Consider the following 72,089-nt stretch of genomic DNA (forward strand, 5'->3'; position numbering starts at 1 on the left):
TAACAAGACTAAACTGTCATGCACTGCATAGATGATAAGCCATTCTGCACTCATATTGTACTTGTTAATGTATTCAACCTTAATAAAGTAGACCCAAGTGTTCAATAAAATACAAATCTCTAAAAAGATCTTAATCTAATCTGTTGCTATTCAAAGATTATTCCCACCACTCAGCTAAACACTTTGTAATCAACAGTTTTGTAATCAATAATTTGAAACCTAAAACCCATCAACCGAAACCTAAGAACATTCTAAACAGCATCTGTGTTCAATTTAGTAATGGTCTACTGGAATAATTGCTGCTGGCCTTGTTAATTCAAAAACTATGTTAGAAAAAATCAAGAATTTGACTGTGAAGCGTATGTCCTCTGATATGTGTATAATTTTCTATGAACCAGATAGATCAAAAAAGTAATACAAACAGGAAAACTGAATTGCACAAAAATAATATAATATAAGATACCAAACACCTTAATAAAATACAAAAGTAATATAAACATTGGCTAGCTTACTTTTCTTATCAGAACCATAAAATTTATCAAGGTTGCAATAGAGAAAAATATATGTGGACAAATTAGCAGAGATGCTAGTAACAATCATAGACTTTATTAATATTTTGTGCATTTTATAAAATAGGAAGTCTTTTGCAGGATTTTTTTTGTTATTTCTTAGTAAATATTCTTTAATGAATGAAACCAAGAATAGTAAATATTTTCAATGCAAGTTATTTGGTTACTCTTTTTGTCTAAGGAAATTAAAGAAAATAAAAGACTTGAAATTCCTCAATCAAGCTAATTTTGTATGTGGAGTTGTTATTGGACCTATAATTGAAATTGTTGAACTCTTCCTGTTACAAAAGCTAGGTTCATATGTAACTTTGACAAGCATAAGCCCTTTAGAATGAAAATTTCCAATTTGCATGAAAGTCTCCAGCTGAATTTATTAGGAAGAAAAAAAAAAAGGGGGGGGGGGATAAATTATCAACATTTGTAAGCAGAATTTCAGTAATTTTCACTGAAGATCTTGATGCTTGATGTGACAGGGAAGGAGGGTGCACTCAATTACCAGTGACATACTTTCTGTAGTCTACCTATTAATGTATGTAATTTCAGCCAAATTAAAAATATTAGGATAAGCTTTTGAGATTTCAGAGAAGATTTACTTCAGGATTTGGCAGACAAACCACCTAAAGATTGCATCTGCAGTACCCATATTTTAACCCTTCACAATTCCTATTTGCTGGTTAGAGGGTGTGTGGGATACTAAAAAAGCAGACAAGCCTACTTGACTAAAAAGGGTGAAGAAAGATTTTCCTTCCAAATAATATCTGCTTTAAGAATAGCACCAGACACAGAAAAGCAGGTGAGGTTTTCTTTCCTATACCTCCATCTACCCTTCTGACGGTGCCAGTTGCCTTAAAGATGAAAAATCCTGAATGAAATGTAAGGGGGGTAGTAAGCAAGAATAGAGAAAAAAGGAAGGAAGGTGGTACCTTCTTAGAGGAAGCTTCTAAGAAATACTACTACATAATGGTTACTGGGAAGGCATGAGGGAAGGGTGAGAGTGGGCATTACAACTGAAAGTCTGGACAGGAGAAGACTGTGCAAGCAGTGAGGAAGACAAAATCTTTTAATTTACCATAGGCAGAGTTTAGTGTTAGGAAAAAGATAAAGGAAAAGGCTAGCTGGCAGCACAAGATCAAAAGTATGTGTAATTATGACAGCTGCAAGTTTTGATTATTTTCCTCAGAATCAAAAAAAAACAGCTGAATTCAGTGATGGATGAAAAAAAGAAAAGCAAGCAAGTTCTTTTTTATAGATTAGTGAAAAGGTGTTACTTTTACCTAAAGGCTACCTCATATTGAAAATAATTTCCTACTACTACCACTGGTTTCTGAGATCTTAAGGAGTGAACGTCTTGTTGTGATTCTTACTTTCCAAGCTCTGCTAGTAATTGTTTTTCTCCAGAACAATGGTAAGGCCTTTGACACTGTCTCCCACAGCATTCTCCTGGAGAAGCTGGCTGCACACAGCTTGGATGGGTGCACTCTGCGCTGGGATAAAAACTGGCTGGATGGCCGAGCCCAGAGAGTGGTGGTGAACAGAGTCAAATCCAGTTGGCAGCCGGTCATGAGTGGTGTTCCCCAGGGCTCAGTATTGGGGCCGGTCCTGTTAAACATCTTCATTGATGATCTGGATGAGGGGATCGAGTGCACCCTCAGTAAGTTTGCAGATGACACCAAGTTGGGTGGAAGTGTCGATCTGCTGGAGGATAGGAAGGCCCTGCAGAGGGACCTGGACAGGCTGGATCATTGGGCCGGGGCCAACTGCATGAGATTCAACAAGGCTAAGTGGTGGGTCCTGCAACTTCGGTCACAACAACCCCATGCAACGCTACAGGCTTGGGGAGGAGCGGCTGGAGAGCTGCCTGTTGGAAAAGGACCTGGGGGTGTTGGTTGACAGCCGCCTGAACATGAGCCAGCAGTGTGCTCAGGTGGCCAAGTGGGCCAATGGCATCCTGGCCTGTATCAAGAATAGTGTGGCCAGCAGGACCAGGGAGGTGATAGTGCCCCTCTACTTGGCATTGGTGAGGCCACACCTCGAGTACTGTGTTCAGTTTTGGGCCCCTCACTACAAGAAGGACATTGAGGTGCTGGAGCGTGTCCAAAGAAGGACAACGAAGTTGGTGAAGGGTCAAGAGAACAAGTCTTATGAGGAGTGGCTGAGGGAACTGGGGATGTTTAGCCTGGAGAAGAGGAGGCTGAGGGGAGACCTTATTGCTCTGTACAACTACCTGAAAGGAGGTTGTAGCGAGGTGGGGGTTGGTCTCTTCTCCCTGGTAACGAGTGATAGGATGAGAGGAAACGGCCTCAAGCTGCGCCAGGGGAGGTTTAGGTTAGATATTAGAAAGAACTTCTTCACTGAAAGGGTGGTCAAGCATTGGAACAGGCTGCCCAGGGAAGTGGTTGAGTCTCCATCCCTAGAGGTATTTACAGAATGGATAGATGCTCGAGGACATGGTATAGTGATGGATTTGGCAGTGCTAGGTTAACGGTTGGACTTGATGATCTTAAGGGTCTTTTCCAACCTTAACGATTCTATGATTCTATGATTTTTTTTCCCCTTCCCATACCAGTTCCTTTTGCTTTGGTTTCACTTTCTAATACTGGAAAATAATGTGATAAGCAAGTAGATTAAAAATCAGATCATAAAGAAAATCTTCACATCAGATCATAAAGAAATCTTACATTACTTTAGAACATTTATTTAACTGTTCACGTTCAGTGAATACCACAGGATTTTGAGACCCCATGTGCCAAAAGGAACTCACTGAACTAGGATTTAAGCTTAACTGGAATAGGGACATGTGGTTAATAACAGAGAGCAGAATGGCCAACTGTAACAGCTGTGGATTGCACTCACTTCTCAAACATCTACTACTTGCCTCTTCCAAAGAGGTTACGAAATGCAAGAAGACTGCAGGTTAGCTGTTTTTTGTCAGGTAAACCATAGTGACTTGTAGACTAATTCATAGGACTGATTCTTTGCCCTCATCACACCCTTCATTTTGGAAAAAAGGACAAATTCCCCTCTATGACCATAAACTGAACAGAACTTCTGTTTTCATGGTTCTTACTCTTGACACATAAAGCTAAGCCAAGGAGCAGCCCCATCTGAGGCATGTTAGAACCATTAGGACAGAAAGAAGGAAAAAATACACTCATGCAAAGGAATGCCAACAAAAGTTGCCTTTGCCTTCCAGACTTCAGCTGCATTTTGAATATACACTGTATATGTCTATGCAGTTGAACAATATTTCACCAATTGGTGTCTCAAGCTGATCTTCACCCAAGTATCTTTCAAAAACATGTGTTTTTTTAATATGAAATGACCTTGTCTGGATTTCATTGTATGTTTGTTGAAATAAAATAATAACAGTAAGTGCTAAAAAGTAACAGAAAATAGTTCTGGTATAGCTGGATTCAGAGTCTGTTTATTTTCTACCAACTTTAGATGATTTGCCTGTATGTACTATAAGCTGCATGAAACATTGCACTTGTGTCGATCTGAGTTCTGCATGGTATTTATATAATGTATTTATTATAACATACAGGTACATATGTCAATCTTTAGAATATAAAATCCATCCGATTTCTGAATTCATCTGGTTTTGCTATGAATTTTGGAGGTTTGTATTGAAATTCCAGAAGGTAATGGCTATTGATTAGCCTGTAGTCAGAGATTCATAAAAATCTTTTGCAGTGTTTTACAAGCTGAATGCTATTAACATAATCACGGTAAGTTGTTATTCAGATAGTATTATATGCTGCAAAACAACCAGGCAGCTAGTTCCCATGCAAGGAACCGAGGAAAAGCTGACCTTGTAACAAAGACATTTAACCATACTCAATGACAACATAAATTGTGTCAGGGCAGTTTGAAAACTGCAGTAAGCTGATGGAAATGCAAACTGAGGATTGACTGTCTATGGCAGATCTGAAATCTTGTTCGACAGTAGAAAATAACTCTAAGTAGCTCATAGAAGACTAAAAAAGGCTGACTAACAGGGATAGTGAAATGGCAGAAAAAATAAAAGGTCCTGATCCAAAAGTATTGATCAGTATCAAACAGCAAGGAACACCATAATGAGTGGCAAAACAAGACAAGACAAGAACCTGGAAACTATTTTAGAAATGTATGCCATAATCAAATGTTGCTTAACTGTAGTCTTATTTATTTTCGTGTTGATAATAATGTCATAAACAGGATAAGAGGCATAAAGTGTCCATCTATTAGTGCTTTAAAATGTTGCGATAAGTCAGGAGAGCTTTTTGCTTTCACAGAAGAGAACCCCGTGTCACTAGCTGGTAAACAGCATAAGTCTGGTGTTTTAAGCCTCAAGTACTCACCAAACACACCTTCATATACAGTCAATGGAGGAATGGAAACTGAACTCTTAAATTCTCAAGCATGAGCCTTCCACTTGCTACCTGCAACCAGGAAGGCCTGGCTGCAAATTTTGGTAACACTTAGACTGTACAGAAATGGCACATATTGAGAATTCCAGTTAATAAAGAGACCACCAGTTAGGAGGCTGATCACACATTGTGCCTCTGAATATAGGCTATTTAGACGGAGAAGAAAAGGTCTAGAAAAAAAATATCCTAGAAATGGAGGCAGACCCATGGAAACGAATGTCGTGGAGCACCCAGGGACATTGTGGGTGATGCCTAAGACTGGCAACTTCAAGCAGCTGTGCAGGACAAACTAACATGTCTTTCTATCTGACTTTCCTAGACCAGCAATGATGTCCCTGATAGAAGGGAAGTCGAGACCAAGTGAATGTAACTTTGTGGGGGGAAGAGACTGTGAAATTGCATGTGATAGTCAGGTAGCGTAAAAACTCTACTCTCATTGGTTTTTAAATAAACCTCAGTATCCAGTTCCACTATAGGCTGTCATTTACTCGATCTCATCCATGACACTCTCTTCCACAGTGCTTAGGACTATCTGCTCCTGGACAATATTTGTCCAGTAAAGAAGTGGTTAGTGCTGTCCACATCAGAGCCAAAGCATAAACCAAGTTGTTAAGCTCAATTCCTGGTTTGGTTGGTTGGTTGGCTTTTTTTTCATTTTTTTTTATTTAGCAGTATAAACATACCCACTGGAACCACTTCCATAAATTTATAGGAGACCTTTGATCTGAATGCAGACCTAGAAAGCTTGCTTGAATTCAGCAAATTATTCTTTTCTATCCCAAAACAATGAATACAGTAATCTAATGGTTTTCTAGTCAAGCATCTCCAAGAGGGCTGTGACAAATCCCATTACAGTCTGCAACCAGAATCTACACATTATCGTATTTGAAAGAGTTTGCTCATATATAGTACAGATAATATAAATTGTAGGCTTACACCTGCTGATAGTACACCTTCTTGTCCCACTTTGACAAGGTAGAGACAGGCAAAATACATGATCTGGAATAAGGTTGTTTTATTTTACAATTACACATTTCTGCTTTGACATCATTGTATCTTTTCAGGGCCAAATTAGAGCCTTGCCTGAGAAGTGTGTAATATGTCCTTTCTTCTTGCAACAAAGTAAATCTGGAATAAAGCAATTGCCTTCATTGGAGACAGCCAGATTTAAAACAGAATTTCACTGACAGCTTTGGAGAACGTAGGTCTGGAGGGAGGACTGAATGGATTACTAGCAGTTGGAAAAACAATATTTTTTTCTTTCCTGTAATAGCATCTAATCAGCATATATTATATTTTTTGTTAGAGTAGGATTTTTCCTTTAAAATATATAATTTTATTTCTCCTTCTTACTCATAATTTCAGAGACTAAGCTGTCAGAAAATATACTGTCCAAGCAGTATGGTGTTGGCATGGGCATTTCTCTTTAACATTAGAGAGGAAAAAAAAGTATTTCCAGTTAGTATAGTACAAACCATGCTATTTTCTGATGAGTTTGCTGCTTTTCTATAAATGTATTTCCCCATAAATGTTACTGCATGTAAACAAATTAAAACAAGCCTTATCTATTAATCAAGCTGAAATTCTACCACATAGGCAGACATCCAATTCATAATGCAGAAGACATTTACTGTCCTCCCTTACCAGATATTACCACATTTCCACTTACTAATGAAATACCACAGATGCAGTATCTCATACTGAATAGCCTCAAACTTATTTAAATTTCAAATTTTAATTTGTCAGCAATATTCCACATTGAATTTACACTAATTTCCAAAGCACTATGAAACTTAAATTAGATGAAACCAACCTACACCATTTTTTTCCCCTTGGAAACACTCTAGTAGGAAATTATGTTCTTTGTATATGACCCCAAGCATGGCAGGTTATATATTCCAACACACACCATCAAATTCATTAATATGGAGAGTGTGTGAGGATTAATTTATCTTCTTATATTTTCTGTCATTCCCATTGATATAATACTATTATTTATATATCTTTGTTTTTTGATTAAAAAATGTTGTAACCATTCTGTACATTTATAACAGAAAGTTGAATGTACAGACAAGTTACACAGAAAGCTTGAATTTCAAGTAAATACTGACAGCTAGGGAATGACTTATATTTAATTTTTCATTTATCTAATTGAAATGACATCTCAAACTTTTTACATATAGCTGATATTGCTGTAATAAAAAAAAGTTTTCTTGAAAATATGATTTTGCAGTCAGGGAATGCATTTCCTTGATTTCAGTCCTGTCACATCATTTAAAAAATAAAGATAACCTATTTCCATTTTCCCCTAAGATTGCATAAGGTTTAAATGAAGCTGTCATGACAGAAATGTAAAATGTGAAGAATAGTCTAAGAGATTACAAAAAACTTTCACTTATGCTATGGCTCTGCCATCAGAGGCTATTTGTTCCAATTTTCATACTAGCAGATGATGCAGTGTATGTCACCATGAGTAGAAAAAGAACAAAATAGATAGGAGAGTGTATGGGACAGGGAGAAGAAAAATATTGTAGGATTGATCTAAAAAAACCTCCAAAACGAGCAGGCCAACAAATAAACCATTTAAATATAATAGCCTTCTCCAAAAATTACACTGCTAGCAGTCCCCAAATTTAAACAAATAAAATCACAATGGAAGGGTGTGATTCTGTCATCATTAGGCAACTGTCAACAGCTTTTTAAATTTATCTCTCTCAAAACACAAGATTACATGTCTGACCTGTGTTTGAATTTGAGACATTGTGATGAAGGATGAATAATACTGCTGTGCTCATCTGGGTAGATTTTGTTTTCAGAATGCACCATCTCACCAAGTAGCGCAACCCCTGATTACACCAAAGTGACACAACCACTCCTTTATTCCATACATCAGATGCAGCTGGTCCAGAGGTCACCGTTTTGCCCTAAATTTGTGAGATAACTTCAAGCAGTCTGTAACAAATACTCTTCATTGTATGCCTGTTAAAGGTACTGAGCAGATCATTCTCAAGCATAAGCTATGGTCTTTCTTATAGAGCCAGTTTCTAAGCAATCTCAGGCAGTTTTCCAGGAAAATATTCTGGATCATGTGGAATCAGAAGTTCAAAGAGAGCAACAGCTATCTCCTGCAGTCTTATGGACATGATTCAGCTACCCAGGCAAACTTTTGCTTGTTTGTGTCATGGTTTAACCTCAGCCAGCAACTAAGCACCACAAAGCCGCTCACTCACTCCCCCCCACCCGGTGGGATGGGGGAGAGAATCGGAAGAGTAGAAGTGAGAAAACTCATGGGTTGAGATAAAGACAGTTTAATAGGTAAAGCAAAAGCCACACGCACAAGCAAAGCAAAGCAAGGAATTCATTCACTACTTCCCATCGGCAGGCAGGTGTTCAGCCATCCTCAGGAAAGCAGGACTCCATCACGCGTAATGGTTACTTGGGAAGACAAACGCCATCACTCCGAATGTCCCCCCTTCCTTCTTCTTCCCCCAGCTTATATACTGAGCATGATGTCATATGGTATGGAATAGCCCTTTGGCCAGTCTGGGTCAGCTGTCTTGGCTGTGCTCCCTCCCACCTTCTTGTGCACCTTGCAGAGCAGGGCAAGCTGAAAAGTCCTTGACTGGTGTAAACTCTACTCAGCAAGAACCAAAACATCAGTGTGTTATCAACATTATTCTCATACTAAATCCAAAACACAGCACTATACCAGCTACTAAGAAGAAAATTAACTCTATCGCAGCTGAAACCAGGACAGTATGTTTCTCTAATATACACACGGGAAACAGTAATTGAAGGCATAACTGTGGCTACTATATAAGTGAAATTATTAAGTGTTCACTTAGAGCAACTTTAGAGGGGACCGTGTCTTAAGATAGTTCCTTAAACTGTGTCTATCTTTCCTGTGAATTCAAGAGTTGTAAGTTACAGGAATACTTTACCTGAAATTCTGCATTATTAATTTCAGGAAATTTATTAGAACTGGTGTTCCCATGGAGATAGGCTTTTGATATTCATTGCCAATTATACTGCTACTATTCTACGAACTCTGTGAAAATAATCAGTATTAACTATATGGATTTTCTTTTCAAATTCCTTGATAAATGTGTTATGATGGTGACACTACTCAATTTACAAGCAAGTATTAGCTACCTTCTTCCAGACTACATTGCAATGACTACTGCCAAGCATTTAATATGTTCTTTTGCTTTCTAAAATGGCATAAGCAAAGCTAGTGTAGGAGTAAACATTGAGGTTCAAAGAATGAGAATGACCTCTCTACAGGGTATTTGTCTAAACTTACTTCTACTACAATGTTAAGTTTCGGAGTTAAAATTTACAATTACTTGATAATATGTGGAAGAGAAGCAAATTCTCCAAATTGTTTGGGGTTTGTTGAGGCCATGAACTCCAGAACTAGAAGAATGGAAAATTCATCTCTGTTAAGATGGAATTAGACTATCAGGTTTCAAGGGATGAAAATGGAAATACATAGGACATAAGTCAGTTACAACTACTTTTGAGATATTAAAACAAAGGCAATACTACACTGTTTTCCTTTCTTTTATATATTTTCATTTAGTTTTGATATACAGAGAAAATGCTTAATAAATTGGGGGACCAGAGCTAAACACATTGTTCAGTAAAATTAAGGGTCCTCATTCTACAAAGATATTTCTTTGCATTCTTACATATGTTAAGTTCTCTACTCTGCTTTATTCTGTAACCAACTAACCATATGATTGAAAGTGGCCAGGAACAGAAATCTTTAAAATGCAGGTTTTTTTTCTAATTTGTTTGGGTAACACCTACCACGTGGCAGGCACTATTGTAAAGGAAATACATATAGAACTGTGGTATAATTGACACTTCTAGCAAAGGGCTCAGAGGATAATAATCTCACCTCTTTTCTTAAATTTATACAAAAGAAAAAGGTAAAATAAACCCTAAAATAACAATGTAATTGGCTTAAATGCAATAATAATATTTTATTATTGTTATAATTAATGCATTACTATTGCATCAGCTCAGGAACAACATGTTGCCATCATCAGGCCTTGCAAAGGGATGTGGTGCCTATTTCCTCTGTTGTATCATGTTTGTCTAACCACAACATTTCCTGGACTGAGCATGGAAAGACTGAACACTGCTATCTATCAGTACTTTCATTTTATAAGCATTAGAAACCAGTAAAATCACCTTAAAAATATGATTTATTCAGCAGAGACAATACTAAGGAGAGTACAAACATTACTATGAGTGAGAGGTTTTATAAAAAGTTTTTTGTTGAACACTGATCTCATTATGACTTCTGAAATTCAGACAAAAAAATGACATACTCTTCAGCAGAAAGAATTTCCATCAGGATGCATCTTAAACCAAGTAAAAGAAACTGCATGTGGCTAGATTTCCTTTATGCTATAAAAAAAGACTGTCAATATTTTATTTACTTTTAAAAGGGAACTGGAAAAAAAAATCTCTTTCCCAGCACAAGAAGAGTATTGCATTGGATAGGTTTCATGGAAATTAACTTGTACCAAATCTAAAAATAATCATAATTGGTGTGTTTAGTATTAATGATGAGAACCACCTGCTTTAAACAGGCTGATCCATAGTTAAATAAGTTTACATTTTGATATCTGAAATGGGATTTACTATTATAATTATCCCTCTATAAGAAAAACTTGCAAGAAATACTGAAAGCGAGGAACCCTAAGAAACTTCTGATGAATTTACAGCTGAAATACATCTGGGGGAAAAACGAAAACCCCATCTTCACAGCACACACAGTACCCAAACACCTACAATTTTCTTAGTTTTCATAGACAAGTAGTTTTTTCTCATTTGAAATCTTAAAGTTGTTTTTTTTAATATCTCTTTGCACCCAGAAAAGTAGACATAAAGCAGAAAAGCCACGAGACATCAGATCAGTGTCCTTTTACCCACAGTCTCTCTGTTTACTATATTACTTTTAATAAAACTCCATGGTATTTATTTGATAATATTTTTGGTATCACCTTCTACTGGATAGCATATTACAAAGTGCGCCTGATGCTTTTGTTAAACAGGCTGAAAGAAGATTACTAAAAATATAACTTTTTGGGAAGTTAATATCTATTCCAGACATTATACTGAATAATTACAACTTAAATTAGTCTTGATTATCCTTCAGCTTATAATTAAAAATTGGGCCTGTCAAAAGAGTATTTGTAAAATTTAAGGTAACACTTTGAATTACTTTATTGAGCTCTATATCACCTTGTGGGAAGTAACTATTTAGATATTTACAGTGTAAATATGTGTGTGTGTGAGTGTCTCTGTGTGTGTGACTGTATATAGACAGTGTTTATATCACTGATAAAATATTGTATATCTAGTTATTTAACTGATAAAATACAGATGTACACATCTGGCTTCCAACAAAAATTCTTTTATAGATACAGCCTGAGAGCCTAAGGAGTAGACTATTACTAATTCAATACCCACAACTGCTAGATATATTTACAGCTTGAGTACAGGATTAACTACTGCGGTATTTATGGTTAATGGCAGTCATTAAATTTAAGTCTTCTAAATGCAGAAAATCAAAGAAACAGTATAAACTATAACAAGAACTCTTTTTCATACAGGCTGCCTCCACAGATGGAGAGTTTGCTTCTACTTTAACATTTTTAGTACCATTGGATAAGTATATATTAATCAGAAGCCAACTCAGCTAAATTCTAAAATTTGAACACTAGAAATTTTAAGTGGGTTTCAGCTCCAAATCATAAACACATAAATTTAGTTCTCAAGTGCAGGTGTCTATGTGGGAGAAAGGCAGGTGCTCTGCTACTGTAATCAGGTGATGTCTAGGGAAGCATTCAACTCCACAAGTTAGCCACTCTTCAGAAGTAGTTCCTTCCTTCTTTTTCTCACTGTCTCTTTCTCAGTAGTTAGCATCCTTCAACTATATGAATATTTAGCAATTAAACTTCAGGCGATATTTTCACAGTATAAAGATCATTTTCATTTGAATTTTTGTTTTATTTTTCTTCAACTGAAAGCCTTTAAACCAAAATGAAACCTCAAGTCTGTTTAAAATACATTTTGTTTCAGAGGATGAATTTCTTAAATGTAAGAAAATAGACAAATTATGTATCTTCTTTCAAATAACTTTTTCAGGAGACATTTCTGTTATTGAGGTCTTTTTTAAAAACTGCAAAGACTGCTGTCCATTGAAAATCTATTTTTTTCATCAGTAATTTCCAAATTTTTTTTGTGAATTCTGCTAAAAAATATATGTTGTAAGTTCTTGTCTTTTTCTATACTTTCCTCTATTTGCCACATCCACTGACTCACTGTTTCTATGATTCCTTACCACTACTTTTTTTGCCATGAAAAAGGTATAGCACGTATTCTAACCAGGTCTCAAGATTAGTGGAGAAGGTGAACATAAAATATTTGAATGAACAATCTATGAGACATCTTGGCTTCATTTATTCCAGAATAAATCTATTGACTTTTCAATCAAAATGCTTCAATAACAAAATGTTTTCTAAAATTCTAAAATTTTCCAATGAAAATGAAAAAAACCAAACCCTCAGTGACTGTGCCAGACTGTGCTGGCTATTATGGTGTCTCAGTTTCTATAACATTATACATTTCTTCATATTAGTTCCTATATTGTCTTCTTTACTCTTCCTTAACAGAAAGCAAGCTGACTACTTTGTCCTCTTGACTGAGTACTATCTTGTGGCTATACTATACTCCATTTAAAGCATGGATTTTAAGCTACACTAATGTGCAATTGCATAAATGCAAACACATGGAAATACTACCTCAGGAGCAATTTCAACTATTAGTCCGAGGATTAGACACAGGGTATTTGGGTGTGCAGTACTACAAGCTTAATTGAACAGACAATTGCCAATGAACCTTTAAAACTAGTTCTATTGCACATCCAAAATAATTGCATATACAATTTGGCTTTGTCTTGCATTGTGCTTCACAGATTTATTTTTAAATAATAGCTCACTTCTTATGGCATTGCTTTTCTCTGAGAAATTATTATTCCTTCAGGTTTTATTTGTTTCTGTGTATTTGGATTTATGATTTCTTTCTTTTCAGTTCTAATATTACAGCAATTTTCTTCCCAGTTAAGGAAAAAAATACTACTGGGGAAGAGTTTACTAAATATCTTTTATGTGTGTTTGTTTTCATCAGTAATATTCTCACAATCTTCCAAAATCAGTATATTTAGATAGACTTTCACAACTGGTCCATAGATAAATAAATAAAAAAAACACATTCTGTATTTTTTGTCAGAATATATATTTTGCTTCTATCAGAACACATATGCAAGCCATAGCAGTAAGAGAAACTAGAAAACATTTCATATCAGATCATTTGGAAAAAAGATAAGTATCTCCATTGAAGCAGTGTGGGCTCTTCTTGACATAAGTAGTTTTAGTCCAAAAGCACTGAGTGAGCTGGGGAAAGCAGTTTCAACAAGTGTCTTTTTGTGCCAGGTACCGAGACAAACAAACAAAACAGCTTAGCAAGAGGAATGCATTAACCTGTACCAGACTTTCTATTTGGCCGTGTCCAATGCCTAATCACAATGTATGAGCATTTAGAGTTGGTAGACTAGACTTAGCTCTTCAGAGTTGGTCTTTGTCATGGTTTAACACCAGCTAGCAACTAAGCACCACACAGCCGCGCGCTCACTCACCTCCTCCGCCCCCGCCCCCGCCCCGCCCCGGGATGGGGAAGAGAATCAGAAGAGTAAAAGTGAGAAAACTCGTGGGTTGAGATAAAGACAGTTTAATAGGTAAAGCAAAAGCCACACGCGCGAGCAAAGCAAAGCAAGGAATTCATTCACTACTTCCCATTGGCAGGCAGGTGTTCAGCCATCCCCAGGAAAGCAGGGCTCCATCACGCGTAACGGTTACTTGGGAAGACAAACGCCATCACTCTGAACATCCCCCCCTTCCTTCTTCTTCCCCCAGCTTATATACTGAGCATGACGTCATATGGTATGGAATAGCCTTTGGGCCAGTCTGGCTCAGCTGTCCTGGCTGTGTCCTCTCCCAGCTTCTTGTGCACCTGGCGGAGCATGGGAAGCTGAAAAGTCCTTGACTAGTGTAAGCATTAATTAGTAACAACTAAAACATCAGTGTATTATTAACATTTTTCTCATACTAAATCCAAAACACAGCACTATACCAGCTACCGAGACGAAAATTAGCTATATCGCAGCTGAAACTGGGACAGCCTTAAACAGAAATTCTCCATCGCCCAAGCTTGCCTTTTAGCAAAACCAGTGAGTGCTTCAAATTACACTACTTTAATATTTAATTTTAACAGAGACACCTTGGATAGATGCAGATGTAGCTCACTTAGTCTGCATTAAGGCAATGCAGGGAAAAACAATGATTGAGAGTTCTTCACCCCTCCTTCTCTCCCCCATAGCTTTTATGGCATGCATGCCAATGTCATATGACACAGGTGCGGCTGCATGTCTATTCGGCCTTCCCAGTTTGATCGGGACTGTGTCTATTCCAGGTTGTGCAATCTGAAAAACAAAGATGTATTTTGGTTCTGCCTCTTGAGTTCTTGTTTAAACATGAACAAATTAATCAACTACCTGTTTAGGGAGGAAATGTTCCACTCAAAATTGCCACTGACAAATGCATTTCAGGAAGCACGATGGTAGTTTGTGTTGTTTTTCATTTCTTGCTATTTGCAGCAAAGGAAGACAAGGTGAATTAATTTGGGACAGAAGAGATGGGAGAGATGAGATGGAGCTAATTTAGAAGCTCTGTACAACTGTTTCTCTCTTTTCCTCATACCACTTATGACAGGAAAGCAAATGCATACTGATAATAATTCCACTGGCATCAATGGAGTTATTCTGTGGAATAATTTGACCTTCACAATCCAGTTTTCCATTTCCTTACACCTTTTTGAAGTCATAGATACATGCTCTGAATAAACACAGTGATTCTGGTAATTTGGTGGTTTATATCTACTTCCCTTGTAGGTTGAAATAAGTTATTAAGTGGTGAGGTTATTAACATGTGGGGTGCTGGACCACCTCAAATCACTATCCTCAATGCTACATCGCCATTAATACTGTTTAAAATATTGTAACTCTGTGGTATTGATTAAATATTGGCAAGGCATTATATGGGATTTAATAAATGCACTTTAAAGGCTTCTATTGTCATGTGATTGATTTTTTTTTTTTAATTAAAAATACAGGTTTCAAATATACATAGAGATGTTTCAATTTATCTTTGGTACAAATGTAACATTTTCTTTGGATTATTGTTTACCCCACATTAAGGTGGAAAAGCTTCTGGAGACCATGGAGGACACAGCTATGTCTTTTCAGATACCACTAGACATCAGTCCTTCAGTTGAATCCCAATGTGACACTATTGTCAATGTCCCCAGAGGAACCTAGCTAGCTTTTCAGCTGAACAGCCAGTAGGATCTCAATTCAACTGCCCACACACCAGCGTCTAGTGTTGCTTGAGGTTCCCCTGTTGACCTCCCATGACCTTCAGTAAGGCAAGGGTCTCCCCAGGGCCCTGCATTCTCTCTGCCACTTTCCAGGCCAATGTGTCTGGTTAGCTCTAGAGCACCTTGAATAGCACTGGACATCAATGTTTAAGTGATCTGAAGAACTGTAAGTGACTGTGATGGTTTAACCCCAGACAGCAACCAAGCACCACTCAGCCATTCGCTCACTCCCTTGCCCCGGTGGGATGGGGGAGAGAATTGGAAGGGTGAAAGTGAGAAAACTCGTGGGTTGAGATGAGAACAGTTTAATAATTAAAGTAAAATAAAATAGAAGAGTAGTAATAATAGTAGTAGTAGTAGTAGTAGTAGTAGTAGTAGTAGTAGTAGTAGTAATAATAATAATAATAATAATAATATACAAATTAAGTGATACACTATACAATTGCTCACCACCTGCTGACCAATGCTCAGCACATCCTTGAGCAGCGATCACTGCCCCCCGGCCAACTCCCCCAGTTTATATACTGAGTATGACGTCATGTGGTGTGGAATAGCCCTTTGGCCAGTCTGGGTCAGCTGTCCTGGCTGTGCCCCATCCCAGCTTCTTGTGCACCGGGCAGAGCATGGGAAGCTGAAAAGTCCTTGACTGGTGTAAGCACTACTTATCAACAACTAAAACATCAGTGTGTTATCTACATTATTCTCATCCTAAATCCAACACACAGCACTATACTAGCTATTAGGAAGAAAATCAACTCTATCCCAGCTGAAACCAGGACAGTGACTAAAGAAAGGCTTGTGTACAGGCAAAGTATATAGTTCAAAGTTTGAAATCCCAGTAATTTCTGAGTAGCCACCACTATTTGGTGACAACTTCTTCCCATTTAACTCATAAGTTCTGTAGTTATTTAGGAAACCTCTGCTTATGTTTATTTAGACCACAATCTACATATTGTGCTCCAAACTTGATATAGTCACAAATATTTTGCATTTGTCTTCTTCTGTAGTCCGTCTAGGTGTTTCTCCACTTGATCCCCTGAAGGTGATTCCATTAGTATCATCAGAGAACCCCTAACATGTATTGACAAGGTGAAGACAATTTGTTTGCCTATTTGTAGGTACTTAGTGCCATATAAGATATTCTGAGGTATCCTGGTATCCCACCTGACTGTCAACTTCCACTTTAGTAGGTCTTAGTCTTCCATACATCTGGCACTGTATCGACCACATTTTTGGTGACTTTCTTGTATATAAGTCCCAGAAAAATGTGGATTTCAAGTCTACTTATATTCTGATTTTTTTTTTTTTTTTTTCCTGTTGGCTATGTTTACATCATTCTCTTCTATCTTACTGATGTTTTGTACATAATTACAGCCCTATTATGTGAGAAGCCAGATGTACAGATTCCCAGCAAAAGTTGGTAGCTAGAAAAGAAATGGTAGAGTACATTAGATCATTATCCAATCTTTGCATTTTTCATTTCACATAAAAACTTTTCTTGATTTAAGTCTACTATTTGCTAATGATTACTTTAAGTGTTAAATAAGTGTTGCATTAATTGTTCATGTACAAGCTGTTCTGATATCCAGAGACAAGGAGATCTCTATGGCAATCCCAAATGATGAAAATCTATCCAGATGCCTTAGGATACGACAAGCTAGCATTTCAGAGATTGGATAGTTATATTAAAATTTACCTTTGTGATCCACTCACTTTTTACATTAATTTTGCACAGAAGTAGATAAATATCTGGGCTGTAAGTTATGCCAATAGAAGTTAAGAATTCTCCATGTAAAATATTTTAAAAAGATTCTAGCTTTCAGAAAATTTTAGTTATTCACTTTTCTCAGTCCTCTAAAATAGTATGTTGAGGAATTAAAATAAGCACAGCAGCAGAAAGAATACCTGTCAAAAATCTTGACTAAAGGTCATGTCTTATTCACTCACTCAGAAATAGCAAGAATAAATGCATTATGTAATCTGTAGATAATAGATCTTTACATTTCTTGCATTATGTGAAAATTATATTACCAAGTATTCATGCTTCTGCAAAAAGATTTTATGTCTGCTTTAGAGATCAGAGTTGGATACTCTGAAATTCTGGATAAAAATGATTTCTCATCAGTTAGTGATTCTGCATTGCTACCACTGTTTCAGTACACTGCTATTTGAAACTATTTTACATGGTTCGGAGGAACATAAAGATTTTTTAAAAAACTATAAAAATGTATGCTATTTATGTAATTTGCAATTCCCGTCCTTTGTAAAATGAAATAAAAATTGCAGCTGTATAAATATCTATCACTTGAACAGAAAAATTTTATTGTGCAGGGCTATTTATAAGCAATGAATTCACTGCATTCACAAAGCTACACAATATTATACCTTTGTGTTACTATAAAGCAATTGTGAGCAGGAAAGAAAGATTTAGCAAAATATTATTTTATATTCCTTTGAAAGTGTCAGAAATCATATCTTTTATATCTTGAAAGTATATTTATGATAAGGCATTCTGCTATATTTAAGTACTTCCTAATTCAATATCAAAATACAATAAAATCTCTTCATAATTATCCCGGTTAACTTGTGTAATAATTGCATTTTACAATATATGTAGCACATCCATTGTTATTATGAAAAAATAATCCCAAACTCTACATAAAAAGTCTGTTAAACATTTAGGCTTGCATCAAATATTCAGATGCTTATAAGTTATCCAGACGTCCGTGTGTATTTCAGCCATAATTGCGGCCACATGAGCTGTGTTTGGGTGTTAGGGCACTAGCAGCCCAGAATCCACGTCCAGTACAGACTGCAAATGAAGTCAAGCCAGATCCTGATGGCCTTAGCTGGTTGTATGGGATTTGTTGTATATCTAATTCCTTTAAGGTCATTGCCCAGAGACAAATTGATCCTTATCATATTTTTTGTGCTATAGCAGAATCTTAAAAACACTAACTAGAAAGAAAATGCATTTATTTTTACTGCACATGCATTGTTGTTTAATACAGTTTCATTCTTAAGTAGCTATGAAATGTTAGGCTGCTGGATATAAATATAATAACAGTTTGAAGAGGAAAGCAGATTCACATTATTCTATGTTGCTTCATTTATAACTGTATAGATTCAGAGTACTGAGATCCACTAATATTTTGTACATATGTGCCTTTTCTCTTGCAGTACCAGTTTAAACTCCTTTGTTCAGTGTGATAATAGGAAAAATCCTGTGCTTACATCACACATTTTTATAGGTTCAAGGAGGAGAAAACTGACACAATGAGGACAGCATTACGAGACAAATTTTAGCTGCTAAAATGAATGATAGCTGACAAGGACTGCCACTGAAATATCCAATAGGTTAAACAATTTTAAAATAAAATAAAATAAAATAAAATAAAATAAAATAAAATAAAATAAAATAAAATAAAATAAAATAAAATATATACATAAAAGAAGAAAAAATCAGAAGCCAAAGGAGAGAGAACATGTTGTAAAGCTGTATTGGGTTTGCGTGGCAAGGTTTTGGTAGCAGGGGGGCTACAGGGGTGGCTTCTCTGAGAAGATGCTAGAAGCTTCCCCCATGTGCAATAGAGCCAATGCCAGCCAGCTCCAAGACGGACCCACCGCTGGCCAAGGCCGAGCCAATCAGCAACGGTGGTAGCATCTCTGTGATAACATATTTAAGAAGAGGAAAAAGTTGCTGTGCAAGAGAAACTGTAGCTGGAGAAATGAGTGTGAATATGCGAGAAACAACTCTGCAGACATCAAGTTCAGTGAAGAAGGAGGGGGAGGAGGTACTCCAGGTGCTGAAGCAGAGATTCCCTTGCAGGCCATGGTGAAGACCATGGTGAGGCAGGCTGTCTCCCTGCAGCCCATGGAGGACCCCACACTGGAGCAGATGGATGCACCCAAATGAGTCTGTGACCCCATGGGAAGCCTGCACTGGAGCAGGCTCCTGGCAGGACCTGTGGCCCCATGGAGAGAGGAGCCCATGCTGGAGCAGGTTCGCTGGCAGGACTTGTGACCGTGCGGGGGATCCATGCTGGAGCAGTCTGTTCCTGAAGGACTGAACCCCATGGGAAGCACCCACACTGGAGAAGTTCGTGGAGGACTGTCTCCCATGGGAGGGACCCCATGCTGGAGCAGGGGAAGAGTGTGAGGAGTCCTCCCCCTGAGGAGGAAGGAGCAGCAGAGACAATGTGTGATGAACTGACCACCACCTCCATTCCCCGTCCCCCTGTGCTGCTGGGGGGAGAGAACGCAGAGAATTTGGGAGTGAAGTTAAGTCCTGGAAGAAGGGAGGCGTGGGAGGTAGGTGTTCCAAGATTTAGTTTTTATTTTCTCATTACCTTACTCTGATTTTATCAGTAATAAATTAAACTAATTTCCCCAAACTGAGTCTGTTTTTCCTGTGATGGTAATTGGTGAATGATCCCTCCCTGTCCTTATCTTGACCCATGAGCATTTTGTTATATTTTCTCCCTCTGTCCAGTTCAGAACGGGGAGTGATAGAGCGGCTTTGGTGGGCACCCGGCATCCAGCCAGGGTCAACCCACCACAAAAGGAAACAGTTGATAAAAGACAGCTTCTGGACATTTGGGAAGACTAAAGGGGAATGAACGAAGATAAAAGCATTCACTATTTCTGCTTCTGATAACAGCAGAAAGAGGAAAGTGAGACTGTCAGTACAGTGGTTTCAGTAAATAAATAAATAAATACAACCATGCTGGCAGCAGTCAGGCTAAGTTTGATATGTTAAGCCATTTTAGAGGAGACTGCCACTGAGATTTCCAACCTGCTCTTCTGCCTTACAGAGCTGAGATAACATTTGTTAACATATTCAGACTTTGGCAGGCTTTTCCAAACCAAAAGGAGCCTGTGAAACTTTAGAATATTACCTGTCACTGCTTGAATGCTCTTCTTCCTGTAGATTTTTAAACTCCTTTATGTTGATTCCATGTCTGCAGCTCAAGATTATTTCACATGGAAAATCCAGGGAGCAATTTGGATGATGTCATGTAGTCGTATAGCACCACTGAAATTACTAAAATGTATTCAGCATACCCGTGGGGCTGGCAGATATGACACAGGACCTTCAGGAGAATTGGGCCATCTGTGGGTGGCAGGTATCAACCACATGTGTTAACCTACGGTATCTAAAATGTCACCATGTTCAGGCACTAGAATTAAGAATCTTACTTCACTTTTAGTAAGAATCATGTAGGTAACAGATGTTAGCCTCAGTTACTCTCCCAAATCTCCCTCAAGATTAGATTTTCCATCCATGCAAATAGTGACTATGCTAGGATGGTTCTGTGTTTGTACTCTGTGTGCACAAGCAGGGCTAGAAGATAAGGATGCTGCAGTATAGTACTAAGACCGTAAGTCATGCCCAGACAGGGTGTTTGTTTGCTGTCTGCAAGGACCTCATAGGAAGAAGATGTCTCTTTAGAAAGTTGTTTGGACTTCAGCTAACTAACCTTTCAGACAGTGACAGCATACTGATGATGGCATGACTTATCACATTGCACTGTAATTTAGGGGTGATATCACTGAAGTTATTAAGGTCACACAGATCCAAGCCACTGGCAGAAGAAAAAAGAAACAGGCCTCATGAATTGTGTAAAAGCAGTACCTCTGTTGTAATTGTTGTTCCTCTGTTTTCTGAATTAAATATTTCTCAACAAATTGCACATGGTTCAAGATTTCAGCAAGATTCTGCATGAACTCCCATGTACTCCCTTTAGCAAAGGAGGTAATGAATTTATCACTAAACAAACTATTTCCCATGTTCAGAACTATATTGAGCAGGTTATGTATAATAAGGAAAAATATGACCCCAAAATAAATAATTACTTCTATATTGTGTCACACTGATGATTAATATTCTTCCAGAAAAAAAGTAATAACTTGCCAACAAAATGTGTAACTTTTTCAACTGGCAATAGATCTATTTCTGTATCCAAGCATTTTATGTGATCTAGACAATGTTATCATTCAATCTTGATAATCAGATGCAGTCTATTCTGCCCCAGCTCCGAATGTCATCGGTTTGATACCTCCTTTTTAAAACACTAGTTTTCCCAGGAGAGTTAAGAGTAATTCCTTTGAAGATTGAATTTGACTGAAAGGTTTAGAATAATAAAAAGAACACAAAGAAAATCAGAGAAGTTTGCCAAGGTGTTTTCTAGATATCCTAGATGAGTTAATGATATTAATATCCTTCTGGAGGTGCGTTATTTGCTCTAACCTAAGCCAGGACCAATCTCAAAATTATCACACAGTCCCCATTTAGTACATCACAACGAAAACATCCTTAACAGCAGCACTTCAGTCTGAAAGAGTAAAGGAAACAATTAGTCACTAGAATATTATACTATTCCTTGCCATAATTTAACTTTTGCTTTGCTGTCTATGACTCCCATTCACAAAGAGACTTTGGCACAGAGTTGAATTTACAAACCTGGATCATTTACTTTGGATCCTTGTGTCGTGGTTTAACCCCAGCCAGCAACTAAGCACCACACAGCCGCTCGCTCACTCCTCCCACCCCCTGGTGGGATGGGGGAGAGAATTGGAAGGGTGAAAGTCAGAAGACTTGTGGGTTGAGATAAGAACAGTTTAATAATTGAAGTAAAATAAAAGAGTAGTAGTAATAATAATATAATAATAATAATACAATAATAATATACAAAGCAAGTGATACAGTATACAATTGCTCACCACCCGTCGACCAATGCTCAGCACATCCCTGAGCAGCGATCACTGCCCCCTGGCCAACTCCCCCAGTTTACATACTGAGTATGACGTCATGTGGTGTGGAATAGCCCTTTGGCCAGTCTGGGTCAGCTGTCCTGGCTGTGCCCCATCCCAGCTTCTTGTGCACCTGGCAGAGCATGGGAAGCTGAAAAGTCCTTGACTGGTGCAAGCACTACTTAGCAACAACTAAAACATCAGCGTGTTATCAACTTTATTCTCATCCTAAATCCAAAGCACAGCACTATACCAGCTACTAGGAAGAAAAAATCAACTCTATCCCAGCTGAAACCAGGACACCCTGTAAAATACAAGGAAAGATTTTAATACCTATTATTGTGATCCACAAAGTCTAACTTGATGAGTTTGAAACCAAAATAAAACACAGAGAATGTTTTAAACACCCATCCTCAAATGAACATAAGCCAATATTCAGGAAAACTGTGTGGGCTGCATCTGTGCTAGCAAACTAAGTTAGCACCAAGGCAAAGTAACATAGAACAGCCTACGCCGATAGTCTTAAACTCTGAATTTCCAAAACAAGAACTAATGCTGAAGTTGATCCATGGCCTGTGCCTGCTTCTGAATTATGCCCATGATCAAAACCCATGTCAAAGACCCTTATAAGAGGATAGATGATCAAATTTCAGTGCCTGAGAAGATTCTCTGTCACTGTTTAATTCATGAGTACAGAAATATCTTAGTTACTAAAATACTAAATTTCAGTGCTTTAAATTTCAATATCAGGTAATTGTAAGCATAGTCTGAACATCTGTAACAGTGAATCCTGTTCTGGAATTAGACATCATGGCTTTTTCAGTCCTTTCTCACATTGTAATGATTGATCTTACTTTACCTAGCATTCAGCATGTATGAGCATAAATACCAGGTGTAGTGATCCTGATCGCAAGATCATTGTGTATCGAGGAGTTAGGGATCCACATAGCAGTTAACCTGAATAAGTCCAGGTCTGTGCTGTGCCAGTAATTATGCCACCTGCGAGGCTTTGCCTTTGTCTAAAAGTCCAGCAAGAAGTTCTTATGTCAATATCCTTTCTATTTGACAGCAGGAATGATTGATAAATAGAGTTGTTTTATTGTAAGTGTATTAGGTCTGGCTGAGATGGAGTTAATTTTCCCCATAGCAGCCTTCATAGTGCTGTGTTTTGTATTGGTAGCTAGAAAGGTGTTGATAACACACCAGTGTTTTGGCTATTGCTGAGCAGTGCTGGCACAGCATCAAGGTTGTCTCTCCAACATTTCCCTCCCTCACCAGTAGGCTGGGGGCAGGAAAGGTCTTGGGAGGGGACATAGCCAGGACAGCTGACCCAAACTGATCAAAGGGATATTCTATATCATATGACGTCATGCTCAGCAATAAAAGCTAAGAGAAAGGAGAAGGAAGGGGGGCCATTTTTTATTTACGACATTTGTCTTCCAGAGCAACCGCTACGCATACTGAAGCCTTGCTTCCCGGGAAGTGGCTGGGCATCGCCTGCTGATGGGAAGTAGAGAATAAAATCTTTGTTTTCCTTTTTCTTCTCTGTATGGCTTTTGCTTTTTATTAAACTGCCTTTATCTTGACCCACGAGGTTTTTTTTCTATCTCATTTTCTCCCCTCCCGCCTTGTCTTGCTGAGGAGGGGAGCAATAGAGTGGCTTGGTGGCACCTGGTGTCCAGCCAAAGTCAACCACCACAGTAAGAAAATCTTAAAACAACTCAAAATACCAAAAAGGAGGAGCTTCTCTCAACAGATGGGATCTGCCCAATGTGCTGGGGGTACATCCATCTGGGGTCTGTCTGAAGCTGCATGAACGCGGGGCTCCCAGCATTTAAAGGGACATTAGATTTACTCACTCTCTACATAAGATTTACTCACTATCTGCATTCCCCTTTTTAGTCTACCTTATTTAAGTGGCTATTTTATTAAGTCAGTCATTTGTTATGGAACCTTTCCCGATCTCTTTCTGAGATCCAGGAAGAGCCCTGCACTGTCTCTTTCTCTCACACTGCAGCCCCACCCTGGTGCAGAAAACCTTGTGTCACAGTCAAAATTACAGTCGTGACTACACCTCCAGTGAAAAAGACATCAAAATACCACAGATATCATATCAAGCATTTCATCCCAGCGAAATTACCTTGGCTGAGAGGTTCAGCCGTGCCCTGCGGTGGGCCCATCAGATCCGGCTAGTACCGGCTATGTCTGGCACAGGGCAGCCCTGGCCTCTCCTCGCAGAGGCTGCCCCTGCAGCACCCTTGCTACCAACACCTTGCAACCGACACCCAACACAGTTGTAAAAAACAGTTGCCTCAGCTGCAGTACGCACAACAATGTGCTGGTGGATGTGGCACTCAGGATGGTATACAAGATGCTACCTGATCCTTCACAGGAAAGGGCCACAAACATATTAAACCTGCAGGAGTGGACTGCAGCGAACCCGGGAACATTTTAAATGTAGGTGTGTTTTCCAGTATGGCGAAATTAAAAAAAAAAAAAAAGGTGTGTAAGAAAAAAATTCCAAGTTTTCATGTTATTTGTTTCATCTTCCTCTCCTGTGAGACACACTGGGGGGCTGGCAATATCCTCAGAAATATCCCACTGAATATACTTGAGCATCCCAGAGGTAGAGGGAACTGTCTGCTGCAAGTTCTGAGCCTGACACAAGAGCAGGAACAGAAGCAGAATTTGCAGTCTTTTCCTTTTCACCTTTGTAATTATTGCATTGTACTTCCTCCTAGAGACAAATCACATCCCCAGCCAAACATAAATGACTGATGTCAGGCCTCTGAACACATACACAGATACTTGTTCTGAACCTTTAAAAAACAATCTAAACAATTCTTCTCGAAACCAAGTTGCTTTAATAATATCCTCACACTTCAGAAGGTTGTTTGCATATAGTATCTGTATGTTTCTAAAATTTCTAGTACAAACTACAGATTTAAGAATGTATCTGTGTTGTTATTAACTACTTAAAAATCTTTTCAGAAATGACCTAAAGCCTTTCTCAGATGTTTGTTATTATGTTGAAGGTGTGTTGTTTATGCAGGAGTAGATGACTTATTAGATGCCTACAGCCCTTAACACATTAGGACAACTAAAGAAGTGCTCTAGAAGGCAACACTTGCTAAGGGTTGCTTTCTCTTCAGCATCAGTAAAAGGAAACTGTAGGAAAAAATACAAAGGACTCAGGAGAATAAAGGTGACATGTTAGCTATCAAATGATTTAGATGTAGAGCTCTGATTTCTCTAAGTTTATAGTTGCAGACCTGAAAAAAACATCAGTACAGAAAAAAAATTCTGTAAAAGATAAGTCCTTTATAATAAAGAGTAAATAGGAAGGAGGGTTGTGGTTTGTTTGGTTTTTTTTTTTCAAAAGAGTGTTATGGAAGAAGAGATCCTTAACTAAAGGAAAGGGGTGGTGCTTGTTTCTGTTTGGTTTTGTTTGCTTATTGAGGAAGGAAACAGGAATAGAGAAGGTCCAGTTCAATGATTTCAATGTCCAAAAGTATTTTCGAGATGTACAAGTCATAGAAAGTCAGTGGTACTAAAAGATTTTGCAAAATACTGACAGCTTGCAAATTGTTACTGGTTTTAATGTTAAATAGCCTATTTTATGGAGGAATTCAATACTACTTTTTCCCATATTTTTAATTGAAGTATTGATGAATTGAAAGGGCCAGTTTCAGAGCTAAACTTCCCTTACTTTAAACAGTTTGATATGAGAAAAATATATACATGAATTAAGGTAGCAGTTGCAGGCAAATTAATTGTATATATATGACTGCATGCATATAGACTTCATAGGCTTTTCTAAAGCTAAATAATGCTCCTTTGTATTTTCTCTTAGATGTGAACAATAAAAAGCACTGGGAAACTGGACTATAGACATAAAAGCAATGCAGTAAGTAGTACAGATTGAATTTGAATGTAATTATCCTGGGTTTAGGTATACGAGTTTGTTTTTATTATATCAATCCAGTATAAAACAGAAGAGTTCAAAACATGGAATCACCTTTACAAATCCAATAAGTTTTATCCTTCATTAAAGTTTTTAGTAGTGACCTTAAATTGTCTGCCACCAGTTTCCCTTATGTTTCATCAAATTTGAAACTTCTTTCAAATATTTTTTGTACAAAACATTCATCCACAAACTTTCCTAATAAAATTTCGTTAGACTTCTATGCTGTCTGTATACAGCATATAAATTTGGTCTTCTGTATACAATCAAGCCTGTATTTTCTTGGTCCCATGACTGAGTGTCATCTGAAGAAATATTCAGTGAAATACTGATTTCAGCAAACAGAAGGTCTGATACTGATTTTTATTACAAGTGGAGGAGAATATTCAGGACAGTTAGGGTGAGATTCCAAGCATATACCTACAACTGAGCAAGTCAGTTTAGGCTTCTGTATGCAAATGTGAACAATTAATGAGGAACAATTGATACAGTCTATTTTAGACACCAAATTTAGGATGAGATGAATTACAACTTTTAAGTACCCATTGTACTATGAAAGGATTCTATATAAGTAATCCAAATGTAGGATATTTATCCGACTTCAAGTTCTGTCATGGTGTTTATTTGGAAAGGCAGAAGCAAATGAAGAGGTATTATCTGCTCTGAGTGTAGCAAACTGTTAGTGATTCCTAGAAAAGTTATGTGTCTTTTTAAGGGAGTATTATTTAATGAGGATTCTGATTTCAGGTGTGTCTTTGAGCAAAGGATCATATGCTATTACTAAGAATGATGAGGAGAGCTACAATTTCGGCCTGTCACTGATTGAACATGTAGGAGTGGAGGCATGACATGCTTCAGGATGTTAATTCTTCCTTCATATTTATGTCAGATCAAGTTGGGAAGAGACTGTAAAAATGTCTTTTCTCTGTCAGATACTGATTTGGCATGTTCCAGTAAATTAGGTCTTTTTCTCTTAAATGACCTGTGTGCCCATGACTATGAATTTCACAAAGTCATTTTCAAAGGAAATGAAAAATGCTATCAACATTTAATTTCTTGATCTTTTATTACATTTTGTCTTATAGAAAAGATGTAATAAAGAAACTTTCACATTTGAGATGGATGTGGAGATGTTCTCTGACAGCTGCTTTCTACTTTTGTCTTACATGATGCTGGATTCAAACTACTTTATTTACCTGAAATATAGATATCTAAGTCTTAGCTAGTCAGCTTGGATTAATGAACAAAAGTAAGCACATCTAGATGGTAGTAGTGATTCATTTTACTTCTCTTAGATGCCTATGCTAACAAGAGACATATCTCCCCTTGGATATATGTATTTCTGTGAAGTGACTGAAGAAAGTCTAAAGTGACTCATTTGGATTTAAATGCTTAGCTATTAGACATCAGAATTTAGGTGGGATGAATTTCACTCTGTGTGAGATGAAAACAAAAAAATTGACATAGAACCACCTAATTTGTGATTTATAATCATATCTATATATATTACATTGTATGTATATATATAATACTATATATATAAACATATAGATATGTTTATATGATAGATATAGTCTGCAGTTAGCAACTAGGAAGATAAATTTATTATCTGTTATTATTTAGGAAGATAAATAGATGTCTTTTAATAATTAGTCATGTTAAAGTACAGCTAAATTCTTGTAATTTTCCTTGCTTTAAAACAGTTGTATGGGTGATGACATGAATATGAGTTTCCAACAGAATAACACCGGTCTAATACAACTGGTGGCTTTAAAATACATATTTTTTGCAGCTATGATTACTCACAGTTGCACTCAGTCAGTTCATATTTTTCAATGGAGAAAGCTGTCTTCTAGAAGCCAACTCTACTGAGCAGACTGTGTGGGTGTCCTAGCAAATATACATGTTAGAGCTTGTCTGCACACCCGCAACAGAGCACAGAAAGACAATAGCGGGAGGGGGAGTCCACATAATGCTCTGCCCTGGCTAGTCTTTGGCCCATCACAGGAGCTATCAGCCCATCAAAAGCCCATGTCCACAAGCCCAGAGGAGTGCAGGGGCACCATGGCAGGCAGGAACCCCCCAATTTAAGGACTCAGAGGAAGGTATTCCTGGTCTGGTCCTGTCCCAGGGCTCTCCCAGGAGACCCTCAGACCCCGTGTTCATGTGTGAAACCTACCAAGATAAGACAACGTTGGAGCTCCTTTTGGACTGAGGTGGGTTTCTGACTGGGGGAGTGGGACACATTATGGCTGCAGAGAGAGAGCATTTCAGGAGTGCACAGGACTTATTATGGGATGTTTTGAGGAGGAACCAAAGGAAGGAAAATGGATTTAGGTGATCTGAGGAGGAACAAGGGTGGGAAAATAGATGCATAAGAGGATAAAAAGGGCCCAGTCATGTATAGTTTGCTCATCAGTACGCTTCTCTGGCCATGCCCTGCACCTGGTCAGCACAGTCTGCCCTATTTTCTTATTAAATTCATTTCTAACTCTTGGTGAGTGACTGTGTGTGTATGTGTGTGTGTGTGTATGGGGGTCTTAGTGCATCAACTGGAGTCAGATCACAGGTTGGAGGGCCCATGTGGCTAAACTGAGTAGACTTAACTGCCAGCCACTGGAGTAGAACTTCGTGTCATGAGACCCCTGTGTTAGTGGTGCCGGCACCTGTAGAGAGCATGGGCATGCAAGTGAGTGCGTGATTGCTAGCAAAGATCATGTTGGTCTAGCCAGCGAGTAAGTGAAGTGGCCTGGGAGACAGAGGGGTATGTGTGTCTCCAAGAGCAAGACCATGGGAGCCTGACTACTGGGTGACCAACAGAGTCCTGACCAGGCGTGTATGTGTGTGTGTGAGAGAGAGTAAGGGTGTCTGTACTAGCAATGTGAGAGGGGCTATGGCCTCAGGGGTTCTTACGTCTAAATGCCAGCAACCAGGGAGACTGGGATCCAGGGGCAGATACTGAGCTGACTGTGTTTAAGCCCAGCTGCTGGAGGATCCACCTTGTGCGTATGCGTATAGATATATATGCTTTCACTAATGGACCATCCTGCTCACCCTAGGAGGGGAGCAGGATGAATCTGCTGTTGGTGTCTGTGTTTGTATGAGAGTTGAATGTGTCTGTCTGTCTGGATCTGTGCAGTCTACCATATATATATGTATATATGTGGTCAATATGTGTGCTCTATATGCATGTGCCTACTGGGAATACATGCTCAGCTTCACTACAGGTTGCACCTGGGACCATGGAGCTGCAGCAGCCTCATCTCTGTCAGGTCGCTGGATCTGGCCCAATATTTTTTCCTTACGATGCACACTTGCCTACATATGTGGCTCTGAAGACCAGCTCTGTCCCACATCTCACTGCTCAGCCACAACCAGGTGAAAGCACAGAAATACTATTAGAAGAAAATGCCCAGGTAAATGCCCACAGCTGTAGCCCTTCACTGGTGGATCCACTGTTCTTTCTTAAAACTTAGGGTATGCGGTATTTTGTCAGTTTTCTAAGTAAATAAAACAAGGATGAAGGATGATGAAACAAGAGTCAGCCTTTCTGACAAGTTAACAACATTGCCCTGTCTTGTGTTTCCACGTTAAATAAAAAAAGCAGCTTAGCTTTCCTATCACTTTTTACAAGTAAGAGCAAATACTGCATTCTCTGTTCTCAGGATATATGAAGTGTGCTTTCCTCATGCCACTTCCATGCTTTTTCACATTTTAAAATTCAAATATTGGTTCTGTAGAAAGATACTTCCAAACTCCAGCAAAATATTTATTAACGTTCATATTTTAGAACATCATGTGAATCAATTGGCTTAGAAGATTTATTTCAAGTAGCATATTATTGTGGTTAACCCCAGCTGGCAAATAAGCACCACACAGCCATTCACTCACTCCCCGCAGTGGGATGGGGGAGAGAGAACCAGAATACCAAAAGTGAGAAAACTCATGGGTTGAGATAAAGACAGTTTAATAGGTAAAGCAAAAGCCACGTGTGCAAGCAAAGCAAAGCAAGGAATTCATTCACTACTTCCCATTGGCAGGCAGGTGTTCAGCCATCCTCAGGAAAGCAGGGCTCCATCACGCGTAACGGTTACTTGGAAAGACAAATGCCATCACTCTGAACATCCACCCCTTCTTTCTTCTTCCCCCAGCTTATATACTGAGCATGATGTCATATGGTATGGAATAGCCCTTTGGCCAGTCTGGGTCAGCTGTCCTGGCTGTGTCCTCTCCCAGCTTCTTGTGCACCTGGCAGAGCACAAGAAGCTGAAAAGTCCTTGACTAGTGTAAACTCTACTCAGCAAGAACCAAAACATCAGTGTGTTATCAACATTTTTCTCATCCTAAATCCAAAACACAGCACTATACTAGCTATTAGGAAGAAAATTAACTCTATCCCAGCTGAAACCAGGATACATATGTCTCTTGAGCTGTTGAAAATACAGAAATTTTGTTCAGTATACATTATAGCTTCCAAAAAATCCAAGGAAAATAATGCATCAACTACAAAATAAAACCAATCCATAATTATTGGTGGTAGCTGCTACTTACTGTACTTTAGGCTTAAAAACATTGGATGTCTATAACACATTTTATGGTAGCCAATATTATCTCAGTACTTCTGAATAATAAAAATAGGCATGGTTCCAATGTGGCTGACATGAATTCATTTACTACTGTTGTTCAAATTAGGGTTAGGAACTCAGAAAGCTAATTGTTGTGTGTTTCTTTTTGTGTTAAATGAACATGCAGGGATATAGCAGTCTGGGTTTAAGGCCTTTAAAGTTTACAGACACTAAATAGAAGAATAAATATTTGATACAAGCCAAATGATTGGTGGGCAGAAAATATATTTTATTACCCTCTCACTTTTTCCTTCTACTGAAATAGCTTCCTCTCTCCCTTCCTTATCTTACTCTTTCTCTCTCTTTCTCTCTTACCCCTCTCTCTTTTCTCTCTCACCCCTCTCTCTTTTCTCTCTCAAGGTGAGCGGCTATATAAAGGCAGAAAGAGGACAGAAGGATGGATGGAGGGAAGGAAAGAAGCAGAGATAAAGTAGGAAAAGAAGAGCTTTCAGCAATGCATGAAACAGACAGTTATTACTTTTAGTGCTGTTAATATTGTCCATGATTTGTTCTATTAAAACAGTCTTATTAGGAAGCCATGACTGCCATTGTTCCTGGTTATTGTTCAATATAACCTCACTGCTTTCAGGATCTGACATAAAACTCTGTATTTACTCCTCCATCTCATGCAGCTGAGAAGGCATAGGATGCAAACTTTATGATTATTGTCAATGGAGTCACTGATCTCAAATGTCACATTTCAAAGGAGGAAAAACACTCATCAATGAAGAAGCAATGCACTGTTAGAAAGTGAATCAGCATTCAGGAACACTCTTCACTGTTATAAACTCAAATAACTGGTATCCATAAAAAAGAAAGTAAAAGAAGAACAATATTTTCTGGTTTTTCTAAACAAAACCAAAGCAAAATAGCTGATTGGAGATTTAAGTTTGAATTTACAAACTGTGGAATTTATGGTCACTAAATATTTAACATTTTTATGGTTTACAGCTGTGTTTAAATAAATCTATCTAATTATATTGAAGGCTGCATTGTAATCACAGGCTAATCCCATTTGCCTGCCCAGAACGTGATAACAACAAGCTCCATTGGGTTATTAAGATTTACAAATGGAACGGATTTTTCATTTATCCTAAGGTTCCTTTCTTTTTTTTTCTTTTCCCCGCCCCCCCCCAAATGTAATTGGCTTTCTGCTTCAAAAGAATCATGTTTATGACCTTAAACCAAAAGTAAGACAGACAGATAAGTCAATTCTTGACACTTTCCCACAAAGACCAGACCATCTGGACACTTTGTATTTGTAACAGGTGCTTCTGGGACTTAGAGCCTAATTCTGGCCCAGATTATGTTCTGTATGGGTGACTCCATCACTGTGTGCAACTGCACATTGCATTAATTGAAGGGACTCAAAAAGGCCAAATACAGTAATTAGTCAGTTGGTCATGCAGAAAAGAGACTAGTGGCTTAGTGCCACTGAATGTTGAATGCACAGATGTACAGCACCATCAACGTTTGCTCTCTGTGGTACTCTGCTAATCTCTGGCAGGTAAAGCAAAGATCTGTCTTAGTCCAGGTTTTCAGCCTCCTGGAAGCAACAACATAAATTTTATATCCACTTGGGAGAGAAAATCATGAGTTTGAATGACCTAAAAAAGAAGCCACATCAGCATCAAATTGTCAGAATAGTAAAAGTGCCAGATGGGCCAAATATGCTAGTTAGGTTTTTGGGTTCCAGTCTGAGTTTTAGTTTTATCCAACAGCAACTGACATATGTAATAGAAGCTATGAAATGTGTGTGATTTTGATATTGGAAGCTTACTTTTTTGAACTATGCTGTTTTTCTTTGCACGTACTTGACTTATTTGTAGGCCTAGCTATTCTGAGCTAGTGGTCAGAGATTTATCAGAATTGTTAGCTAGTGTCAGCTGAAAAGTTAAGAATAAGCCTGCTGTGCTATGCATTTCCACTGAGCAGTACAGCCAAATGTGGGTGGTGGGGGTATTCAAAAAGGATGTAAGTGATACTGGTTTGTATTTGTGTATTTGCCTGGCTTATGGTAGGAATTGAAATCTTTTTTCTGCATCTTTCATGGATGCCGTGTGTGCTGTTGTGCTATACATCCACTCAGAGCGGCTCTCTTAAAAAAGTCTGGATTGTTGCATTTCACTGTGATGTAAAATTTCTAGACTAAACCTTTATTTTGAAAAGCATAATTTTTACTTTCTGGTCAGAACAACCAGAACTAAGAACTGGTAAACTGAAATTATAGTTTGCTTAGGCCATTATTTTCACTATTATATTAGGTCTTACAAACATTGTCCCCTTGAAATCAGCATTTGCACCTTACGTTGCAGTGATATACTCCCATTGCCTTCGCTCATAGCGCTCACTACAAGAATTACTTATAATAGTAAAATATAGTGTCTGAAAGATTATAAAAACTGTTTTTAATCTTTTTATTCATTTGAGTTATCTTAGAATTCTGCTATATTTCACATCTCCTATGATTAACAAACAGCAGTGTGATCATACAGGTATACAAGAATGTTCAAGGAAACCTTTAAAAAAGGTTTTAACCCCCATTTTTAAAAAAACTTTTTAAAAAATATTGCAAGCTAGCCTGCATTTCTATATTTTCTGATAAATATTGTTAACTCTTGGTATGCCTAATACTTTAGTAATCTTGTTTCATTAATGGAAAAATGATATTAAGAATTTCTAGTGGAGTAAATAATTATTGGTGTAATTATAGCTGCATTGTTTTACTCCATCTATGGACTGGGTTCATAATATTCTCTCTTTTCCAAGCTCAGATTATCCTTTCTTTTCTTATGCAGGGTCCTGAGAAATCAGGGGTTTAAGGCCCAGGAGATCATGAGGGGGAAATATTGCCTTATTCTTTGTCAGTTGTTGAAACTGACAGCTTTTTCCTACTACTTATATTCCTAAATTATAAAAGGAAATGGCCTAAATGTCAAAATAACCAGTGTTACTTTAAACTTTACATTTTAACATGAAAACACCTACAACAGTTACTGACTTACCTGAACTATTTTTGCTTAATCATAATGACAGTTTTAAGGGAGCAGAAGAGAAAATTAACTGAGCTATAATGTTCAGACTTATATTGGTGATAAGTATGGAAGAAATAAGATTTAAATTGTTCCTGAGGAGCTAAAGTGAGGAAAAGGACTGGGAAAGACACATGAACCCAAGATACTGGTCTTCTTTGATATTATAGGTTTCAGTATTACTCATCTACTTTGCCTATTTAATTTGTGTGAGCAGGCAGGGGAATCAAATATCCTGGAGAAAAGGATTCAGAGGGCTGATCATGCTGCAAAATTTTCAGTGGGATTTGTGTATATTCATCTCCTGGGATTACTGAACATTTTACATGCCATATTTCAGTTCCCCATCTATTTAAAATACAGAACAGAGCTGAGAGACAGCACAAAGAGATGATGTGATGTGTGCAGTGATTTAAAAAAAACCTACCAAATGTCATTTTAAGCTCACTGGACTTGAAAGTGCCTCGTCCACCACTTTTTTAATATCCTGAGCACATAGTATATGATTAAAAAAAACATATCTGTTGCTTCGATCGGATAACAAATATTGCAAACAGGTTTATACTTTAGTTGGAATGCAGTATTCCTCTGCCACCAAAAATTCATAAAGAGTAGACAAGTTATTGGTGTAATCTAAGATGTTCATGTGTCTTAAGTAATTCATCCTCTTATTCAAAAAAAGCAAAATAGTTGTCATAGAATGCATGGATTTTGTTTGAGTTGGAAAACAAGAATGTTGCCTGTGGGGCAATGAGGATTGCAGACAACCTACCACCATGCTCTTTTATTATTTAATTCTCATTTCCCATGTACATTTGCTAAATTTACTCAAACATTTGTAATTCCAAATACTAATCATAGTCTATTTTTTTTTGTAATAAATATATATTGTTTCATCTATGGAATTTCTGTGATTTAGAAATAACTCCAAATACAGTTACCCCAAATTTGTGCTGAGGTAGCTAGGAGTAAAAGCTCACTTTCAAAGTCTATGTAAGAAAATATTTAATGGCAGCCATCAATACCAGTGACGAGAACCATTCAGCCAGCTGGACAATAATGTTTTGAACAAACATAATGGATGAAGAAACATAAAAAAAAAAAGAAATACAAAGATTGTCTTGCTAGTGAATCCTAACACTACAAATACTTATGCTTACCTTCAGATGATCACAACTTTTATGATCACCAGTGCCATTCATTGTTCTGTCACTGGTGCTATGCATTTTGAAATTATACCATTTAGGATAGCCTCACCTGACAGCTCTGCCATGAGCTGCCAGATGATAAACTGATTCAAGGATAACACAACAGTAAGTATTGTATGATTTCCTTAATTTATCATAATTTTCCTGCTGGATACTCCACAGATATAATATAGTTTCTCTGAACATCTTGGAGTTTCTTTGTTATATACCTATACATGTATATGTATTTAGCTGTATGATTAATTATATGATTAAGCAGCATAGTGGTTAATCATTTAGTGCTTCCTAGCAAACACCAGGCATATATCCAAAACATGCCTGATATTACAATATTGTCCTATGTGTAGAAGTTAAGCTCCTAAAATTCCTACTTAACCTGTACTTTTACTCCAATCTAAACAATGTAACATTCTCCCAGCAGGATAGAATAAGGAATATACAACAACAAAAAGTGTTTAATTGCACCTTATCTCAGTTATACATTTGAGTCTGAAGAAAGGAATTCACCAGCTCTACCTCTGAAAGGGTTATAGATATTTTTTGTCACTTTATATGTACATTTTATTGGTCTTTATTTTTCTGAAAGATAAGGTAAGCTCAAATTCAAGGCCGTCGCTGGTCTGGATCAAGATAGTTGTAATAGAAACAACATTAACAGCAAATTCAAGTGTAAGTAAGTGACAGTTCTAGAAAAATACTTAATCACACAGTAAAAAAAAAAAAAAAAAAAAGAAAGAAAGAAAAAAGGTAAAGAAGAATAGCAAAGAAAATAAAAACTAAAGATATATATTAACAATATGGATTCCCCCATGAATGCATATCACCTTGCTATATGTCCATGAGAAAAATTGCCAAAGTTTTAAGACTCTAAAAGGAAAGATCCCTTCTTTTTTCTTCATTGTAATTAACTCAGCCTTGTGAAATTTAATTTGCTGTATATACTTCAGCACATGCCAAAATATACAATACTTGTCAAACATGAGTATTGTTTTACCATTTTTTTTTTTTTCACATTTAATGCTGTACTTATTTTTTTACTTATTTATATGTTATTCTGGGTAGGGTCTTATGGACATTTAAACTCTGTTCTCAGTTCCATGACTACTGAATATGAAAAGTGGAATCCCCCATCTGGACCATAGCACAGCCCCTTCGTGGTGCAGCTAGGTGACAAAATGTCTGACTCAAAGGATGAAGATTTTTTAAGGAAGATCAGTAATTTAGCTCTGCTGCCCCCATCTGCCATGTCCTCTGACATGACACAATTTAACCAAACACTCTGGAAGGAGAATCGGGCCCTTCCAGAAAAGAATCAAAACTTTCAGCAAAAGAACAGAACTTTTCATATGCAGAACAAAGCCTATTATCAGGAGAATCAAAGTATCCAAAGACAGAACCAACTCCTTTGGGAAGAGAATAAAATCCTTCACGAGAAGGGCAGGGACTCTTCAGAGGAAACAAAGCACCTTAAGAAACAGCAAAAGGCCCTCCAACAACAAAATAAAACGCTCAGAGAAGAGATTAGGTCTCTCAAAGGACAAGAAAGAGCATTTGCAATGGAGGAAAAAGCTCTTCGGCAAGAGGTTTTAGCTTTATGGGAGGAAAACAAGGCCTTCAAGGAGCAGCTTAAGGCTCTTCAAAAGGACAACAAAGCCATTCAGGAAGAGGAGAAAGCTCTTTGTGAGGAAAAAAATGCCCTCAGTGAGGAGAAATTTTCCCTCCAAGAGGAGGACAGGGCCCTTCAAATGAGAAAAGGGCCCTACAAAGTCAGAAGAAAGCTTTCAAAAAGAGCACAAAGTCCTCCATGAATGGAATAAGATACTTCAAGAGGAGGAATAAAGCAATATAAATAAAGAATCAGATGCTTAGGGAGATTTAGCAGGAGGAGTAAAGAGTTTACAAAGAAAGTAATATTAATTGTTAGCTACATTTTATGGTCTAGTCTTCATAACAGAACATCAGCAGCAATAATGGATAAAACCAGGCATAAAGTAGTTTGTTAGGCTTAGTGCAAAAGCCTAGGAAGTTTGAAAGCACTGAAACATGGGTGTTGGTATCTTGGATCCCTGAAGCCTAATAAATTACTGCTGGCAATACATAATGCATATATGCAAATGTCTGCTTTATTGAAATATTGAATACCACAGAAAACAAGTTTCTTATTATAGTATTTCAAAGTTTAGATTAATACAATTTTTTTACTATAGAATATTGGAAGATATTCATAGAAAATGTATTCTGTGTTGTGGTTTAACCAACTAAACACCACACAGCTGTTTGTTCACTCCGCCTGCAGTTGGGATGGGGGAGAGAATCGGAAAAAAAGGGTAAAATTCATGTTTTGAGATAAAGACAATTTAATAGGACAGAAAAGGAAGGGAAAATAATAATAATGATAAAAGAATATACAAAACAAGTGATGCACAATGCAATTGCTCACCATCCGCTAACCGATGCCCAGCCAGTTCCTGAAGAGCGGCCGTACCCCTCTGGTCAACCTCCCCACTTCTTTGTTCAGCGTGATGTCATATGGTATGGAATATCCCTCTGGCCAGTTTGGGTCAGCTGTCCTGGCTGTGTCCCCTCCCAGCTTCTTGTGTACCTCCAGCCTCCTACTTAGTGTAGACACTGATCAGCAACAACAGAAACATCAGTGTGTTATCAACATTATTCTCATCCTAAATCCAAAACACAGTACTATACCAGCTACTGGGAATAAAATTAACTCTATCCCAGCTGAAACCAGGACATGATATAATTAACACTGAAGTCATATACAAGTGAGACTGTGACGAACTTCCATATTTTACATCTAGACTTAACCAGTAAAATAATGTTTCTGAAAATAGTTGGTATGAAACGCCTTCAGAATATATTAACGAATACTTTGTCTCAGAGATTTTCTTTCAAAGATCCAGTTTTAACATGAGTTTTGAGAAAAAAATTCAGTACATCTGTGATACTAAAGAAAGAAGATCAGGAAGCAAGCTTGAATACTGTCTTCCTGGACCATCCACAGTGCTACTTTTCTCTATTTCTGCTTTGGGCAGCTCCAGCAGACAATTTCAAAGGCAATAGGTATGCACAGTTACTCCCAAAAGCAATAGTTAGATGAGACAGGGTATGTCTTTAATCTTATACATTCCTCCAGCGTCAGCCTTGTAGGCTTTGTACCCTTGGACATCTGCACATGCATTTGTATCACATTCCAGTACCCATAAAAAAAATTGTATTATCATATGATAAAAACACCACCATTGTGGTGTTCAAAGGTACTATTTCAAAAGCTTGGAACCACACCAGAATAAAACCAGCACATTAAGACTGCCTAGTGTGCATAGGAAACCAGGGACAAAAACTCATTGTGTGGATGTGGCCAGCCTGCTCTAGCTGCATTTAGCCATAAGCGGATTGACACAAGTGAATATTTGACACTTGACCTTGGGTCCAGGTCTCTTGAAGATATTTCCTGTTCATCCAGGAAATCAAGTTAGCAATGAAATGTATGAAAATACAGAATACTTGTTAGTGTACAAACAAAAAGACTAGAAAAGAAACTTCTCTAGTCATGGCTCCAAAATCTCAAAGAGAAGTGATATTGCAGGCAGTGGAGTGAGGACATATGTAGCTAGCACCTGAGACAAACAAATTAATATTTCTTTTCTTTTGCGAAATATTAAACTCTTAATATTAATATTTCTGGCATTAAAGGCCAGACAGGCTTTGGAAAGTTGAGCACAGTGGTATACTGGTGGACATCTAGCCTGAGAAAACTGATACAATTTGGAAAGCATACTGACCTGGAGAAACAAAATTTTATTTCTTGTACAGATGGATTCCCAATGAGAACCCTGATATACCTTGTCTTCAGTGCAGAGATTTTGGATTCAGACCCTTCCTTTGGATTCAGGTACTTTTAATGTTGGAAGCATTCTTGGCAAACATCAGTCATATAGATCTTGATTTAATGGTCACTCAGAGAGAGCTAAGAAGAGATGAAGAGTGGCTACAGTTCAGTACTTGAACTTTTTTCTGGATGCAGGCTAAATCACACGACTACCTATGTAAATATCATATAATAATTGCTGAATATGGTGTGAGCTAAAAATATGAGAAGAACTGTAGAACCACAGAATGATTTAAGTGGGATGTGACCTCTAGAGGTCAACTGGTTGCTCACTGAAAGCAAGGACAGATTTCAAGTTAACTTAGGTAAGAGGAAATATTGGGCAAGGTTACATTAGAATGGGGGAAACACATCATCTGCGTCTCGTATTTGCCTGGTTCCCCTGCTTTGTTCATCCGTCCAGTGTTGGACAAGTGAAATGTTATGAGATCACCAACCCATGTAGATCTGTAGTGCGTTATTTTCTACAGCTTCATGTACCTCCACGACTTCTTGAATGATTCTGCCACCTGGTGGTTCACATTGCTATTTTCTGGTTCCACCTATGACTGGTCTTGCCTCACTGGTAAAGAATATTCAGGACCCAAAGCAAACTGGAAAGCTTTGTGTTACTGAACAAGACACTTTGTCTTTCTGCCAGTTTAGGTGTGTTTTCAACAACAGTCTTGTAGCTGTTTCCAGATTTGTCTCCTCTTGCGCAGTGTCCATGGTAGGCCAGGCACCTCAGGCATGGTGTGGTAACTGTTGTGGGCAAAACAGTCTCAACTTGGGGAATTTTACTTAATTTAATTTATTACTAATTAATTCAAAATTTGAATTATTGTTTCGGATACTGAGAAGAAAAAGAAAACATAAACTAACAAGGAAATGCCTTTCCTCCTTGTGCTCAACTTGAGTTGACCCCTTCCACATCTCGATCTCTGTTTTCATCTCACGTCTCACTTCTCCCTCTCCAATCCTTCTGACCATGTGGGAGGGTGGGGTCAGAGAGCAATGCTTTTTTTCTGACTGGTCATAGAATCATAGGATCATTAAGGTTGGAAAAAATCTCTGACATCATCAAGTCCAACTGTTAACTAACTGCCAGGTCCACCTCTAAACCATGACCCTAAGAACCACATCCACATGCTTTTTGAACACTTCCATGGACTGTGATCGCACCACTTCCCTGGGCAGTCTGTTCCAATGCCTAACCACTCTCTCTGTGAAGAAATTTCTCCTAATATCTAATGTAAATCTCCCCTGGCACAACTTGAGGCCATTTCGTCTCGTCCTGTCGCTTCGTACCTGGGAGAAGAGACCAACCCCCACCTCGCTACAACCTCCTGTCAGGTAGTTGGAGAGAGCCATAAGGTCTCCCCTCGGCCTCCTCTTCTCCAGACTAAACAACCCCAGCTCCCTCAGCTGCTCCTCATAAGACTTGTTCTCTCGACCCTTCACCAACTTCATTGCCCTTCTTTGGACACGCTCCAGCACCTCAATGTCCTTCTTGTAGTGAGGGGCCCAAAACTGAACACAGTACTCGAGGTGCGGCCTCACCAATGCCAAGTAGAGGGGCACTATCACCTCCCTGGTCTTGCTGGCCACAATATTCCTGATACAAGCCAGGATGCCATTGGCCCTCTTGGCCACCTGAGCACACTGCTGGCTCACATTCAGCCGGATGTCAAAAAACACCTCCAGGTCCTTTTCTGCCAAGCAGCTCTCCAGCCACTCTTCCCCAAGCCTGTAGCGTTGCATGGGGTTGTTGTGACCCAGGTGCAGGACCCACCACTTAGCCTTGTTGAACCTCATACAGTTGGCCTCAGCCCATCGATCCAGCCTGTCCAGATCCCTCTGTAGAGCCTTCCTACCTTCAGGCAGACCAACACTCCCGCCCAACTTGGTGTCGTCTGCAAACTTCCTGAGGGTGCACTCAATTCCCTCATCAAGATCATCGATAAAGATATTGAACAGGACCAGCCCTGACACTGAGCCCTGGGGAACACCACTCGTGACCGGCTGCCAACGGGATTTGACTCCATTCACCACCACTCTCTGGGCTCAGCCATTCAGGCAGTTTTTTACCCAGCAGAGAGCGCACTTATCCAAGCCATGAGCAGCCAGTTTCTTCAGGAGAATGCTGTGGGAGACAGTGTCAAAGGCTTTACTAAAGTGCAGGTAGACAACACCCACAGCCTTTCCCTCGTCCACCAAGCAGGTCACCTTGTCATAGAAAGAGATCAGGTTCGTCAAGCAGGACATGCCCTTCATGAACCCATGCTGGCTGGGCCTGATTCCCTGATTGTCCCACACGTGCTGTGTGATGGCATTCAAGATGATCTGCTCCATGACCTTCCCTGGCACCGAGGTCAGGCTGGCAGACCTGTAGTTCCCCAGATCCTCCTTCTGGCCCTTCTTGTAGATGAGCATCGCATTAGCTAACTTCCAGTCAGCAAGGGCATACCATCATCAACATCTATGGCATACCACCATCAATGTAGATGCAAAGTCCTCCAGCACTTAGCTCTTTTGATGTATCAGTAATTCCTGGGAACGATACAGCTGACAAAGATGACATCCCTGGTAAACATGCCACAATAATGTATGGTCCTAGAACCATAGATGATGTCAAATCAAGTACTGGTTCTTCCCACTTGGCAATGTAGCAGTTGGCTATGTAAGTGCAATAAAAGAGAAGCCAAGTTATGTACTGAGAGATAAGGATAAGAAAACCATAAGAATCCCCAAAGTATGAGATACTAAGCGCAATATAAATAACGAATAAGAGCATTTACAGGAAGTATATCTAAGGACATGTGAAGCAATTAATTCCTTGCTTCTAATTATGCTAGCTGAAGGGTTACTGAGCAATTTTAGCTGCTTTACCGTGGGAAGTGTTTTTTGTAAATAATTGGTATTAATTTGTTTATATGCAATGTATGTCTACAGATTCTGTACTTAAATAGATCTCTTTCTCTTGTATCTTCCACTCAGATGAGTCATGTTTTTCACCACTTATTTTGCTAGACTAAGCTAGCCATAGATTTTTGCTCTCATATTGTAAAATAGATTTTCCATTCATCTTCACTTCTTCCCATTCAAACTTGTGCTTCCTTAGCATAGGTGACCAGAACTGGATATAACTATACATAGACTAACAATGCCTTCTGCAGGACTTCCATGGTGGTTTTTTTTTGGTTTTTTTTTTTTTTTTTTTTTTTTTAAATCTGAAGGTCTAGATCTTCACGAGAAAGCTGAAGTATGAGTAGATTGTTTTCATCACAATTTCTCTTCTTCTGTCATGGCCTCTAGAAAATAAGCCCCTAGTTTACAGTGATCTTATGTACTTCAAATTACATCACAATTTGTGTTATATCAATTTTCAGCTTAATCTGTTTCTTCCAGAGTCATGGTCTGCTCTCCACAGTATTGGTCAAACTCTTCAACCTTGTGTTTTACATGAATTTCATGACCTATACCTGACAACATAGCCAATTATGAAAATATTAAATATTCATTGCAAGACTGAACCTGAAGAACACTGCAATCTCTCTTTCATTTCAGTAATATGCATTTAATACCCACCAAAAAGTCTCTTTATTCATTTTATAATTCTTTTATTAACCCATGGAAAATCTCCAACTTGAATAATATTTTTTTGAAATAGTATCATACTGTTTAAATCTCAAGTCTTTTCTATTAACCTTATCTCAGAAATTATCTTATTAAGAAAAATATTTAATTACTCTAATGTCATGTCTTTAATAAACCCATTTGTATTTTCTATCATTGTCCATTTCCTTCTGTCTGTGATAATACTGATGTCTTTGATACAAACTGTCAAAAAAAATTTCATGATCCTTAGAATAAAGTAAGAGACTTACTTATACTTGTCTCATTCAGCTTAATTTTTTTTTTCCTGAGTAAATTTTTTTTCTATTCTCCTACTATATTGCTGGAGTCTGTTAATGTGTTATTCAATATGTTGGGCTTTTTAGTAGTCTGGATATAGCTTTTTCAGACATCTAATACAATCATTGCAAACAGCCCAAAGTTTACTCACAGATTACATATGATATTCTAATACCCTTTTCTCATTGTCTTTAAAGTAGTGTTCCATTGGTGTTACATGCATCATCATCCTTATTGAAAACAGAAGCAAAACATTTATTTAGTATGCTGGCAACACCTATATGATGTCTGATCTGTATCTTTCCCTTCACAAACTCTAGTCCCTTTGTCTCTTCATCCTCTTTCCATTTATGTCTGTGGAGAACCTTTTTACCATTCACTTCATTTTCTTTAGTTCTTCCTTTAAATTCTACTTTTTGAACTTCTGAGATAGAGGTGTCCTAATCATAGACTTTTGAATCACAGAATGGTTGAGATTGGAAGAGACCTCTGGAGGTCATCTGGTCCAACCACCCTGATCAAGCAGGGACACCTAAAGCCAGTTGCCCAGGATTGTGTCCAGGTGGCTTTTGAATACTTTCAAGGATGGCAACTCCACAAACTCTCTGGGCAACCTATGTCAGTGCACGGTCACCCTCATAGTAAAATAGTGTTTCCTGATGTTGAGAGGGAACTTCCTGTGTTCCAGTTTGTGCCCATTGCCTCTTGTCCTGCCACTAGAGACCAATGGAAAGAGCCTGGTCCCATCTTCTTTACATCCTCCTTTCAGGTATTTATATACAGTGATAATATCCTCCTAAAGTGAACCCCTTCTCTAGGATAAGCAGTCCCAGATCTCTCTGCCTTTCCTCATAGGAGAGATGCTCCAGTCCCTTTGTCATCTTCATGGCCCTTTGTTGAACTCTCTCCAGTATGCCCAGTTCTGTCTTGTACTGGGGATCCCAGAACTGAAGAGAGTACTCCAGGTACTCTGGATAATCTCTGTCTTTTATATTTTCATTGCATATTATCTATTTTAATTCCCTTTTTGAGTTGTATATTCCTCCTAGTAATCCTGTAAACAGTAAACTCTGTATAGATTTAGTGATCTCTATGAAGACTGTTACCCATTCTAATAAAATAAACCTAAGTTAAATGCATCTTGAAACCCTGAACCACATACTAGAAGGAGGTCCCAGGTATTAATTTTTTCCCTACCGGTTTGGCTGAGAATGGACTTAATTCCTGACTCTGAATGAACCCTATGACAGCTTGGATGCTTGTAAACCGGGTGAGAGAAGCCCATGATTTCTAAATGCAGTTACATTTGGTAAACTATTGAGCACCCATGACTCTAAATTTTTCTTAATGGTTGTATATTAGCTCTCTTTCATTTAACTTAATAATGAGTTAAAAAATGAACCAAACCCCAGAAAGACCTGTTCCTGATGGCTAGCTTGTTCCTGTATTAATAAATTTACAACAATTTAGTATAGTACATATCTAAGTAACCAAAATGTTTTATGAGACTCAAGCTTTGAAATTTCCACAGTTATCATTAGGAAAAAAATCTCTAGACATATTCTAATTTGGAAAGTTTCCTGGATTTTTCAGCTTCTGTTTCCCTCTACTCAGTTTTATGCTATTATTCTCAGTCTAATCTCCTTGAACCAGTTTACTAAAAACTCTAGAATATACATCATTAACCTGCTGTACACAAATATAATAATTCAGTGTTTGTCTGATGGCTCATAATTATTCTCTTGATCAGCACATTGGGGAATGAACTGGATACCTTTAGAGCTAAAAGCATGAATTTTCTGATCTCAGTAGTGAAAACAAAAAAGACAAGAGACCATACACCTCGTGGATCAAATATTGAGGGAAAATCAATATGCACTGAATACTGGATTAAACTGCAGTTTATTATGAAAATGACTTTCAAGCAAATGGTACGGAGACACGATCTAAAGAAGATCACTAATCACTGTAATCTAGAATGATCTATCACCTAAAATTTACTCCAGACTGGTCTGTTAGTCATGTTTGACTCTGGAGGATTTTACTCCATCTCACAATCTGTGTAAATACGGATACCCTCTGTGAGAGCATATTACCATATTTTTTGCTACAATTCTCCACTCATCATACATGTTACTGGTTATCTTTTTTTCTCTTCTTGTTCCATCCTCAAACAGCTCATTATATACGTAGAAAGACTGGATGTTCTGGGTCTGTTAGATATTTTTCTCATCAACCTCCCTCTCCTTGTGCAAGAGAACAGAACTTTTAAAATTTTCTGCTCTTGCACAGGACACCTAAGAAAAAGTGTTTCACCCTATGGACAACCTTAGACTAAAGCATTCTTTTTCTTTTTTTTTTTTTTTTTTTAATTTATTTTTATTTTTGTCAAACAATATGAACTGCATGGGACTAAACACTTTTTTTGCTTTTTTTTTTTTTTTCCTCCCCCATTTTGGTTTTACTTTAGCTTGCTTCTAAACAGCTTTCCTCACTCTGAGATGTGGTTAATATTATGCTTCAGGTAAAGTAACCAGCAAGTGGAAATCCAGTGAAAGCTACACCAGTCTACTTTGCCATCTTCCTAAAATTCGGCCTAAATTATAAGACCATGCCTTTAATTCATGTCTGCATCTACAAACTCCTGGCTACATTGAGCTGAAGCATATCCAATGTCTGTAACTGTAGGGGAGAAATGGAAAAGTATGTCTCTGTCTCAGAGCATTTTTGAAGCTTTACTACTTTGCCAACCAAGATATGTGCATTCCCTCGTACAAACACTTTGTATATTAGATTTCTACATCAATAGTCTTCCTTCTATTGACTTTCAATATTTTGACCACTTTAATAAGCATCAAAACCTTATTTTAACATCTAGCTCTGCCTCCTGGATCTCCTTTTGATTTTATATTTTATATTATATTTAATATTCCAAATCAATGCCATGAGGAGGTTTGAATGAGATATCTACTTAGTTGAAAAAATTCCCTGAAGCAACTCAAAACGTAGTATTTTTAAAGGTTAGAAATATTTTTTCCACACAATTAACACAAAACCATATTTTCATAGATTTGCCTTAAGCTGGCCCAAACTTTCTTAAAAGACTCCTTTGTAGGAGCTAAATGTAGAGCTAAACACATTTCTGCTATGGTAAGTTCAACTTTCCCTGACATCTGACAAGAATAGAGGCTCTCTTTTGCAGCGCAATGAAAGCATATAATTTTTATCCAGAAGAAAATGTTCTGCTTACCAGCTGATATTTATTCCAGACTCTTCAAGCGATTATTTTTCATTTATGGAAGATTCTGACTTTTATTAGATTCACTACTGCATGGCAAACACTTGACAGAGCTACATCCATCCATAGTGGGTACTATGATGAGGATTCTGTTTGCCCTTCTGCTGTTGGAACCAAGAGGGTATTGATGCTGAGTAGGATGAGGCTAAAACTCACTGATGTGCATAGATATGGCTTTTAGGTAGAGCCCTACTGAGACTGAGGATTTCCCCCCTACAGCCTCATCTTCTGCATCATCTTAGTGATGTACTTTTCCTATAAACTTCTCACAAGGCACCTACAAGTCCTCCTCTTCAGTGCTGTGCTTTCATGGTTTTTGGTATGTTTGCTCCTTCAGTAAAGTCCCAGGGATGTGCATTCATCTCTCTGCATCTTTGCTATGATTCTGCTAGTAGCAGTATGCTTTCCTGGGACCTAAGAGCCCTCTTACTTTCCTGTTATGTCTCAAAAGGTTCTGGAGAGTGACATAATTTTGAGCTGCTAAGACTGCTTCAGGATGTATAACATTTTGTTGATATTTGAAACTTGGTCTACTGTTCCTTTCATTATAATGATTTTGTTCACAATACAATCCTCAAATCTTATGGTTTTGATGCTACAGAAATGTTCCTCACCTGGAAGTGTTCTCTGAAGTTGTATTTCATGATGAAAAGGAATCCAAAGTACAAACACATCTATGTGAACATTCGTAAATAAAATTTTCAGTGTACACTTCACCTTTGCCTCCAGTGTTAGCATTTGATACCTATCCTCTTGTGTCCTATATCTACAGCATATCTACCTCTGTTTCATGTGCTTGCACTCTCTACAGCTAGTAATCTCCTTTACATAGATCATGCAATGTGTAATCAAAAAAATGTCCCTCCTGTATGTTAAAAGTGTCTATGCAGGTAACTCCAAATGTTCATGATCACATACTCATGAATCATTTACATGTGCATTAAAAGCTCAGAGAGAGCAAGGGGAAAGAAACTGAATAAGACATTGAACTTACCTCCCTGAAAAGGGAAATTGCAACACTATTACTCTGTAGTTACTTTCCCTGTAACTGCTCTTTTCTGTCATTGTGGCAATGAAAATATGTAACCTATGTTGTTTACCTTCAGGTTTGGAGATTTTCCAAATGTTAAAAGTATCTATTATAAGGCAGATTCAATAACACAGAGAATGGTCTGGCTCCTAATTCTTTACTGCCCTCCTCCCCCTCCAAATCAGGTGTTTATACACGTGGATAAGATCGCCCTGAACCTTCTCTTCTCCAGACTGAACAGTCCCACTTCTCTCAGCCTCTTCTCATGTGAGACATGTTCCAGTGACTTAAACATCTTAGTTGCCCTTTGCTGGACTCCCTCCAGTAAGTCCATGTTTCTCTTGTATTAGGTGCTCAGAGTTGGATGCAACACTTTAGTTGTGGCCTCACCCACAATGAGGGGAAATATCACCTCCTTCAACCTGCTGGCAATATTTCTCCTAATGCAGCCCAGAATACCCTTATCCTTCTATACTGCAAGGGCACACTGTCTCCTGTTCAACTTGGTGTCTGCCAGTGCCCCCAGGTCCTTTTTGACAAAGCTGTTTTCCAGATGGTCAGCAACAAGCATTTACTGGTACATGAGGTCATTTCTCCACAGGAATTTCCCTGGGGAAATGTGAATTTCATTTTGCTGAACTTCATTAGCTTCCTGTCTGACCAAGTCTCCAGCTTGTCCCTCTGAATGGCAGCACACCCATCGGGTGTATCAGCCACTCCTCCTGGTTTTATGTCACCTGCAAGTTTGCTGAGGGTGCATGCTGTTCCATTCTCTGGGTCGTTAATGAAGATGTTAAACAGTATTGGCCCCAATATCAACCCCTGGTGTACACTGCTGGTGACTGGCCTCCAACAGGAGTTCATTCTGCTGATCACAACTGAAGACCTTTAGCATCATGCAATAGTCTGTATGGCTGCTTAAAAGCATCTAGCTGAAGCTTTGTCATCACTCCTAATGCCACAGTGGTTAACTTTTCACAAGAAATAAACAGCTAATTTAAAATACTTTGAAACACTGTTAATCATACTTGAAGTATCTAATTACACACAATAATTTTGTAATGTTTTAAACATAATGTATTTATAGAATAATTAATTTATTTGTGTGTAAGTAAATTTAATTATATTAATGCTACAAAGATAAATTAAACCACCATATTTCTTCATTATATAAATATCCAAACCCAGAACTGAAACAACCCCTAATGTATTTAGAATTAAATGCAGCATTTTCCAAAAGGAATATTACCATAACTAGCCCATAATCTTGCCAAGTTATTATCATAGTCCTTAATTCTAGGTAACACATCATAAAATTCCAAGGGAACCAAGGGAAGAAAAAGATTAGAGAAAGCAGCTCTAGGAGAGCAACCTCATATACTTTGACAGAAGTCAGAATATATCAGAATATCAGACTATCAGAATATATGAATGTCGTGGTTTAACCCCAGCCAGCAACTAAGCACCACACAGCCGCTCGCTCACTCCCCACCAGTGGGATGGGGGAGAGAATCAGAAGGGTAAAAGGGAGAAAACTCGTGGGTTGAGATAAGAACAGTTTAATAATTGAAGTAAAATAAATTAGAACAGTTAAATAGGCAAAGCAAAAAAACCGTGCACGCAAACAAAGCAAAACAAGGAATTCATTCCCTACTTCCCATTGGCAGGCAGGTGTTCAGCCATCCCCAGGAAAGCAGGGCTCCATCAAGCGTGACGGTTACTCGGGAAGACAAACGCCATCATACCCAATGTCCCCCCCCTTCCTTTTTCTTCCCCCAGCTTATATACTGAGCATGACGTCATATGGTATGGAATAGCCCTTGGGCCAGTCTGGGCCAGCCCTCCCCCTGGCTGTGCCCCCTCCCAGCTTCTTGTGCCTCCGGCAGAGCAGGGGAAGCTGAAAAGTCCTTGACCAGTGTGAGCGCCACTTAGCACCTATTTAGAGACAGCTTAGCACTACTTAGCAAGAACCAAAGCATCACTGTATCCTCGACATTGTTCTCATCCTAAACCCAAAACACAGCCCCATACCGGCTACTGAGACGAAAATTAACTCTATCCCAGCTGAGACCAGGTCAATGAAGAACTCTTTTCTCTTCACAGATATGGGGAGCCATGAGTTTAGGTGCAAGTTCTGTGTGAGTGTCTCATAGTGCACAGAGCAAGGTGTAACAAGTTACCATGGGGGAAAGTGGCGGTTCTCTATCAGCTGGTCACCACACAGATAGTAAAGGACAAAGGTAGAGACTTTCTCCTGCATGGCAGCAAACTCTGTCTTATATCTGCGTAAGGATTGTCTCCTTACATATCCCGTCTGACAGCCAAAGCATAGGCTATCGCATAAATTATATGTATGTGAACCAGGGCTGTCTAACTTGGATGAGTCTGACATTTGACTCGGAATGCATGTCTTAACTACCTCAATTTACTGCCCTGATTCCTTTTCCAGGAAACAATTTTTGGCTCTGCATGAAAATTTTAAAATTCTTTCCACTGCAGTCACAAAATCCTCTATTTACTGTGGGAATCAACCCTTAGGACTTCCTACTACAGTGCAGACAAAACTGCAAGTTGTTGAGCTTTGCAAATCATAGTTAGAAGCATTGTTCAAGGAACCGGTTGCACTTCAACTCTGACTGGGCAGAGCAGGAGAAAAAGGGAGGTGGAAAATGGCAGCTGAGAGTTGAATGGCACAGAAACAGTAATTGTATATCCAGTGTGGAAAAACTGCAGTTGAAATGTACCCACATATCCATTTTATACCTAGCTGCACAAGTTACCTGACACAAGGTCCAGGCTCAGGGACAGAATCATTCACTCATACTGGTGATGTAACAAAGCAAGTAAAGGAACACTGTACTGGGCGTAACTGGTAGGCTGGCTGGGTAGCCGGTGCAGAATGCCCACTGTGGAGGAGGCTCTGAGGTGCTCTGGGCCAGTCACAGCTGGCTTCAGTGGGCTCTGACACTGCTGTAAACACCCCATCTTGCACCAAAACTGCAGTGAGGCAGGGGAGCCCCCAGTGCCCTGATTCATGCCTGTGTAAGAAAGAGCAGCACTTACTGGAGGCGTGAACAAAATGAAGGAGAAAACACGTCCAGAGAAATGGAGGGGACACGTGGAAAGAGACATCACTGGGGACACAGCCAGAGCTGCACTATTGAAAAGAGGCACTCCATGCCAGAAGATGTACCTCTGAGGGACTGCAGATTGCAGGTGACCCATGTCAGGGCAGAGATACCACCAAGGGACTACAGCTGTGAGTGATCCATGCATAGAAGTGGGGAAGAAGCAAGGACCAGCAAGGAAGAAGCAAGGACATGGCTCAGAGGCTGGTGCCCGTGGTGGAATTCTGGGTTTTTCAGTCATGGGGCAGTTTACATGGCACCAGGCCTGCTGGCGACAGATGGGGTTTACCTGTCTCAAAGGGGGAAAAGGATTCTAGCTCAGGAATTAGCAGGCCTTATTGAGAGAGCTTTAAACTAGATGCGAAGGGGGAAGGAGATAAAACCAGGCTTGCTAGGGATGAGCCTAGGGGTGGCATGCCTGTGTTGGAGAAGAGATCAGTAGCCCAACTGAAGTGCATTTACACTGATGCACGCAGCATGGGCAATAACAGGAGGAGCTGGAAGCCATTGCGCGGCAGGAAAACTATGACACAGTCGCCATCACGGAAACATGGTGGGATAACACTCATGACTGGAGTGCCACAATGGATGGCTATAAGCTCTTCAGAAGGGATAGGCAAGGAAGGAGAGGTGGTGGGGTAGCTCTATATGTTAGAGAGTGTTTGGATTGTATAGAGTTCAATGATGGTAATGATAAGGTAGAGTGCTTATGAGTAAAGATCAGGGGGAAGGCCAACAAGGCAGATATCCTGGTGGGAGTCTGTTATAGACCACCCAACCAAGATGAAGAAACAGATGAAGATTCTACAAGCAGCTGGCTGAAGTCTCATGATTGCTAGCCCTTGTTCTCGTTGGGGACTTCAACTTAACAGATATCTGCTGGAAATACAACACAGCAGAGAGGAAAAAATCTAGGAGGTTCCTGGAGCGTGTGGAAGATAACTTCATGACACAGCTGGAAAGTGAGCCAGCCAGGGCAGATGCCCCGCTGGACCTGTGGTTTACAAACAGAGAAGGCCTGGTGGGTGATGTGGTCGTTGGAGGCTGTCTTGGGCACAGCGACCATAAAATAAGGCACAGGAGCAGGCTGTCCCTATCTGCTGAAAGATGAGCTGGTGGGGAAGAAGACTGGCCTGGCTGAACAGAGAGCTTCGGCTGGGACTCAGGAAAAAAAAGAGTTTACCATCTTTGGAAGAAGGGGCACACAACTCAGGAAGACTACAAGGATATTGTTAGGTTATGCAGGGAGAAAATCAGAAAGGCAAAGGCCCAGCTAGAAGTTAAACTGGCCACTGCAGTTAAAGATAACCAAAAATGTTTTCACAAATATATATCAGCAACAAAAGGAGGGCCAAGGAGAATCTCCACCCTTTGTTGGATGCAGACGGAAACATTGCCACGGAGGATAAGGAGAAGGCTGAGGTACTTAATGCCTTCTTTGCCTCAGTCTTTAATAGTCAGACTGGTCATCCTCAGGATATTCAGCCCCCTGAGCTGAGAGATGGAGATGGGAAACAGAATAAAGCCCCTATAATCCAAGAGGTAACAGTGACCTGCTACTCCACCTGGATGCACACAAGTCCGTGGGCCCAGATGGGATCCACCCAAGGATACTGAGGGAGCTGGCAGAGGAGCTTGCCAAGCCACTTTCCATCATTTATCAGCAGTCCTGGTCAACCAGAGAGGTCCCAGATGACTGGAAGTTAGCTAATGCGATGCTCATCTACAAGAATGGCCAGAAGGAGGATCTGGGGAACTACAGGTCTGCCAGCCTGACCTCGGTGCCAGGGAAGGTCATGGAGCAGATCATCTTGAATGCCATCACACAGCACGTGTGGGACAATCAGGGAATCAGGCCCAGCCAGCATGGGTTCATGAAGGGCATGTCCTGCTTGACGAACCTGATCTCTTTCTATGACAAGGTGACCTGCTTGGTGGACGAGGGAAAGGCTGTGGGTGTTGTCTACCTGCACTTTAGTAAAGCCTTTGACACTGTCTCCCACAGCATTCTCCTGAAGAAACTGGCTGCTCATGGCTTGGATAAGTGCGCTCTCTGCTGGGTAAAAAACTGCCTGAATGGCTGAGCCCAGAGAGTGGTGGTGAATGGAGTCAAATCCCGTTGGCAGCCGGTCACGAGTGGTGTTCCCCAGGGCTCAGTGTCAGGGCTGGTCCTGTTCAATATCTTTATCGATGATCTTGATGAGGGAATTGAGTGCACCCTCAGGAAGTTTGCAGACGACACCAAGTTGGGCGGGAGTGTTGGTCTGCCTGAAGGTAGGAAGGCTCTACAGAGGGATCTGGACAGGCTGGATCGATGGGCTGAGGCCAACTGTATGAGGTTCAACAAGGCTAAGTGGTGGGTCCTGCACCTGGGTCACAACAACCCCATGCAACGCTACAGGCTTGGGGAAGAGTGGCTGGAGAGCTGCTTGGCAGAAAAGGACCTGGAGGTGTTTTTTGACATCCGGCTGAATGTGAGCCAGCAGTGTGCTCAGGTGGCCAAGAGGGCCAATGGCATCCTGGCTTGTATCAGGAATATTGTGGCCAGCAAGACCAGGGAGGTGATAGTGCCCCTCTACTTGGCATTGGTGAGGCCGCACCTCGAGTACTGTGTTCAGTTTTGGGCCCCTCACTACAAGAAGGACATTGAGGTGCTGGAGCGTGTCCAAAGAAGGGCAATGAAGTTGGTGAAGGGTCGAGAGAACAAGTCTTATGAGGAGCAGCTGAGGGAGCTGGGGTTGTTTAGTCTGGAGAAGAGGAGGCCGAGGGGAGACCTTATGGCTCTCTCCAACTACCTGACAGGAGGTTGTAGCGAGGTGGGGGTTGGTCTCTTCTCCCAGGTACGAAGCGACAGGACGAGACGAAATGGCCTCAAGTTGTGCCAGGGGAGATTTACATTAGATATTAGGAGAAATTTCTTCACAGAGAGAGTGGTTAGGCATTGGAACAGACTGCCCAGGGAAGTGGTGTGATCACAGTCCATGGAAGTGTTCAAAAAGCATGTGGATGTGGTTCTTAGGGTCATGGTTTAGAGGTGGACCTGGCAGTTAGGTTAACGGTTTGACTTGTTGATCTTAAAGGTCTTTTCCAACCTTAATGATTCTATGATTTTATGATTCTATGTGCCCCAGAAGTGACTTTGATCATGATTGCACCAGGAGGGAAATAACTTGAGTGCACCACTGCAGTGTTCGAATACCTACTGTAGGACTACAGGTAACAGGTGCAAGGCACATTCACACCTGAAAACAACCTAACAGAGATGCACCTATTGAGGATGGAAATACCGGAGACTAGCCATAGCTAGGAATGAATAAAGACAAAATGCATTGATGTGATTTAGCATTACTACAAGCATGTTTGCACACATTTTGTAGGTAGGCAGGAGCTTGCCTGACTGATACTCAATGTCCTGAAAAGCTGCTAGAGCTGAAAAAGTACTTTGAAACCAGGCACAAAATAAGTGACTGGAAAAATAAAGTAGATATCCTGTAACCGATTATTTTAGCACAAATTTTAAGAGTTACCATGGTTTAGCCTGACTAGCTTCAAAGATTTTTAAGACTCAGTATGTGATCTATAGAAAGCTTACACTCACATTAAGAGACTTTAAGCAAAGGTGTAATTGCAGTTATGAAGAAGGAGTTTTTTCTTTTACTGCAGTTAACTGCAGTTTTTTCTTTAACTGAAGCCTAAATAAAAAGAACTTTTTTTTTTTTTTGCATTAATTGTGTATAAGAAAGCATCATAAAGATTTCCGGGAAGAGAAAGGAAACTTACAATACAGCTTCAAGGGATAAGAACAGTCCATATACGCCCAAAATATCTGAGAAGGAGAACACAGTTAATGAACGGTAAAAACAAACCGTGGTAAATAATTATGCAATTTTGATGACAAGTACATTGAGTATCTAGTAACTTTTGGTTTTAGTGTCAGCAGCAGATTCTCAGTATCTTTGAAACAAGGACAGTTTTTATGCTGTCTGGACATGGATTTAGATGGACAATTCCTTCTGCATTTGTCTAGACACTGATAGTGTAGTGTCAATAAATCATGCAGTCTGGGTTTTGTGTTTGATAATGTATTCAGTGATGTACATGTGTTTTGGGGTTTATACAATGTATGTTCTATAACTACTTCTAATTAAATATCTATTTTATTGATGTCTATAGTTACTGAATATCATAAGCCATGCAGTCTTTTCTGGTTCTGTGATTCTGTCTGCTATTCAGAGAAAAAATATATTAGTTATGGAGTGAGGGGTTTTATTTCTAGACTTAGAATTTAGTGATCTGCATTTAGTGTGAAGGCTCTATTAGGGAAAGTGAAGTCTGGTGATGTTTTGTTTAAAAGAAAGAGAAATATAAGCAAAGTTTTTCCATTCAAATAATAAAGCCCTCAGAAGTCAATGTATCGAATACAAGTGTAACTTTAAATACATTCATAATTACTGTGAAATCACATTATTAAGGAAAAGCATCTGTTTAAGTACTTGGCTGAATCGTGGCCATCTTGGTCATAAAGGGAATATTGACAATATCTGATCTGCAGACTAAAGGTGCAAAAGTCTTTTCGGTATTACATCAAATGACAACAACTCTCTATCATTCCCATGCAAAAGGACAAAACTACAAATTAATTTCTGTCTAGACAGAAGAAATAATGGTTTTTATCTAAATTGTCTTGGGCCACTGCTGGGACATTCAATGAAAACCAGTACTACTAATGAATAAAAAGACAATTTTTTTACAATTAATGAGTCATAGATATTTTAAGCACTGCAATTCGGGGACAGAAAGCTATTAGATTTAGAGGAAGAATGGGAGAAAATAATGAGATCAGAAGGGTGAGCTATTTTGGTACTTAAGAAAGGTTGTTATTCTAATTCAATATTTATCATGCAGTAGCAACTTTAAAATGAGGAATCTAAAGAAAAGATGCTTGGATCTTGGATACCATCTGGAAAGTTCAGCTGAAGAGAATCATGCATAAGGAAAGTAATAACATTAGTAACTGAAAATATGTCTCTAAAACACATTTTTTATTTAAAAGAGAAAAAAAGAAAAATGCAGATGGTAGAATTTGGAACGGAAGATTAGAAATTAACATATTAATGGCCAGGTCCTGCAGTGACTAAAATAAACAGAGTTTTGCCATTGATTTTAATGAGAGTAGAATAAAGTATGTCATCAGAAGTGGTGAGAAAAGGTTGTAAACATAAAAGACCACATTCTCCAATTGATGCAATTTTCTGCTTTATAAACACAAATTGGACTTCAAGGGGCTAAACATAACCACTGGCCAAGTCCTCTAGTCAGGGAAACAGTTCTCTGGGGAAAAGTTAGCAAAAGTAGCTTCATTCCTTTGGATTTAAATGAGTTTTATGAGGGCAAGATGTGACAGAGACAGATACTCATTTGTACTGGTTCAGTTATTGACATAAACTAGGGCAACATTGTACTTTGATCTTCAACAAATCTAGGTAGCTCAAATCAAGAAGGAAGATCTAGCCTCCCCTGTGATCCTGTGCTCTCTCTACAAAGTTCAGTTTGTTTTTGAACAAAGTAGGGTATCTGTCACTAAAATATAATTACTGCTAAATTGCAGAATTTCATTGGGTTACACGATTGCGTGTTTCATGTTCTATTCTGCATTTACAAAGCATCCTCTGCTAGGACATTATGGAGAGGTAGGTTATTCTAAGGCCTCAAAGGTGTAAGCTTGTGTTTAAGCACATAAAAAGATATAATTTAACCCACAAAGGACATGAGGAATAGTTTATCTAATATAAACCCTTTTCTATAAAGCAAACACATTATTGGAGCTGGAGCTGCATTTTCATATTAAATTGATATATTTTATCTCTAAGGGTCATTGCACTGTGTAAATGAAGAGTGAGGGACGAAATGTTAGAGAAAATATGATTGCGTAACAAAACTTTGTCATCATTTCAAAAGGAATGTAGCTACATACATGTTATTTACTAGTTCTTGGCTTTAATTAAAAACAAATAAAAAGGTGAATATAAATGGAATTGGGAATACCATGCTAATTTACATCAGTGTTTAATTTCCTGAAATACAATAATTAAAGTAAACACTAGTTACTAACACTATTTTTCATCGTTGAAGTGCAAAATGTAGTTATTTCTCAAGCAGCCTTATGTTTTTACAAGAGCACTCTCTTGTGGCTAGAACAGTTTCTGCATTGTAACTAGTTCAAATATTTTGAAGACCTTTTTAGAAAGAATTTTATACTGCAATTTAAGGTAATAGGAAAAGCAATAACCTAACTCTGTCCAGCCATGCAGCAGATAATGATAATATAACTATAAATCTGAATAAATAATCTGAAAATCTGTTTATTCACCAAGGCATAAAGACTGTTGAAAGTAGATTCCTATATTTTAATCTAATAGGCAGGCTTAAAATGAGAGCCAGCCTAGAAAAGATGGCAGGAACCAAATATAATCAGAACACTATGCTGCAAAAGCAAAGATAGGATAATCAAAATAAATGTAACATATGGGCAGGAGGGCTGGTCTGTAGTCTCACAATGCTAGAGAACTCTTAAAGATGGTGAAGGAAAATAACAAAGATGCAATTGCTTCTGCTTCTTTTGTGCAGTGATATACCTCTGTTTATCCACTGTATCTCTCTGTAACAAGAATATTCTTGTAGCAGGTGAGAGATGCTCAGAAAGCTGTCCAGTGGCTACTCTGATGTTGGTTTTAGTAGTGGTCATCCTATAGCAGGTGCTCATTAAAGTGAACTGTGCTGAGGACCTGGTCCACACCATCTTTCGACTGCATTCATGCCTGACCCAAACCTTCTGTCTGTACTGGGGTGACAACTGCCTTGTTCCCATAAAAAGGGTCTTCTGGGAGCCCTTAACTGGCCTGGGTGTCCTGACTATCTCTTTTTTTCCAGCTGGAATGGAGGGATTTTCAATAGTAAAGTCTGCTCATCAGGAAAGAGCACAGAGCAAAACAGCTTTGGGAAATGGTGCCATAAAGGAACTGTGATTGCTATCAAGGATTAGACACCTCATCTTTAATGCAGAACTTGGACATATGAATAATGGGAACTAAAGCTCTTTAATAGGGAGAAAATAGCAGTCTGGAGTCGAGTACTAATGGGAGTTATGCTCACCAATGTTTGGCAAGTAGATTAATTACTCTTTACTAACCTGCTCTCATCAAATGGTGATGAAATCTCTTCAGGCAGACTAGAGGTTTTTTGTTTGACACAGCTTTTCTGCTTCACAGAGCCGTGTACTGATATGTAGTTGCACAAATAATAAATGATAAATCCAGTTCTCAGTCTTCCCTAGCTCATTGATATGTTACAAGGTTTCACTGACTCATTTGTTAATGTTTTAGCAATACTTTGAGATCCTCAGATGGAAGATGCTATATCAAAACAGGTTATTGTCTCATGAAAGGTATCTGAAGAAATTACGTTAAAAATATCTGCAAACCGTTTCATGGTTTTAGTGTGGTTATAAGTTTCCATATAGCTAATACAGATTTTTCTAGAAAGGGCAAAAAATGACACTAGAAAGCTGTTCTTTCAAATTAGTGAGGCTCTTTTCAAAGTATTTCAATCTGTAGTTCAGATATCGCTAGAAGAACATGATAAATGAAAATCTTCAATCTCAGAAGCTAAAGCTATGTCAATAGTAGTAAATTAAACAGAACTCGGAAACCTTCCTGGGCACAGGGTTAAATGGAATGACCCATATCTATTAGTAAATGCATTTAGCCACAGAAAGAGAGTGGCTGCATGCAAACTGCTGGCTGACATTTAGACACAGTAGCTGGAATATTCGACTTCCTAAAACATACCCATGAATTAGTTAAGAGCTTGCTCGTTGGCCCAGGTCAAAATTGTTCCAGAGAATGGTCTAAAAGTTTAAAAAATACGGACAATTGCATTTCAGTCCTGAGAGCATTGCCTGCCTGGCTCTAAGTTGCTAACATAGATGAAGTTTACAAAGTGATTGTGCATGGAATAAATCTAAAAGCTGAGGCCAGCAAAGAGAGCTGAAGGAATTTATAGTGTGATTTAAATATTTTTTCTAACCACTAAAGCTTTATCGAGCTAGTTTGAAAATACATGTCATTACACGCTTGGCTTAAAATGATTCCTTTATCAAAGTTGGAGAGAAAAAGACCAATGGAGTTAAACCCAACTACTGTTGAGTTTCTCAATATAGATAAAATTATATGCAAAATAAATAAAATAAATGTCACAATTCTCAAAATATGTCATTATTTGAAAATAAATAATGGCAAATTTTCAATAGCTTTATTCAAATGACTAGTTTGACTGACTTCAGAGGCTATATGTCTACAGATTTAAAACATTAAAAAAGTAAGACTGACAAGCCTCAGTCCCAAGGCTATGCAAACCTAGTGTGAAGCCCACTGCCTGATACTACCAATGGCATGACTGTATTTACTGTGCTACAGGACAATGCTCCCAGACTCTACCTTCTGGCCCTGATCTATCATTCTTCTACTCTACCTATATGTGGAAGCTGCTTGGTGTGGGGAAACAGTGCATGTGATGTCCCGATCTCTGCTGGATGGCAACAAATTCCTCCAAGCCCCTCTGCTGACACTGACAGCTTTTTACTGACCTTGTCTATTTCCAGAAGTGCTTTTAATTCAGTTTAGAACTGGACCATAAACCAGGGAATAAGAACTGGGAAGTGGTATTTCCTGTGGTGAAGCCATTATGTACATTTTGAAGCTACATGCTTAGTAAAAAGCAGAGAAAAGGAGTGCCAGGCCTCAGCAAGGGAGGTGGAATGATTGCCATTTTCAGTAGGGTCATGCTGTAGAAGCACAATAATCAATTGTCAGTGTTGTCTATGAGATTGCACTGGAGTTTCATTTTAGGATATATGCCACACCTATTAAAAATTTTTACCACTTGAGATGATTTGTCTGGTTGGTGATAAGAGTTGTACTCTTTGCCTCCATCATTGCTGGTAAGATTTGACCTCAGGAACTGCAGGCAACTGAGACCAGTAGGAAAGTCTGGAGCAAGGAAGATTTATCTTTGATGGAGAAGGATCAAGTTGGGAAATATTTAAACAAGCTGGACATACACAAGTCCATGGAGCCTGGTGAGATGCATCCGTGAGTGCTGAAAGTGCAGTAATGTGAAATGCATGCCAAGATTTTAAGCCATGTCAATGGTGGTCAGCAGTAGTCCTGCCTGTTTTTCACATTTTAGGCAGATGTTCTGAAGTTCAGAAATGTGTTGCCTATCCAGAGATGCTGTATCCTGCTTCTTGCTCTCTCTGATCTGTGAATATCTGATCATTGCATGAGACAGTATGGGTGGGAGCCTTTTCATCTGACTTTTGATGCCTGTACTGCAGATGTGAGCCTTAGCCACCCTGTGCCTCCTTTTTTTCTGGGTGAAAAACAGTCACTTTCAGAGGATGATTAATTTGGCCAAACACAAATGTTTATTTTAGGATGAAATGACTCATGTTCAGTGGTATCTATTACTCTTTCATGATGGTGAGGAAAGTTGGTAGTCATCGGATCAGTTCAGGTATCCTGAATGTTGAAATTTAATCTATATTTATGCTTCCCTCAGCAGGAGTACCTATTCCAAGAAATGCTGAAGTTGTCTACATGACACACTGGAATCATGTGGACAATCTTGTATGGTCTTCCAAGTCTTCTGAGACGGTAAGAAGCTGTGGTAGAAGCACAGGCAATAGGTAGCCTTGAATAGCCCTTAAACAGTGTCTTCAGCTTCCTCAGTGCACACAGAGACCGAAACCCACTCTGAAGCTTGCAGTAATAATTGCAGAAATTGCAGAATTGTAGAAAAAATTGCAGAAATTATACACTCATGGTATAATTTAAAGCAAATCAACTCCTACTTCAATTCAAAGCTATTTTATAAGATCAGCTGCTCTATATTTTGCTCTTTCCAAACTAAATCTAAAAAGAAATGTCATTTCCATAATTTTTGAATACTGATCAAAAAATCTTTGATTACTAAATTTATGGGCCAGCACATCCACAGCTTTGCTGTTAATTGTAATATTAAAATTCTCAGCATTCAACTAGGAACATAAACACTTCTTTCTCAACATACTTGCAAGTAGTATTTACTTCCTCAACAGTATTAGAGAAATTTTTGACCATGTTCGAATCTGACCTTGTGGTTCTATAGTAGGTTTTCAGCACTACCTAAATAGAACTTCAATTAACCTCTTCCAATGTGGTCTTGATACACTATAAATTAGTTAAAATTACTTATTTACTCTCCTTTTTTTATTTAAAAACAAATCAGTTTTACCAAGAAGCAAAATAGATAATTAAAACCAATTAAACATAGCTACCATCAGTTAATAACTGTGGCTTTTTACCATCCATTCGCAACTTTATTGTGCAATTCTACATATCAAATGTATTAAAATGTTTCTGAGTAATATGGAAAATCTTTTTTTAAAAAAAGAGGTCACCTATAGATCTATAGATAGATCTATTAAAAAAACATTAGATCATGTGTAGATATAGAGTAGTTCCTGCAAAGGACATTCCACCGTTTCTCTTAGCAACCTATTCCAGCATTAGTTGTTATCATGGTGAAAAATTTTTTTCTCATGTTCAGACCTATTTCCCCTGAACAACTTTTGTCCATTGCCTTTTTTCCTGTCACTGTTTCTTTGGAAATCTGTTCTTCCGTAATGGCATGACAGAGACCGAAATCTTGTTAACGAAATCTTTACTCAGGTTTCATTTTCTCCCATAGGTGTTGCTGGAAAGAGGACTCAGAACTTATGCTATGAAAACCACTGCAAGTACTTTCTTTGAACGAACAGGAGACTAGTATGTAGTAGTACTGTTTTCTTTGAGTGTTCAGTTTAACATCCACCAGATGTCAGTACATACTTGCAGAATCGTCTAAGTTGTGCCACAGAGATGTTTCTAACACAAATCTGATCCTTCTGATACATAATACAGAAGTGCAAAGTTGCATATCACTGATAGTGCTGCCAAAAAGTGCAAAGTAGTGCGAAGATAATCCTTATACTTTATAAATGACAGACAAAAAAAAAAATTGAATTTTGATTCTGTATTGTTCTATATCTAACACTTATTTAGCTACTAGCTAGTTACAACTGCTCTGAGTTTTTATTTGTGAAAACAGAAAATATGGGGCAGAGAACTGCACTGTAGTCTGTGGCCATTCAGATTCCTAAATAAGAGAGATGAGGAAAAAAATATAGATCTAGACTTCTTCAGTGTTAATAAAAGAAGGCTAAGGAATGATTTTATTTCTGCTTTCAAATATCTGATAAGTTGTTATAGTGTAGAAGGAGCCAGACTGTTCTCAGACAAGCACAGCTATAGTATGTAGGACAATAGATACAAGTTGCAATAAGGAAAATTCTGATTTGACATCAGGAAAAAAAACCACAACCCAAATGAAAGTAATCAGACACTGGAATGGGTCACCCAAAAGCTTGTGGAACCTGTCTTCAGAGATATTCAAAAATCAACTGAACAAGATCATGAGCAATCTTATCAAACTTTGAAGTTAGATCCAGCTTCAAAGCTGGTCTAGCAAGGTTTGGACCAGATGATCTCCAGAGGTCCTCTCCAACCTAAATTATTGTCTAGTTTTATTTCAGTAACATTTCAGAAGCAGGATACGTTAAGACACAAAAAATGTCATTAGGCTCCAATCTGATGGCAGATTTTTTTTTTTTAAAGATAGTTTATAAAAAGAAGCAAATAAGCCTCCTGCCTATCACAGTCATATATTTCTTTCCTCTCAGGCAGTTGGCAGCTGCACTGAGATGCCTCAGTGATTTTTTGTATTTCTTTGTATGAGGTATCTCCACACACAAAAATCAGTAGCACATAAACTTTTTTCAGTGACATTTTAGCTTTTGAAATGTAATCATTTGGGTTTGTTTCATTATAAAACCGACAACTTTGCTTTATCTCCTGACACAGTATTAAATGGGCCACATAAGTCCAGTGATTTTTAACTACGACTTCAGTTAGGAAGTTGTTTCAGGACATAGTTTGCTTTGTTTGAAGAGTTTAAGAGTATACACTGAAACATCACAAACACACACAAAAAAGCTTAAAGTTACTGTCTACCTTAAATAAACAGATATTTTCACTGAATGTAATGAGAACAATTAAAAAGTGTAATAAGATTTTAATGAGAATAATTCTATGGATACTTTACAGTGATCAAATAAATTTTGCTCTGAAAATCTATAAATGTGTTACAGAATAATTTCATTCCCATTCATTTTTTTTTGCCAAGTTTATTCTTAGAAATTCTTCAGATAAAAATTAAAATTCTGAATATATAATTAATTTCCCATCATTTCCCAAGTTTTGGGAATGGTGGGTCCCTGTCATCCTCAATATTTCTTATAATATACAGCATGTACAAACTAATATGAATTATTTATCATGGCTTTGAAAACAGTGGTGTGTGGTCCAAAAAATTTGGCAACAACATTCCTATTGGTTTTGGTTTGCCTTTTATTTATTTTCCTGCATGATTGTTTCATGCTATTCTTACAAGAATACCATTATTTTACCCATAAGATTTATCAATGGCTTATATGATCTAAAAGCAGATGAAGGCTATCAGATACACAACCCCTAATTTGTTTGATTCATAGAGGGATATACTGTTTTCTGATGGTGATACCTGGAGGCACAAAGCAACCTCCACAGAGGCCCTGAAAGGCTGCAGTATTGCCCACTACTGATTTTCTCCCCAGAGGCCAAAAGCTGCTCAGCATAGCAGTCAAAATGTTTAATACTGGCTGAGAACAGAGTGTGTTGTACTGCAGGGATGTATTGATTCAGAGTCTAACAGCTTTTGTTTGCAAACCCTAGGCAAAAATTAGAGGTATTAGGATAGTGTCCCGACAAAACCAGAGCCTACTTCCCCACAGGGATGGGTCCCCACTGGTGCAGTATGAGATCACAACCATTTTATCTCATTTATCATATTGTTCTGCTTCTCTGGATTCCAGCTAGAGCCAGTCTGCTGATTTTTCAGCAGTCAGAAGAAGCAGGCTTGGGTGTTCATGTTTTCTGTTTAGGTGGGGGAAGGGTGTTTGGGGTTTTTTTTGGCTGGTTGGGGGTTTTTTGGTTTGTTTTAATTTTTTGCTTTTTTTAACTACTCCACAGTTCTCATTGTTTTCAGCATCAGGATAATTGAAATCCTGTATGATTAGTGTTCCAGACATTTCACCATCTCTGCTTATCTGCATAAACAATTCATAGTCTACTTCCTTGTTTTACCCTGGAGATATAACAGTTTTTGTTTGAAATGCATCTACAAAATCTGCCTTTTACTTCAGTCCGGTTTGCCTTTACAGTTTCCAAGAGCATTCTATCATGTAATGAGGCTTTTATTTCCTTTTTGTTATTTTATAAATATCATCACATCTACAATATATTTATTTTCCACCAGAAAAAATTTCCATTGAAGAATTTTATAACATTTGCAAACACAAACATCTAAACTGTGAAGTACAGTTTAAGATTCAGGAATATTTCTTGTTTTTCAGGGTTACCTTGTACCACATAGGTACAGCCTATGTGTGTTAACCAGTAATTAAAAATAAATATGTGCATTTTTTAGCACTTATGTGAAATGAATTATACTCAACAAAATAGGCAGCTTAATCAAAACATTAAAATTTGATTAATTCATTATGAGAGTTAGTATAGAGAAGTGAAAGAGAAATAAGCCTACCCTGTTATTATATTGGATTGTAACCTGAAGACTTCCAGAGCAACATAATAACTCTCAGTTTTCTTCTCCGTAACATAAGGAAAATAAAATGTGTCTGCATTCTGAAGTAAGACTATGAGGCATTTTTTATTGGCATAAGATTTAATGTCATTTAGTGTAAAAATGAAACATATCAATGCTTTCTGACTGCTGAAACTGGTGACTTAGCTAATACAATATTTTGAAAAGAAGCAAAAGGCAAGTTAGGAAAGCAGGAATACTGATGGTTCAGGTTTTTGCTTAGAATACTGATTACGATGCAGGAGGCTTAGTGACTATTGGGCTTACATGAAATTGAAAGGAGACATTTACACAAATATATGCAAATATAGGAGTACAGCACGGGTCAAGACAGTAATATTTTTTCTTGTGGAATTTACAAGGACTTTCTCTGAGGTTGCAACAGTCTCCATGTTTCATTTCTGAAGTTAACAGGATGACAGCTAGTGCAAATTACTATCCACTAAGAGGAAAAAAAAAAAAAAAAAAACAAACCCAAATCAGTTCCTATGTGCTAGATACACCAGAAAGCTGGGGGAAATGAGAAGCTGGTAATGGTTACTCATTGACTCCTCTTTACCAGATCTAGTGCTTTGATGTCCATAGTTTCACTTAAGAAGTTTCTTCTGTTTTGAAAGATTCCACCCCTCTTCCAGAGAACATCTTGTAATAAAAACTCTGAAGTTCATCATCACTATTATATCACTAGAAATGTGATTCCACTAAACATATCAAGATTGACTATTGCTTCCGAATACCATTTTTTTTTTTCCAAAGTGCTATTACAGTACAAATAATAGCAAATGACACCTGTGTATGTTATTATGTCTACAGGTTGATGGCAGTAGTAATGCTGGATGTTCAGGTCTTTAAAAATATTTAGTTACAAAAAATTGGATATAAACACAAATTCTAGGTAACTGCTTATTTAGATCTATATTACAAAATATATTTGTCATTTTTTTATTGTGAAGAAGGTATTCAGAAATTCAGTCAATGTTTCCAAACAGCTACTCACAGCAATTAAAAATGTGTTCGTAATGGTCATGCTTAGATCTTGTGGGTTTTTTTAATAGAAGTTTCAGACACATTTTTCTAAAAGTTCTTTTATTCCTTCTAGTCAATGGTCTGCAATGTAAAGACCCTGGTCTTACTTTTCAGCTGATGTCTCCCTGAGCTTTAAAGCCTTGTGTTCTCAATGCAGCACTGAAATAGAGGATTTTACACACACAGGACTTTGAAATTTATGGGAAACAATAAATATTTTCAAATTTTCCAAAGTCTATTTTATAGAATGGATCAAAGTTCCATCTCATTTAATTCCTTTTTTTATGAACTAAAAATCTGACCCAGAATCAGTGAATATAATTTTTTAATATTTTCAGTTCCTTGAATGTGAAGTAATCCTCTATTAACATTTTTCCACAGTGAGTCTCTTTCAGTCCACAGAACTGCCTTAACAATCTTTAAGGGATGATTTGATATCAGTCACTTGTAATCAATGTGTTCTTTGACTATGCATGTTTAAACAAAGCACTGCACTGAGGCTCATAAAGGGAAATATTCAATATATTTATGATGTTTATTTTGAATTTTCAAAATATATAAAAAAATTCCTCTTTCCCCGCCCCTCCCCCCCAAACAGGTGCTTCCTAACATAAGTACATACTTTTGTCAAGATGTCTCAAAGCACTATGTAAATGAGGTCAGTTCCATTGTTTCTATTTTACAGATGGGAGAAATAGGTATATAAAGCAGACTTTACTTTCAGTGACAAGAGTTATAGTGTAGCTTGAGGCCAAAAGTAAGTCCTTTACTGAATGATGACAAAACTCCTACACATCTATTTACCTGCATCATTCAAATAAACCTTGCAGGCAACACAAATGATCAGAGTCCATCATAATACATATAACATAATTATTTCTGTATGTGGGCAAAACCAGTAGACAGTCTCAAGGCTTGTATGATGTTCCACTTCTATCAATTTAATCTTGTTTTCTACCCAGACTAGGAGATGCTTCCTTTTATAATAGTAATATTCGGTAAAACAATTCCAAAGATACTTCCATTTAATCTTGCAATTATCTAAAAGAACGGAATATTTTCTTGGGTTAAACAAAGTGAAATACAGCTTTTCAGTCTTCCCTAGATTTGAAAGCACTTTCATTTCTCATTTCTTACTGTATGTCCTCACATCTAGTATTATATTGGGGTTTTATTTCCTCCTTTACTTATTTTTCTCTTTCTGTTTTATTCCCAAGCAAACTCATTAGGTCCACCTTAGAAATTAAAAGAGCATTGAAGGATCTGACAAGTTTAACAACACAAACACACAGCTATAGCCTTTAATGGATATTTTTTTAAAAATTAATTCTGTGTAACCAATACATTCGAAATTTTTGCCTACACATTATGCACTTTCAGTTGTTTTTCTCTCTTTGTCTACCAAATCTTTACCAAAAGTGTAACAGAAGATCCTTGAATTACATATCTAAATGAAGGATATTCATTATTACCAGATGTGTTAGTATTTCATGTTAAACATGCCCCTGAGTTTTAAAAATGCCAGGCACAAGGGAACTATTTGACTGTGGTCAACCCCATCTCTGTCTTCCATTCTCCTGAATTGTTACTTAAGTTATTATGTGTGACTGCTGACAAAGTATTTTTTCTAGGAAAAAAAAATAAAAACAAAACCAAAAAATTAATACAAATGAGTTCAAATCTTGACATTTTGGATTCAGCTTAATATGCAAATATATATACATGTTACAGAATTCTTTCATAAGCTCTGTATGTACTACGCATTTACCTTCTGCAGATTAGAAGATTAACCAGTGTTTTGCAGAAGTATAATGCAGAAAATGCTTCTTCTATTCAGAATTCTCTTTTGACCATATTTTTGTAGAATAAATTTAATAACTTTTTTGTGAAAAAAAAACACCAACTGTATTGTGTGACTCAGAATTAAGAATACTTTCTGTGTAATGTAAAAGTACTTGCTGTAGTATAAAAGAAGTTAAGCTCAATTCCAGGCAAACTTAAATCTTTTCATATTCTTGAGGGCTCACACTGTCTAGAAGAAATTATTTCAACCTGGTTGCTTCCTGTGTTTTAAATACCTCAAGACAGTGGATAAGGCATATGTTGGCAGTACACAGTGAGCGTTGCTGCAGGACAAAAGCATGGAAGTTTCCTGGCACTGCCTGTGACTCTTTCTGTAATTTTTTTGTAAGTTTTGCACAATCAGTTTTCAAATCTTAATTCAGAGTCAGCCAAGAATTCAGCTTGGGTTTTCCCTAAGCCTATCTGTGAAACAAACAGTTGAAAGCTGAGAATCCATTACTTCAAAACCTCTGCAGAATTAATTAGATGGACCTGTGTAATGGGAGGGATTGAAGGTTGGGTGAGAGATTATGCTTACTCTTGGGACAGTATCGGGGAAAAAATGATATTGTTTTACAATACATCACACTCATTAGGATTCCAGCTGTATAACAGCATGATAACTGGAGCATTTGTTTGCAAAACAAAATATATGGCTCCAGGTCCTCAAGGCAGGCAGACCGTTTGTAATAGCAACTAAAGTTAAGGTCTTCCCAAACACCAGTGTGTCCTCTAGAGCATCCCTGGGTTGTTTCATTTGTTTGCTCTGGTTTCCTTGAGGCTATATCATACCAAGTATTAATCAAAAACTTGTAATCATTAAACAGAGGGGAAAAAAATGTGAGGTCACTCTTACTGATGCTAGCAACAGCCTGTCAAAAGGACATTTTAAAGTTCACTGGTTTCATTTGCATTTCTAGATCTATGGAAACGGCTACAAGACTGTCCTCATTTACTGTTTCTTATTGAAATGATAGCTTTTGTTCTATTTCACATTTTGTTCCAGGAGAATTGCAAAGAGTGGAGAGAATTAAATGGAAGCATTTGAGTAACATTCATACTATATGGAAAAGGGGGAAAGAAAATGAAGTGCAGTTATGGGTAAGAGAAATAGGATTTATCAATGCCAGACTGGATATAGCTATAAATGATTTAAGAACTTTTAAAAATAAAAAAAAAAAAAAAAAGAAAAACAAAAGGAAAGGGAAAAAAAAAAAGAAAAGAAAAGAAAAAAAAATATATGATAAGAGACAGAAGAACAATAACATTTATTCCAGAAATATGCAGCAGATACTTTAATTTCACAAGGATATATGTACATGTAGACCTCTAAGTTCACAGGTGGGTCTATTGACTTAATTGGCACATTACACAAATGCAGATGTACATGTTCGGGGGGATCTGGGACTGCTGCAACCTAGGAAATATAGGCAAAAATATTAATGCAAAAGGATATTCAAAACCCATAACGATAAAACTAAAGCAGAGCTACATATATGTTTAGCTAACTCCACCTATCAGTGCTTTGATTGCTTATGAAACACAATAACAATGTCCACACTTATTTGCTGTATAACTTGTCTACTAACGCTTCTTTTTCATTGTTCATCTTCACTGAATCATCAAAAGTGGTTTTCACTTAACAAATATTCATTTAACAAATCCTCTACTATTTCAGACCTGTAAAAATATTTCTTTGATGCTGTGTAACAAACAAAAGCTAATGAGAAATGAAACAGTAAAAGAAATAGCAATCACTTTGCAATGAATCACACCAAAAACTTATGAACACAGTTTTAGTTTATGCAAATACCATTCTTTCTCTGAGCAATTCTGTTGAGACAGATCTAAAGATACTGAGTTCCAAGCATTTCATTACCAGATAAGTACAGACAGTTTGGAATACAAGTGCATGAGGTTGGAGAGATCACTTACAGAGGAATTATTTCAAAGTTAAATATATATCTAGGTTAAATGAGAAAGAGCATTTTAGCATATTCAGTGAGAATAGAGTGGCAATTAAGATAATAATAATAAAAAAATCTCCTCTCAGTGATTTATAGAAACAACAGGTATTAGACTGAACTTAATAAAAACTTCTTTGCAATAAGCTTTCACAGCCAATATAGTCTCCTGTGGGAAGTGAAGAGAGTTATTTCTCTTGAACATTTAAAACTAAATCAGGCAAAACTCTGTTGAAAACATGACAAGGAGCAATTATGAATCACCAGACTGATGAACCATATGACATAATACATCTTTTCCCCTAGTTAAATTATATGATTCTGTTACTTAAATTATGTTCTTCCTCATTTCTAAGCAGAAATCTTCCTTGCAATGAGTGCTTTGTTCACAATGAAGATGTCAATCATTTTTGTCTGAAATGGCAGCTTTTCTCATGAAGTCACGTTCTTTCATTTATGTGTTTGGACTTCACTGTAAATGTTTTTTATCAATCTCTTCATTTTGCAAGGCTCAGCAGGCAAGAATTCACAATGCTGCATCATCCATGTATTCGACAGCAGTCACTGTTAAGTATACTGTTTGACAATCATACCTGCAATGAATGGAAAATATTAGAGGTTAGTCCATTTAAATGAGAATTACAAAAGAAATCTTTCTTTTTGTTTGTCCTTTTACACATTTTACTAAATTGTGAAACAGATATTAGCTATTTATACAATTTAGTGGTAATTCTAAGTCATACAAGCAGAACTTTCATAGCATCAATCTTTTTTTTTTGTTCTCACAAAATCTTTAGAGTATACTACTAATTATTAATTTAATGAAAGATCCAGTCTTGAGTAAAACAGAAAAAGTCCTTCAGAAACTGAACTTTCAATATATTGAGAACAATAGATCAGTGTTTGTTCACTCCAGCCAAAAACTGAGTTCAATTTTTTTTGACCTTTCATTTCATAGATAACTTCTAAAACCTTAAGTCAGCTGACTAAATTAAATCTTTCTGGATAGGAATTAATCTTTCATGACCTTAAATATTTCAGCACATATTCTACATTTAAATCAGTTTATCTTTGCTTCCTTTAGAGTTATCGAGTAGGAGGAGCCATTTTGGTATGTGTTTCATCTAATCTACTTTAGGATCAAAGGAATGATATTTAGCTCTTTTGACTATAAAAATCAAGCAAGGTAATAAGCTGAGGTGTAAAATTTTATATTAAAAGCTCCTGAAATTAAGTGAGAAACCAGAAAATAAATGGTCAGAAGTAGCAATGTTCTTGTCATGTTATTTCATAAATCTGGAAAACATGTGTTGAGAGTCTAGACTTAGAATATTAGGATTACAGCCAAGAAGGGACCTCAAGAGATCCCTGGTCCAACCTCCTGCTAACTGCAGGTCAGCTGTGAGATCAGACCATGTTGCTCAAAACTTTATCCAGTCAGATCTAGAAATCCTCCAAGGCTGGATACTGCACAATCTCTCTGGGCAACCTATTGCACTGCCTAACTGTCCTTATGGGGAAAAAATTCTCCTTATGTCTAGTGTGAACCTCTCTCATTTAAGTATGCCCTTTGTAACTCATCTTCTTGACATACACTGCTGTGAAGATTCTGGCTCTGTCTTCTCAGTAAGTTCCGTATAGGTAATGGAGGGCTGCTGTTAGGTCCCCCCACAGTGGTCTCTTCGAGCTGAACCAGCCCCCCTCCCTCAGATTCTCCTCACAGGGCAAGTGTTCCAGCCCTGACCATCCTGGACTCCCTCTGCTGAACTTGCTCCACTTTAACAGTGTCTTTCCTTTAGCTGGGGGCCCAAAACTAGTTGCGATCTTCTAGATGGGGTCCAATGAGTGCTGAGTAGGGAGACAGTCCCTTGCTTTGATCTGCTGCTTGTGCTCCTGTTAATACAGCCCTGGATGCTGCTGGTCATCTCTGCTGCCAGGCCACACTGCTGGCTAACATTCATCTCACTCTCCCCCAAGGGTCCCAAAAACCTTTTCCACAGAGTAGCTCCCCAGACAGTCTTTCCCCAGACTCTATTGCTGCCAGGGGGTCTTCTTTCCCAGGGGCAGGACTTTGCTTTTGTCCGTGTTGAATTTCATCCATCCATAGTGTAACATCTCTAAGTTAGATAGAAAAATATCGTGGGAGCCTGTGTTAAAAGTCTTGCTTTTCAAATGACATCTGCTCCTCTCCTCTAATCCACAAATCCAGTCATTTTGTCATATATGGCAATCAGGTTGGTCAGACTTATCCTTGGCAAATCCATACAATTTTTTTCCAGTCATTTCATAGAATCATAAAATCATAGAATATCCTGAGTTGGAAAGGACCCACAAGGATCATTGAGTCCAACTCCTGTCCCTGCATAGGACAACCCCAAAAATCATACCATATGTTTGAGGGCGTTGTCCAATTGCTTCTTGAATATTGTCAGGCTTGGTTCCATGACTACCTCCTGGGGGAGCTTGTTCCAATGCTCCACTAGCCTTTGGGTGAAGAACCTTTTCTTAATGTCCAACCTAAACCTCCCCTGGCATATCTTCCTGCCATTCCCTCAGAATGAAGAGAGAAGAGATCAGCACCTGCCCCTCCTCCTTCCCTTGTGAGGAAGCTGTAGACTGCGATGAGGTCTCCCCTCAGTCTCCTCTTCTCCAGGCTGAACAGATCAAGTAACTTCAGCCACTCCTCGTACAGCTTCCAATGTGCTGCAATGTGCTTCTTCATGTCATGCAAAGTGAGCTTGAAGGGCATTTGCTTCATGATTTTTCCAGGCAACAGGGGAGTAAGAATAAACAGGAAAATGGAAATACCTGCTCTACAGTTTATACAGACTGAAGTTCACCTCTGTGCAGAACATATAGATTTGTCTAACCTGGCTTTAGACATCTCTAGCTAAGACATCTCTAGCTAAGATATCTCACATCTAAGTCTGATCTAGTAACCTTTACAGTCAAGGCCTAGAAATAGAACCTCCAGATGATTATTTTCTCTGCGAGGCCTTAGAATGAGATGAACCGTCCTCCAGACGTTTCTTTTGCTCTCCATTTAATATAAAAGGACATTATGTTGTCTGTGGAAGGCATCTGGGGTGGGATTC

The 72,089-nt window shown here is 38.2% G+C and overlaps 1 protein-coding gene across 1 annotated transcript; it reads left to right on the forward strand.

Moving 5' to 3' along the window:
- Positions 1–36,244: 36,244 nt before the first annotated feature.
- LOC309599639 (uncharacterized protein) lies at positions 36,245–36,877 on the forward strand (the record flags this gene model as incomplete). Its single annotated transcript, XM_082331256.1, has 1 exon — positions 36,245–36,877. The coding sequence occupies one exon, from the start codon at positions 36,245–36,247 to the stop codon at positions 36,875–36,877; it is 633 nt and encodes a 210-aa protein (XP_082187382.1).
- Positions 36,878–72,089: the final 35,212 nt, after the last annotated feature.

Source organism: Platalea leucorodia, assembly GCF_965183815.1.
Source record: "Platalea leucorodia genome assembly, chromosome: 2".
Taxonomy (NCBI): Eukaryota; Metazoa; Chordata; class Aves; order Pelecaniformes; family Threskiornithidae; genus Platalea; species Platalea leucorodia.